The following is a 72,089-nucleotide window of genomic DNA, read 5'->3' as shown; positions in this document are numbered from 1 at the left end:
CTTCCAATTATTTAAATTGGACCTACACCTACAGTCTCTGCTGAGCAGTGCATTAGCTTCCTCCATGCGAGTTGTCGGTCAGACCAGGAGAAGCAGATTAAACATGTCAGCAATAGGTGTGGGAATAATTGGAGGCAGTAATTGGGAGAAATCTGGGCACCTGATGGTGACTGCTGTCTAGTTCTCGCTTTCAAAATCTGATTTCATATTAATGTGTTGATGACCCCATCTAAACTGGTGAGAATTTATTAGCAATGAAAATAATTAAAAAATGATTTGCATTTAGAGCATCAGATAACAAATCTCAGCCTCTCTATTGGCTTTACAAAGTACGTACACTATTCTTGTTCCCACACAACATTCTTTCGTTTATTAGTTTGTAATTTAATTTTTGTGTTCCTGCTGTTGCTGTTGAATTCAGGATTTGATTCAGGGTCTGGTTTTTCAATCTGATGGGGTGGACCCCCTCAGAGCTGGAGTTATTGGGTGATGGCACTTATGTTGATAGTTTGTTTGAGGATGTTTGGTATATTTTCTATTTAGTTGGTGTTCAATAAAAGTTAGCTTAATTCAAATATTTCCCCAAATAAAACTCCAAAGAGAGGAGGCTTTTCTCTTTGTTTTAAAAGCTTGGTTTACGCTTCCTTTAACTTATTTTCAAGGCTTAGAATTCTCCCCTTTATTTGTCCTTTTTAAGTTTTAAATTATATTGAATGTGAATGGAAACATCTGTCTTGTGTTACAGAAAATGCAAGCACTGAGGTTTAGGAAGAGGCATTATTTGGGGAAACTGGGAGAACCTTTCCAGCTAAAAGCATCCACAGAGTATATTAGCCCATCCCATGGTGGGCCAGGTGCCCTTACAGCAATGAAAAGACACAAAGGTCATGTTTTGACCTGATGCTAATGATGATGTTATCTTACCTGGCCTAGGACTTCTTAGTTACAAGTTGAGTTTACATTGATCATCTCATTAGAGCTCTCCATCAAGCCTAGGGGGAAGACAGGGCAAATGTTTTCAGTCTTGTTTGAGAAGACAGTGAGCCTCGGAGAGATTGTGATTGATCAAAAGTCCATTGTGGAAGGAAGAGGGGCTGTAGTCTTCCTAATTAGAGTCAATCTTGCCCTCCTCTTCCTCCACACCTCCATGAAATATCTGCTGTGCACAGCCAGAGAGTTCACTAGCTTCCCCGGAACCTTGCACAGAAAGCTGATCTAGTCCAAAATAAAATAAGGAAAAACTTAAAATCAGTTGAGGTACTAGAGTGTTAGAGAGGCAGTGGCATAAAAATTCAGAGGGGCCTCCCTGGTGGTACAGTGGGTTGATCGCCACACTGTGAAGCTGTCTGCAGCTTTTGCAGCGCGGGTTCAATTCCCAGCCGGCCAGGGAGATTCCCACATTTCACAGCAGCCCTCTGCAGTGTCTTCCATCCTTCTGCCTGCTCTGCTCCCCGCTCTGTCTCTGGTGAATTCTCTCACCCTCCCGCACCTCTGGCCTGTACCCCAGCTCTTCTACAAAAATAAAAAAATCTTTAAGGGCCTCCCTGGTGGCGCAGGCGGTTGAGTGCCATGCTGTGAAGCTGTCTGCAGTCTCTGCAGTGCGAGTTCAATCCTGACCAGCCGCAGAGCTACCTACATGGCACAGCAGACCTCTCCTGTCTCATCCGCTGCGCCCCTCAACAGTGTATTTTGTCAGTCTGCCTGCTCTGCTCCCTGCTCTGTCTCTGGTGAATTCTCTCACCCTCCCGCGCTTCTGACTGTACCCAGTGCTTGTATAAATAAATAAATAAATCTTTTTTTTATAATAAATTTTATTTTTATATTCCCCATACAATTTCAACCCCCCCATTTTGACCCCAATCCCTCCCCTCCCTCCACCCACCCCCCCAAAAGTGTCTCTGGTTCATAGATTTTTGTTGATTTTGATTTTCACTTTCTTATAGTTATTCATTTTCCTGGTCCCTTATTTAAGTTTTCTAGATTCCTGCTATGAGTGAGACCATCCGGTATTTTTCTTTTTCTTTCTGTCTTATTTCGCTGAGCATGATCCCTTCCAGCGCCATCCATGTTGCTGCAAATTGCATGTGTTTATCTTTTTTGAATGCTGAGTAATATTCCATGGTATATATGTACCACATCTTCTTGATCCAGTCATCTATTTTTGGGCATTTGGGCTGTTTCCAAAGCTTAGCTATTGTAAACAGTGCTGCTATAAACATAGGGGTGCAGGTGTTCTTTGGAATTGATGTTTCTGTGTCCTTTGGGTAAATACCTAGGAGTGGAATTGCTGGATCATATGGAAGCTCTATGTTTAGTAGGTCAAGAAATCTCCACACAGCTCTCCATAGTGGTTGGACCAGTTTGCACTCCCACCAACAGTGCAGAAGAGTTCCTTTTTCTCCACACCCTCGTCAACACTTGTTGTTGCTAGTTTTTTTAATATGTGCCATTCTCATTGGTGTAAGATGGTATCTCATGGTAGTTTTGATTTGCATTTCCCTGATTACAAGTGATGTTGAACATTTTTTCATATGCCTTTTGGCCATTTGCATTTCCTCTTCAGAGAAGTCTCTTTTTAGCTCTTCTGCCCATTTTTTGACTGGATTATTTTCTTTGTTGTTGTTGAGTCTCATCAGCTCTTTGCAGATTTTTGTGATCAATCCTTTATCATTAGTGGTGTGTGCAAAAATGTTCTCCCAGTTGGTGGGGTTTCTCTTTGTTTTTGTTATTGTCTCTTTTGCTGTGCAGAAGCTCTTTAATTTGATGTAGTCCCAGCTGTTTATCTTTGCCTTCACTATCACTGCTTTGGGTGATGTGTCTGTAAAGATGTCTTTGATGTGCAAATCCCGTAGTGTTTCGCCTATATTTCCTTCTATGTATTTTATGGTTTCAGGTTTTATGTCTAGTTCTTTAATCCATTTTGAGTTGGTTTTTGTGTATGGTGTGAGGTAGTAGTCAAGCTTCATTCTTTTGCATGTAGCGGCCCAGTTTTCCCAGCACCATGTATTGAACAGACTTTCTTTGCTCCAATGCATATTCTTTGCTCCTTTGTCAAATATTAGTTGACCATAAATCTGTGGGTTTATTTCTGGATTTTCTATTCGATTCCATTGGTCTGTGTGTCTGTTCTTGTTCCAATACCATGCAGTTTTGATGATTATGGCTTTGTAGTATAGCCTGAAATCTGGGAGTGTGATGCCTCCATTCCCTTCTTTTTTTTTCAGGAGAGCTTTGGCTATTCGGGGTTTTTGGTGATTCCATATGAATTTCATCAATAATTGTTCTATTTCTTTGAAGAATAACATTGAAATTTTTATTGGAATAGCATTGAATCGGTATATAGCTTTTGGTAGGATGGCCATTTTAATAATGTTTATTCTTCCAATCCATGAGCAGGGGATGTCTTTCCATTTCTTTGTATCTTCTTCTATTTCTTTTAACAGTATTTTATAGTTTTCTTTGTAAAGGTCCTTTACCTCTTTTGTTAGATTTATTCCCAAGTATTTGATTTTTTTTTGTTTCGATAATAAAGGGGATGGTTTTTTTCATTTCTTCTTCAGATTTATTGTTAGTTTATAGGAAGGCTTCTGACTTTTGCATGTTGATTTTGTATCCTGCCACTTTGCTGAACTGATTGATGAGTTAAGTTCATGAGTTTTCATGAAGGTCCTAGTAAAGTCTGCAGCAAGGGTAGTGACTGGGCAGACCGGAAATTCATTTTTTTTTGCAATGAGGATTTCCCACGTAAACTGCAGAAAGGCACTGTAATGGCAGGACTGGACAACTGAGCAGGTTTTCTGATCCAGCAGACTGGGTAAAGGAGGAGTCAGAGTCCTCAGTGGTTTTTTTGCAGGTTTTTATTGGGATTACCAGGTACACGGGAGGCAGGGGTGCTGGCAGGCCTCCCAGCCCCCAGCAAGTCTTTACTCTTTCTGGGCTCTCCGGCCTTCTCTCTGCTTCTCTGCTCTTGGCTTCTCTTTCAACTTCTCTCTCAGTTTCTACTGGCATTCCCATGATGCCGCCCTTAAGAGCCCAGTCTTAGCCCAGGTGAATCCCATCTACCTATGCCCACACCCTACTCCAGGTGCCCGCCATCAGGCATGTATTCAGGACCACAGGGTTCCGTCATCTTTCCTCATGGTGGGAGGGCAGAAAAGCCTGATATTTTTCCTTACCCTACAGGCAGCCAGTACCAAACATGTGTGTGAACTCTAACATGCTCTGATACAAGAAGCTCACAATTCTTACTAGGATGTTGAAGGTTTGGAATCCTCTCCCAAAGAAACAAATTTGTAGTGCCAGGAAGGGTCCAGAGCAGGATTTCTATGATCCGAGCGGGCGGGTAAGGAGGAGTCCTGGAGCCCTCGGTGCCTTTTTCAGGCTTTTACTGGGATTTCACCAGGTACACAGCAGGCAAGGGTGGAGGGGCCGGGCAGGAGGCTGGCAGGCCTCCCAGCCCCCAGCCAATCTTCACTCCTTCTGGGCCCTCTGGTGTTCTCTCGTGGCCTCTGCTTCTCTGCTGGTTCTCTTCCTGCTTCTTGTCTTCTGGTCTCGTTCATGTCTGCTGGCATCCCCGTGATGCTGCCCTTATAAGCCCAGTCTCTCAGCCCAGGTGTACCCACCTACGTAGGCCCACACCCCACTCCAGGTGCCCGCCTTCAGGCATGCATTCAGGACCGCAGGGATCCATCATCAATCCTAATGGTGGGAGGGCAGAAAAGCCTGACAATTATTTACCCTACAACATTTAATTTTGTATTTTCATTCAAAGTGTGAGATGAGGGCCTCCCCGGTGGCGCAGCAGTTGAGCGCTGGGTTGCGAAGCTGCCGGCGACCTCTGCGGTGCCGGTTCGATCCCCGGCTGCTCCCCGGCCACCGGAGGAGGGTCCCACATGGCGCGCAGACCTCTCCTGCCGCCCGCTGCTCCCCTCAGCAGTGTACTTCCGTCCTTCTGCCTGCTCTGCTCCCCACTCTGGCTCTGGTGAATTCTCTCACCCTCCCGTGCTTCTGACTGTACCCAGTGCATGTATAAACAAAGAAACAAACAAATAAATAAATAAATAAAAACATGCCTCTATAAAAAAAAAAAAATTTAAAAAAAAAAAAAAAAAAACAAACAAAGTGTGAGATGATGGAGCTGTAAACATGTTTTTATCTAAAAATTAAAATTTGGGGAGTGTAATGTATAACTTTGGAAGGCAATGGCAGGCAGATCTCAGCCAGCAGCTGATATTTGTCTGTATGAAGTGCTGAGCTCAAGAGCAGAGGAGACCAGCCCTCTTGGATGGGTAATAAACCTTAAACCAGATACACCAGATGAATGAAAATGTAACTGTCTTATAGAAATCATCGGGCCATCTAAGGAGAGATCCTCAACATCCAGAGGGAGGCAGGGAACAAGAGGAGAGAGAAGGGAGCAGAGCGGCAACCTCATTTTAATTTCTTCCATCCGGCAGTGTGGTTAACCAGGAGGCAATCCTGAGGGGGGAATCCCGGTCCCTGGAATGCTGGTGGGGAGGTTGCTGGGGAAGTGATGTGGAGGGCTGGATCAGGGTGCAGGCAATTGTAGGGTAAGGAAAAATGTCAGGCTTTTCTGCCCTCCCGCCATCAGGAGAGATGATGGATCCTTGCGGTCCTGAATGCATGCCTGATGGCGGGCACCAGAGTAGGGTGTGGGCATAGGTAGATGGGATTCACCTGGGCTAAGGCTGTGCTTTCTAAGGGCAGCATCTCAGGGACGCCAGCAGAAGCCGAGGAGAAGCTGAAAGAGAAGCTGAGAAAGAAGTAGCAAAAGCCGAGAGAGAAGCAAAGAACGCCAGAGGGCCCAGATAGAGTGAAGATTTGCTGGGGGCTGGGAGGACTGCCAGCCTCCCGGCCCCCCAGCACTCCTGCCTGCCAACTACCTGCTAAATTCCAATAAAAGACCTGCAAAAAAACACTGAGGACTCTGACTCCTCCTTTACCCGGTCTGCTGGATCTCAGAAAACCTGCTCAGTGTCCATTCCTGCCATTACAGCAACTAACCAGTCTTGTGGGGTGAATACCTCTTCTTCATAAAAGGCCTAGCCCCCTGTCCTTTCCTAGGTGACTAGATCACGCTCAGGTGACTGTTCCCTTTTGTCTTCTCAGAGGGCACAGGCTCCTGTCCTTCATTTCAGCTTCAGTCTGGCTTTCTCCTCCCCTTGTCAACTCAATATCCCTCTGAGAGGCTTTTCTTTCCTACTGTGTCTCCTTTTAAAATTATATATATTTTATATTATTGTTCATTTTTAAACAATGTTTGCCTCCCCCGCCCAGGTGTAGTCACCTGTAGGGTAAAGAAAATGTCAGGCTTTTCTGCCCTCCCGCCATCAGGATAGATGATGGATCCTTGTAGTCCTGAATGCATGCCTGCTGGCGGGCACCTGGAATAGGGTGTGGGCATAGGTAGATGGGATTCACCTGGGCTAAGACTGTGCTTTTAAGGGTGGCGTCATGGGCATGCCAGTAGAAGCCAAAAGAAGCCAAAAGAGAAGCTGAGAGAGAAGCAATAGAAACAGAAACTGAGAGAAGGCCGGAGAGCCCAGATAAAATGAAGACTTGCTGGGGGCTGGGAGGCCTGCCAGCCTCCCGGCCCCCCAGTACACCTGCCTGCTGTGTACCGGGTAAATCCCAATAAAAAGACCTGCAAAAAGCCACTAAGGACTCTGATTCTTCCTTTACCTGGTCTGCTGGATCAGAAAACCTGCTCAGTGGCCCATTCCTGACCCCTCTACATCACCATAGAATTTCCTTACCCAATGCACCTGTGCACCATCACCTCCGTTCCCTGTGCTCCTCCCTCTCTCCCTCTGACCCCTCTCCTGCCTTCTCTCCTGCAGGTGGTCTCTGGTTTGTAATTGTCTGTTTGTTTTTATTTTGTTTTGTGTTGTTATTTTTTCCCCTGATGTCTTATTTGGTTCTCCTATATTCCTCTTACAAGTGAAACCATCTGATATTTTTCTTTTTCCTTTGACTTATTTCACTGAGCATAATTCCTTCTAGCTCCATCCACGTTGCTGTGAATGGCATGAGTTTATCTTTTTTGATTGCTGACTAGTATTCCATTGTGTACATGTACCCCATCTTCTTGGTCCAGTCATCTATTTTTGGGCATTTGTCCTTCCCTACTATCTCTAAAGCAGACCACAGTCCCTTGCCATGCTGTGATTCTGTATTTCCGTCTTCCAAGAGTCTCTCACACCTCTGAGCTTAGAATGGTGCTTGGCACATAGCAGGCCTCAATACTTATTGAGTAAAAGTTTGCTGGATTTTGAAAGAAATGGATACTTAGGTGTCTCATTCTCTTTTGATAAATGAGCAGATTAAGGGGAAGGGACAGATTAGGACAAAACTAATTTGATGATACTAAATCATTGTGTCGTGCGCTTATCCTAAAGTATCTCATTCAGGGCTCACGATACCACAATACAATAGATGGGATCATTGTACGAGGTCACATTTTTCACATGAAGAAACAGGTGGTCAAAGAGGTTTCACTTGCCCTAGTTCCTCCAGGCACGGAGCACAGAACTGGGGTGTGCCTCTGGAACATCCGAGGGTGCACGGCTCCTTCCTTCATTTAGGGGCCCAGAAAGGTGTGAGTTCAGCACCAAGAGATGGGAACCTACTGCAGCTCTTATCACTAACATTAGGTTCTTGTTATCGAACATTCGACTCTGAGGAAACCATGAATTTCTACTTGTTTCTTCATTCTATTTATTAGGTCATTGAGCTTCCCCCAGAGTTTGACAATATTAGATGGATCAGATGGAGGGATTTTTGAGGGTTGATGATGACACAATACAACCTCATTTAATACCACCCTACTGTGCACTGAATCTGTTTGGGTAAAATGTTTGAATGTTAAATTTGAGAGGGATCCAGGCTCGTTTGAGATACCTGTCACTCACTAGATGGCGCTGTTGCATTATCTTTACCTATTTTTTAGTTGCGACTTTAAACCTTGGCGTGTATTTTCTAAGATACTAGAGCTGTTGGACAAGCCAGAGTTTCCAGGTATGGGCACAAGAATCGGGTAGAGACAAGCAGATATTACATTTATGTTTCATTAATATGATCCTAAATCCTTCTTTAGATTTTAGGACTCTAACAAAGTCGTGCTTTTTATGGCAATCCAATAGCTGGGGCTATTGACAGACTGAAAAATTACATCTTGCTGGATATTATAAGACCAAAATGATGGTCTCATTGGGCTGTAGGAGCTCCTTGGTGGCACCATTGGGGCCATTTTTGACAGTTGTGAGAGACAGAAGCAAAGAAACACCAAGAAGCCTGAACACACAGAAGCTCTCAATTCCCAGCTAGTGGAGTCCTTGCCTTAGTTTCACTGAGTTTATCTCCTTCTTAAAAAGCCAACTTTTCTTGTAATTTCCTTATTTCTGCGTTATCATGTACCCGTTCCCCTGGAAAATGTGGTTCTTGATTATTTCCTTTCCCTTGTCCTTTTCAATCCCCCAAATTGCTCATTCTCCAAAATCTCTCTCCTGGCCATTATTTGCTTTCTGTTGTCACCATGAGTATCATAGCTGAAGTCCTCACCATTCCCTCCCTCCCTCCCGCCTTTTGGTAATCTCTCCCTTGAGTTCTTTCGGTCTCCTTCCTCTCAAATACTTGCTATCTTTAACGGACACACCACTCTTCATAATGAGTGTTTATAGGACTGTGTCCTGTGTACTACCTCAGCAGGGACTCCCCTGTGACAAGACTTCCTGGCCCAGCCTCTAGGGCCTCCACAAATCTGATCACAATTTACTTTTCAGACACCCCCCCCCCACTCTAATTAAGAAATGAAAGTGTATATCCCAATGTCTTGCACATAGTAGGTGCTACAAAATAGGTAGTTTCTGCTGTATCCATGGCTTCTGTTTAGTTCTTTATTCTCGTAGGGCATGGCATACTCATTTGTAGAGCCCCCTTAGATGTTAGTTGAGGAACCAGGAATGTTATATCTGTTATCAAATCAATCATCATAACTTTTTTGCACCCTTAGAAGCTGGTAGGGGCTCAGGGTCCTGCTCTCTTTTGGCTACATTCCCCCATGGGTCAAGCGGTCCTTTGGTTAAGCATGCTTGCTCATTCCAAGTCTCCCACCCTGGTAAGTGAGACGCTGCAATTCCTTGCTCAATTATCCTTGGTGGAGCTGGGCTGCACACTTCTGTCAAGCTAGTGTGTATACACATACACACAGACACACACACACACACGTATATGTAGAGATTTATTATAAGGAATTGACTCATGTGACTATGGAAGCTCCTGAGTACCAAGATTTGCAGTCAGCAAGCTGCAGACCCAGGAGTGCTGATGCTTTAAGCTCCAGTCTGAGTCTCAAGGCAGAAGACCAATGTCTTAGCTGGAAGACAGTCAGAGAGAGTGACTTCTTTCTTCCTTCACCTTTTTGTCCTATTCAGACCTTCAGTGGATTGAATGAAGCCCATCGACCCTGTCGAGGGGGAATCTGGCTTCCTCAGTCTGCCAAATCAAATGTTAGTTTGATACTGAAGTAGCTTCATGGGTACACCCTAATGTAATGTTTAAATATCTGGGCATCTCATGGTCCAGTCAAGTTGATACATAAAGTTCACCATCGCTGGGACAAAGCCTTTTATTCCTTGAGGTTGGGCCTTAGATTTTCCAATACTAAAGTTCATCACTCACTGTTTTGTGATAAGAAATTGGGAGATAAATGGCAGCCTTTATTTAGGAAAGTTAGTATCTTCTGCTCTCCTGTCCCTCTCTACACACCCTAGAGAAAAGGTGAAGAAAATGTAGTGCCCTTACGTCATGGACACAATTCTCTGTCACCTCTGATCGGCTACAGACCCTCAAGCTGCCTATTTCACTGCAGCCAGCCATTTCTTTCTTTTAGCTTAAAGGTTTTTATTTATGTGTTTGGGGTCTCTAATCAAGGGTTTTTCAGCCTGACACTAGTCACATTTTGGGTGAGATAATTCTCTATTTGTGAGGCTGCTCTGTGCCATGTAGACATTTAGCAGACCCCTGGACTGAACCCACTAGATGCCCTGAAGCAGCCCCCAACCCTCCTTCAAGTTGTGACAACCTCTGAATCACTGCCAAGTGTATGGTGGAGAGTAACACATACCCTGGTTGAGAACAGCTGCTCTAATCCCTGGGTGGGGTGGGGGGCGCGGATTGCCATAGGGAATCTTTGCTTGGGGACTTGGTCCCCTAGGACTCAGAGTCACCTTCACTGACCTGACCACAGGAATCTGGAGAGCAGGGCTCTCCTCTCCAGCATTTGCAATAAAAGGATTCGACCGCCAAGGTGATTGGATTGCATTTCTAATGAGTCGGGCTGCCAACATCTGTTTGTGGTAATTGAGGACAGCTGTGATGCTGGCTGGGCTGGACCGCCACAACCTTTTCCTGCCCCTCCAGGTATTTGAGCTGGTCTTGACCAGCCTGTCTCAGCAACCTCTCTAAGGAAGAAGTGGACAAGGTCAGGGCGTTCACAGAGGAGGGTATCAAACCAGACAGTGTGAAAGGTTTGACACTGTTGCACTGATTGGGACACAGGTGATGTGTTCATTCCTGCCTCTGGACACAGAAAGGAATTATGCATAGTACAGAAAATGATGGCCAACAAATAGTATTAATGATAATGATAATAATAATAATCACCAACAATACTAACGACTTTCACACACTCACTATGTCCTACTGTAAGAGTTTTACTTGTATTCATTCATTTCTTCTACCAACTCTCTCTGTAGCTACTATATTATTCACCTGTTACACTGAAACCCTGACAGCAAGAGCTGGAATTAGGATTATAGCTTAACAATTAATTCCAGAGTTTATGCAATGTGGACTCAATTTTCCCAATTCTGTTTTAATTCTACTAAATTTTATACATACACATTTATTCATAACTAACATCACATAAAAGTCTGGAAGCAGACATACCAAAATATTAACAGTCAGTCTCTTGCTGGGTGGCTGCCTTAGGGGTGACTTTTTGGGGGTCTTTTTTCAACATTTTAATATTTTCCCACTTTTCTATATTAAGTATTTATTATTTTGATTGGAAGTTAAATATAAGTTCTGAAAATATGTCTATTGGAGAGGTGACAGGCAGAGAAGCGGCTGAAAGGATCCTTAAGAAGCTGAGTCCTTTCTGAGGGTGTATCCTGGGGGGGGGCCGTGCAGCCCACCCCACTGGGGGCTGATTGGAGCCATCAAGTAATGCTCGCTGGCTGCAAGCTGAGTGCCACTCTGAATCACATGACAATTATCCCAAACCATTACAGACGTTTTGGTGGATCTGTAGCATTTCTCTGAACCAATAGTTTTTAATCTCACTATTGCAGGGCCCTCTGATCTCCAGGGCAGCCTGCAGCAGTGTTCAGCAGTACAAGCCTCCACCTGATACTCCGCCCCACGGGAGGCTAAACCGGTGCCTGATTTGCTCCTCTGAGGACAATGAAGACCTGCCCTGCCTCTGAAACATGGGAATTTCCTAGTAGCAAAGTCAACACTGCAGTTGTCAGTGCTTCCTCCTTTCTTTCTCTGAGGGCAGGGTGGAGACCCTCTCTCCTGCCCATGCAGCACGGCTGAGTTTGGGCCAGTGTGTCACCACCCAAATGACACACCTTCCCTGATCACATTGCAGATTTTTCTCCAGAAGAGAAGCTTCCCTGGGGATGAGAGTAGCATTCTGGCCTGTGGACTGTTTAAACTCTTCACACTGTTTTCGGTTTCCTTCCCCTCCCTCCTCCCCTCCCCCTCCTCTCCCCCTTCCCTCCCCCTCCCCTTCCCTTCCCACCTCATCCCTTCCTTTCCTTTCCATTTTCTTTTTTTTAGAACTTTCAAAAGCAGGGTCCTGCAGCACAAGCTGGGGTGGGGGTGGGGGTGCAGCAATGGCACACTGGCTCTTTTCCACCCGCTAAGCAGTGAGAGCCCTTGGAAAAGTGTAGGAACTGGTCTCCATGTTCAAAAATATTATCTACCATCGAGAATTGTAGGCCAAGTTCAGCTGCTAACTCTCTCCATTGCAGAGAGGTGCTCTCTAGCTCCGGAAGCTCTGTCCGGGAGTCAGATGCCAGTGTCCCATGGCTAGGCACACAGTCTCTCTGTGGGATTCCCTTGCAGCTCTGGATTCTTTTCCTGGAGATGGGAAGTTAACAGTCTAGCGCAGACCCTGCATGCCTAAAGTTGACCTGCACCCCTGCTGGCTCTGCACCCTCCCAATGAGGACCCTCCAGGGCTGTCTATTGTGAACTGAGAAGGGGCAGAGATTTTGGTGGTGGGTGACTGTTTAGGCTTTGTTAACTTTGAAGGAAGTACCTGGTGCCAGATTGGGGAGCTTTATTCAAAATATGGGGTTTGTGGAGTGTCTTTGTCCACAGGTTTGGGCTTTTGTTGCCAACTCTGGGGGCTAGCCTGTTAACTGTAGCTTAAACTCTTGCTTTTTGTATGCCAGGTACTGTGCTGGGCTTTGTATTGATGAGTTTGAACTGGCAGTGACCCTATGAGAAACTGAGGCACATAGAAGTTGTGTACACGACTTGAGTTTCCGCAGCAAGCCAAGATTTGAACTAGCAGTTTGATTCCAGAACTTTTGAGCTTACCCATTATTATGTATTCCCGTTCCTCTTGGAAATTTAGCTGAAATTGATGCTACTGGCAGCACTTAGTTACTTCTTGGCTCCTACATTCCCATTGTGGTATTGAAACGAGGAGAAACTTTTGCTCTACTCTTTGGTTTAGTGATCGGGAGCATGCAAATTAAACTGACAGCACTAACAAGAGAAAAAGAATTTGTTTTTATGCATTCAGGAGCTAACAAAAGAAATAGGTCTCTATAAATGATTCAAGTTAGAGGTTTATATACTTAGTAAAGGGAGGAAATGAGAAAGGGTTCTATGGGAAGACAAACAGATTTCTCTAAAAAGACAAATGGATTTTAAAGGAACAAACAGGAGATAAGAGTTTGCGAAAAAGTTCATGCAGGTGTGAGTGGTCTTTCCATCATCTTCACGGTGTGAAACTCCTCTGGACAGAGGATTTGTGGCAGGTTTACTCTCCAGCTTCTTTCCGGGAGAAGACCCATCCCCAGGGGAATTTATGGCAGATTCATTTACCAGAAGTTGATGTTTTTAGTCAGATAAGGGAGGCTCTGAGAAAGCTTTCCACCTGCACCAGTAGAACCTCAAAGACCTTTAACTTAAAATAACAGTTTTACCAACTCGGTTTAGAGTAGGTCTTTATAGTATCATTGTCCCTAACTGACCAGTGGCCCCAATTTAAATACCAGATATTTAAATACCAGGACTCCCTGGTGGCTCAAGGAGTTAAGACGCAACCTATGAAGCAATCTGCAGCCACTGCAGCACGAGTTCGATCCCCCGGCTGGCCAGGGAGCAACCCACATGGTGCAGCAGATCTCTCCTGACTCACCCGCTGCTCCCCTCAGCAGTGTATTTCAGTCAATCTGCCTGTTCTGTTCTCCACTCTGTCTCTGGTGAATCCTCTCATCATCTACACTTCTGGCCTGTACCCCAGTTCTTGTATGCATAAATAAATCTTAAAAAAAAAAGACGAAGAAGATGGAGAGAAGCTGGAGGAAGGAAGGAAGCAGGATGGAGAGCCAGAAGGAGACCTGGAGGAGGCACATGGGCTGAGAGACACGTGAAGAAACTGCACTTGCCTTTTGGTAGTGGACTGGTTGAAACAAATGTGGCTGAGAGACCCATCAGGAGGATAACAATGGCGGTTTTTGTCTTGATTTTGATTTTGCTCTTTTCCTCCGAGACTTGTCTGGTTGTTTCTGATCCTTTTCTGTGGGTCCCCACTGGAAGATGCTTTAGATTTGTGGCAGGCTTTGGGGCCTTGTTCTGGGCCAATCCTGCTTGGGTGGACTTTTACCCACGAGGGAACGGGTACCTTTGGGTGCTTGATTTGCAAACTAGATTCCTTGCCTTTCCTGTGTTGTTTACTAACTGTATTAAAGTTCCTTCCCATTAAAGTCTCATATGGTTTGTGTTCTTGCAGCGCATGGCAGAACCTATTTAGAGCAGGCAGGTTTACAGGGTCTGGGGTGCCTCTCTCCCTGCACTGTAACACTTTCACCAGATGTGAATGAGGAGCCCACCTTTGGGCACTTCCTGACGTTTGCACAAGGTACCAAACATGGGGGAAAAGTCAGATAAGAAGTTAGGGCATTTGGACTGCAGTTCTAGTCCCTCCATTGACTAATTGCATACCATTAAAGGGTTTAGTTATTGCCATAGAACTATGCTTTAATGCTGGAAGAGGGGAGATTCTCCTTTGGCATGTGGTAGGGCTATAGGAAGGTGCCCATGGGTTAAAGTAAAACAGCATTTAGCACACTGACACTGTGCATAAGTAATATTATGCAGGTGCATGAGGCTGGGCGAGGAGCCAGGCTGCAGTGGGGCTCAGCTGGAGGACCTTGGGGTATGGGTCTGCAGCAACCAGCTTGCTGGTATCCCCCAGCCCAGGGTCGGGGTGGGGGGGGATGGGGGGGGCCTGGGGGTGGGGGGGGATGGGGGGGGCCTGGGGGTGGGCCCTGGGATGTGCCGCCCCTCAGGTGCGCGGTCACGTAGTCACGTGCTACCCGCTCTGCAAGTGCCGCGCGGCCCCGCCCACGACGTCAGGCCCCGCCTCCCGCCCGCACCTGTGAGCGCAGACGCCGGGCTGCCCTGTGAGGTTCACTCCTGAGGCTGGAAGGCCCTGGAAGTGCCTGGCGTCCCACTCTGGGGACCGCTGGAAAGTGGCAAGGTTGAGATTTGTGTCTGTCTGGGTCGGAGCCCTGCACTGCAGTGACTGTCGAGACACTCCTTGCCCAACTTCGAGATGCCCACTGGACAGGCCGGGTAAATTCTCTGCACTGCCTGAGCCCATCCAGCAGTGGGACAGCTTTGCTTTCGGGTCACCAGTATCCAGAAGGGGACCTGCTAGTCTTTAGCGCATTGGGGTTAGGCGACCCCATCTGGGTGGGCCACTCTGGCGCCCATGAGACCAAGCCCAGTGTGATGTGCAGATCGTCTGTCCTAGCCCAGGCCTGGCTGCGCAGAACAATCTGGCCTTGCCTTCAGGAGTTGGGACCTTTGGCTGGAACTTCCCTTAATCAGTGGCTTACACCTTCCCGGCACCCTGGAACTCCTGGGTATGGCCCAGAGCCTGCCCATCATGCCAGACCCCGCTTCTGATTCTTCAGGTTCCAGAAACTACTAGAAAAAAGCTTTGTCCCAGCTCTACGTATTGCTGCTGTCTCAGGACAGGCCCTGCTCTACTGTTCTACAGGTGAGCATAGGGAAATGCAGATTCCAAGAGGACTACCACCCCATTCCTGTTTCTATTTCAAGGCCAATTTTTTGTTCCTTCATGGAAGCCATCTCTCAATCTTTGAACTAGAATCTTGTCTTTAGGGCTGGTCAAGTTCCAGCCACTTTGGTGGTGAACTTCCCTTCCTGTGGCTTCAAGGCTGGGGACAGATCTCACAGTTGGGAGTCCCCTGGCTCAAAAATGGTTTGGAGATTGGTGGTTCTGCCCACCTGACTTCTCCGTATAATGTGGCTTCCTGAGCTCAACCCTGACCTTCAAGAATCCCTGAATTATGCAATGTTTAAAGGTGTTTTAGATTTCCCCCCCAAATTGAGAGAATAATACATCAGCAACATTAATCTGCCCATCATAAGTTTATTTTGCCACGCAAAAAGAAATGTTGTTATCCAAAATGACTGAAAATCTTAGTGGGCTAGATAATTGAATAAACAGGTTTTTAGTGCGAGCCTGCTATATGCAAGGAATATGTTGGATTCTGATGTTGGCCCTACTGGGTAAGGTTGAGTTATGGCCTTAAGGACTTTGCAGTATTGTGTTTGAACTGGAGTGTACTCATTGGCAACTCTAATGAAGACCCAGTTTGATATGTGCCAAGAAGTTAAAGGAAGAAATGCTGTGAATTGGACATTCAGAAGAGGAGGAATCCTTTTCGACAGGGAAAGTTTTAAAAAGAGATGCTTTTGGGGAAGACCTAGGGACATGGCTGAGATTTAATGGGGGAGGAATTCTTAGCAGAAGATCCAGCTAACTTGGCTAAAAATATTTGTATTAGTAAGTTGTGTTGATTTTGGGGGATGCTCTGCAGTAGACAGCTGATAGGAGGGTAGAGGGCAGTATATATGTGAGCAGGTTGTAGTCCATGCGGAAGTTCCGGATGTCAGGTCATGAAGTTGGCAGGAGTTTGAGGAGTGAACTCAAAATTTCGAGATGTCATGGTCAGAGCTGGTTTTCTTTTCTTTTTTTTTTTTTTAAAGACGACCTTGCAGGATAGACTAATCCAGGTGTGGATCTGAAGGTGAAAGAACCACCTGTCTCTGGTTATGATTCAGTTGCAGCCATAAGTAATACACAATAAGTGATAGCAATGTGAAGATAGTTTAGCTAACATGTCTTTCTAGTGCTATGAGACGTTTGATTATTTTTCACTTATTAATTCTTTCAACACATACTACCTTGTGGTTACCATGTGCCAAGTAAAGTACTGGGATAGAAAAAAATAACACAATGCCCTTGCCCTAAAGATTATTGCCAAGTAGTGAGTGATGAATAAGCTGATTGCCCTGTGGATAAGAGATGGGATTTGGGAGGAAGGCCAGTTCAGGCTGGAACAGGAGACACCTGGGACAGATGTGTTTAGCCTTGCATGTTGTCCTTGTGCGTGGTCTTCTGGAAGGGCCAGATAAATGGTCACAGCTGAGATCATAGATTTGTTTGACAGATTAAATGTAGTCTTTTTTTTTTCTGTAGAGATTGAAGTCACCAAACTCCTCTAAGAAGAGCAGTAATAAGATAAAGTTTGCATTTGAGAAAGGCTGCTCTGATGAAAATGTGAAGGAAATACTGGTGAGTGTGAGACTGAGAATGAACTGACTGGTCAGAGAATGGTGTAGCAGCATATGGCAGCGGTCCAGGTGGAAGATGAAATAGTCCTCAGGTAAAGAGCCGTTAGTGGGGAAGCAGAGGAGAGGCAAATGTGGAAGACATTGAGAAATACCGTCCTCTGGACTTGGGCACTGGTTGGATAGAGAGGATAACAGTGTTGAGTGTGATCTTCAGATTTATGATTTAGGAGCTGGTTGTCTGCCAAGGAATGCCGTCCAAGTTCTGTGCTCTGTTTCACTTCTATTCCATGTGGGTTGATTCTGTCTTGCAATGGCTAAAATTAAAGTAGCAATCCTAACCTCTTTGTCTTACAGAAACAAATAAATACATTCAGCCTAACAGATGCAGAATCTAAACGGTTTGCTTTGGTCAATGCAGGGCTCCTGGCTAGCTTTCTATGTCTTCGTGATGTGTTTATCCGCAAGTGTGGTTTATCCATATTCCCAGAATGCTACTAGAGAAGGGAGCAGAGGTCAGATGTCCATGGAATTCTCTAATCAAGCCATGCCAAATGTTTGTAAAGTGCCTTTTTAGCATTTGCTGAGTTTGGAGGCTAACACTTAAAATGACTGCTAGTATGAGAAGGACTTGTTAACTCTTGTACCTGGAGAGAGTCAGCAGGTCAGGGTCTATCAAGTTGGTTAGTAGTTGGATTGCCAAAGAATAGTGAACAGTCTGAGGGTCTCTGGTGCAGAGAGCAGCAGGGAAATATAACAAAGCTTAAAAAGTGTGGCCATGACACAGAAAGGAAGCCTCAGATTGGACTGTGTGCCGTGACCTATAATTTCATATAAATGCAACTCCTATTTCACACAGCAAGCTTTCCTCTATCCTTGGTACTTTTCTCCTAAGCATGGCAAAATACTGAATATCACGCAGCGTCATAGAACATCCCAGTGGACATCATTTCAGGGTATTAGTAGCCATCTGCGAACTCGTGAATGGACTATGGTAATTGCTGGTTATTCCTCTTTAGGGAAAATGAAGCAGTTATCAAGCTTATGATAGACCTTGGAAATAAAATTCCATAGCCCCTTCCTCTAATTTTTCCCAGTAAGGGGTAAAATTTTGGCCACAGTGGAAGGCAAGTTGGGTCCAGAGAGTCTCTTGAAATCAGTTCCCAGGGAGAAGAGGCCAGCTTCTCTGCTAAAGTCCCTGGTGGTTTTCACCAAGGTCTGGAGAAGGTTGCAAAGATCCCGGGCTATGAGTCCAAAGACTCTGTCTTCATTCAGCGCCTACGTTTCTATCACCTTTCAGAGGTCTAGCATCAGGAACACCTGTAATTTTCATTTGGGCTTGTGGTTGCTTTTTGATTAATACCTTAAATCACTGTCTCACCTCTCAATCAGCATCACTTCAATATGAACACATATAACATTTACTATAAATTTTCGAGAAAATTTGAAACACTCCTTGAGCTGTGAATTGTCTACATTTATTTCAGAATAATGAACTCAGCCTTCTTTGAATAGTTTTGGTAAAATTCTTAGTTCCTGTGAAACACAACTGAAAGAGGAATTAATATTTATGAAGGGCCAACCCTGTGCTTGACTTCATTTTAGGCATTTCCAGGGTACTCAGTATTTTTGACATCAAAACTATCTACTATTTATTAAGCACTTACAATCAGGTGTTGTTGAAAGTGCTTTATCTATATTATTCCCACAATAGTTCTGCAGTATTTTGCCAAGGACTCTGAGGTTTAAGAAGTTGAATAACTTGCCCAAGATCATGTAAGGAACAGGTGGCTTAGGTGGAATTTGATCTCTGATTTGCTTTATTTGTAAGTCCGTGTTAATAAGCACACATAATAGTCCACTGGAGGCACTGGTGGAGGGCGCAGAGCCCAGCTGTCCAGACCCCTCTGTCACCACGGGCTTTAGCAATGCCCTGTAGCTAAGTCGCTCTTAGCAGGGGACCAAATCCTACCTCTCACACAGGTCCTGAATGCTTTTTGGCACATTCTTTCATGGTGATCTTATTTTACTTTTTACTTTCATGCTCCCAACTTGTTAGTTTTTTTCCCCACCCAAAGAGAAAGTGATTTAAAGGATTTTTAAAAATTTAATTAGATCCAAGGCTTGGCTAATTTGGTGGTGCTCAGCTTCTTTGGCACACTTGCCTCTGTAACACAAAAGTAGCATAGTGTCAGCTTGACAACTTTATAAGTCTGGTGCCAATTTTTATGATGGAAAAGGAACTTTTGGATTCAAGATTAAATACAGTACTTTGAGAAACAAGGCAAGATGACCTCATGACTACACATTGAAGTTGTTATTGGGGAGCAAAAGATACTTTAGTGATGTGGTTAGTATTGCATTGAGGTAGAAAAGTTAATGGGTGGCTGCTAAGGCAGGCCTGTGCTGGGTGAGGTTTGGGTTTGCTTCTTGCCCAGCACAGCAGGTACTCCTGGTGCCCTGATCACACCCTGTTAGATCACCCTTGCTCTCAGCTGCAGTGGCTGAGGAGCTAGTGCTGTGTGAGCTCGGCTTTCCTCATGCTAACGGTCTTTTATTTGAAGTGGAAGCCATGTGTTTCCACTTTCTGTCCTTGCAACTTCTCTGAGGCACAAGATGTCCACTAAGCACACACAAGTACAGTGTGTGTGTTTGACACTCTTGGGGGAAGCTTCCGTCCAGGTGGGGCCAAGAGTCAATAGATAAATGCTCTGGCTCTGATGCTTCAGGCAGGTAATTTTAGGAGGGCTGCGTAGTGCCCAGAGGGTTCTTCTAGTCTACAGAACAGTGAACTCAACGTACCTTAGACATTTTCTCCTTCTTTGTCCCACCTCTTCTTCACTCCCTTATCCCCATCTCTGATTTCAGTTTCTTGGGACTAGATCGTCAATAAATTACTTACACCAAGTTCTTGCCTCAGGTTTTGCTTTTGGGAGAACCGAAACTAAGATACCTACGTAGGCTCAAAATAGGACTTTCAGCACAAGAGAAAATCTCTTAGCAAATTTCTTAGCAATACACTCTAATCAAACTCACATGAGGGCAATGTCTAAACCACAATGACGATTATTAATTTAAGGAGATGGCTGTACTACCAAGGAGACCAGAATACTCATTTCTGCTGTAGAGAGCAGGCTGCTCCTGGACAGAGTTGCTAATCGATACTTCTGCTCTTTGATGATCTGCTTGGGTATTAGAAAAGACTCATTTCCACTCTGTTATGGCATGCTGCCTTAGATGTGTGGAGGCTGCAGCCTTCTACTTAGTTTAATTTTCAAAATGTACTTGTTGATATCATTGGTTGCTTTTTGAATTTATGGTTCTCAAGGACTCGCTTTACTGAACTTCCATGTACTAGTGATAACTTACCTTCTAACCATCTTCTTTTGTTGAAGTAAGAATATGAAAAATATGTTAAAAATAGGAAATGAGGCAAGGAGAAAGTGTGTTTTCCCACCCGAGTACCTCTCTGTTCAAAGCTCAGTTCACAAGCTATTCCAATGACAGCTTGACAGCATCCAAAACCATTTCAGTGTACTCTGAAAAAATGCAGAGTTTTACCCCCAAACAGTTGAAATAAATATGTTTGCAAATCAAAGAATTAAGACTTCTGAAACTCATTTGGTGGCACATTGGCTGATAATTTTGGATAATCAGATACAACCTGTATTTCTTGAATTTTCATTTTGCAGAAGAAAGCAATAAAATCCATACAAGTTCCTTTTTCTATTCTTACTGTCATAGCCTTATTTGGATCTTTTCACCTCTATCCTGTATCAAGAGCCTCCAAGACAGTCTTTCTGAGTGGAAGGATCCCTCTAATTCATCCTTTACAATAATTCCAAGAAGATGCATCTGACTATGTCATAATCCTGCTTAAAATCTGCCAGTGGATTTTGTGTGGATATTGGTGATGCCTGCCAATATTTCCAGTTCCCTTTCGATGAATGTGGGAGAAATAGGTTTCCTTTACTTCTTGCCTTCAGGCATGGCCATATAACTAGAGAAGTGTGTTAAAATGGAGGTGCTATGGGCCTCCCCGGTGGCGCAGCGGTTGAGCGCTGGGTTGCGAAGCTGCCCGCGGCCTCTGCGGCGCCGGTTCGATCCCCGGCTGCTCCCCGGCCACCGGAGGAGGGTCCCACATGGCGCGCAGACCTCTCCTGCCGCCCGCTGCTCCCCTCAGCAGTGTACTTCGGTCCTTCTGCCTGCTCTGCTCCCTGCTCTGGCTCTGGTGAATTCTCTCACCCTCCCGCGCTTCTGACTGTACCCAGTGCTTGTATAAATAAATAAAATCTTAAAAAAAAAAAAAAAAGAAATGGGGGTGCTAGATTACTGAACAGTCATGTAGGGACAGATGCCCCAAGAAATTACTTTAGCTCATAATGCACTTTGTATGAGTGAGAAGCTTCTTTTGGTTTTGAATGGTTGATATCTTGTGGCTTTTATTACTGCAGCACAGTCCTCAATTCTGACTGAAAGATAATGTAACTAGATTAGCTGTGGTTGAGAGCTGACTCTTGAGTGTGACCATGAACAAACGACTTATTTTTTCTAGGTTTAAATTTGGGTGTAGCTCCTATTTCTTAAGATTGTGAGCATTAAATGTAAGTATGCATACATATGCCAACAGAAGTGTTTAGCATGTCTGATACAAAGGAACAAATGTTAGTTTAATAAATGTTAGTTACTATCAATATCAAAACCATTATCTTTATCATCACCACATCATGCAAAGCACCGACTTCTACCTAAGCAAAACTGGGAAGTATGAAATGAGGATCTTTTTGGATGGCACATTTGACTTATTCTTCATTGTTGGACTAAAGAAATGGTCAGGGTTGGTAATCTCTAGTTTCACATGTAAGATCAAAGCCAGTAGTCTAATGGGGACTTGCAGATGGGATTTCAACAAGGGAATAAAACATATTGGATTACGAATCATAATAAGAATTCTCTGTGTGTTCATGGATCTTCATAACATCGTCGACTTAGTTTTACTGCTCCATATCTCTTTAAACTACAGTAAAAATCTTGAAGTGCCCAGGGTATTGGAACATTTTAAGAAGGAGGGGGCTGCTGAAGTAGCTGAGTTCCATTCTTTGACCAACTCCTAAGATCATGGTAAGGGAAGAGTCATAATGCAGAAACATGGTAAAGCAGGATAAGGAGTAAGAACAGGTTGAGTCCCAGGACTCTCTGGAAAGAAGAACTGGAGAATATTGGAGCATGAGTTGGACCCTGAATTTTCTTTGGATTTATGCTGCCAAAAGCCAAATTGGCAGAATGTAGAAATAAGTGCAGAGCCTACTAGACAAGGAGGAGATAGAATAATGGATGCAATGAGTAAAAACGAGAGGTTTGGGTTTTTCTGGAGTTGGGGTAAATAGCCCAGTACAGCCAAAAGACATTGGTGAACTGTAGCATTGTAAAAGGATTGCTTATATTTTTTCAATTTTATTTTATTTAAAAAAATTTTTTTTACATCGTTCATTTTTAAACAGTATTTGCTTCCCCCACACCCGCAGGTGTAGTCCCTTTACCAATGCACCCGTGCACCATCACCTCAGTCCCCAGTGTAAAAGAAAAAAATAATAATAGTAACAGTACAAAACACAACAAAGCAAAAACAGACAATTATAAATCTGAGACATACTGCAGGGGAGAAGGGCGAGGGATCAGAAGATTGCTTTAATGATAACCCTGAACCATATAGTGAAAAATTAAGATCTGAATATGCTTTTTAAAAAGGTAGGCTAATATATAAGTAGAATTTATGAAATATCTCAACTAGTAAAAGCAAAAATAAAACAATACTTTTACGCAATGAAAGAAACAAGTGTTCATTTATCTAGAAAAGTGAATTTTCTGATAATCTGTTCTTTTGGTAGGTAAAATCTGTCCTGTGCATCAAGTTGGGCAACACTCATTCATTTATATATCAAATGACTCATTCAATATAAATTCAGTATAAGTCATTCATCATAAAATCATTTATATTTTGGGCTACAATGCTGAGTGCTCCAATAGTTAAGTAGTTGCAACCAAGACTTCCTGGATTGCTAGCCTGAAATATTTCCTGTTTGGCCCTTTAAGAAAAAAATGGTTTGACCGCTGTGTTGGATAATTATTGTGCATCTTCCATGTGACTGCAACTTTGCTTCCAATGTGCCAGAGACCGACTTGACACCTACTCTCTGAAACCCTTGTAGTAAAAGGCATCAGAGCATCCTCAGGCAGAGAGCCCAGCACCGACACACTCTGCAGATGTAGCAGTGGTCAGAGGCCTTGCCCTGCCCTTCAGGGATGTATGAGGATGTGTGAGTAGGAAATTGCCCAGAGACTGTTTTGGATGGTCTCCTAAGCTTGCTGGTATTTGTTTGTAAAAATATGGTTCAAATCTCATTTTAGAGTTAGATATCCCATTGAGGTCTTGTCTTTGTTTTGGAGAGACAGTGTTTAAGTCGACTTCTTTGGGTATGATTCCTAAAGGAAATTGTACACCAGTCCCCACTTCTGACTTAAGGGGTTCTGTTTTCTCAAGGTGAGAGAGATACATTTTTCAAAGGAATAGGACTTAAACAATAAGCAGTATAACAATAACAGTTGCACACAAGAGCTGCTTCTGGCAAATACTTAACAGCTGGAGTAGTTGAAGGCCTCTAACCTTATCCAATCATTATCTTCTGGAAAAGTCTCACACAGGGAGAGTATAAATATGCAAAGAAAATCAGTTATACTTACACACACAAAACAAACCCACAATTAAGAAAAAATAATAGCTCTCAACACCAAGCAGCTTTTGTTGTAGGCACCAATTTTTGCCTCGAATCTTTCCTCATTATGAAAGGCCAATATAATATTTTATAAGAAAACAAAACACTTATCTTAACCTTTGGTAGGTGCATAATTAGGAATATAATAGGAAAGATGGCTTCGTAGTCTGTTCACCAAGGTCTTGTCTTTAAGGCCAGGGAGTGTTTGGAATTACAACAGGCAAATTCGGAGATGCTAATTAGAAATACAGCAACCACTTTTACTGACATGCTGAGAACAGCTAAGCTTTCCAGAAATTATTCCAGCTAGAGGGAGTGATCTCGTTTTCCCTGCTTCTGAGAGCTTTCTAATTTGAGGAAGAAAATAGCAATGGTAGAGGAAACCAATATATTATATCTAAGATGAAATCAGTCCATGGCCTTAGCATGAGGAATATTCTCTGGTTTTCTGCCACTGGTAACATTTCTCAAGCTCCTGTTTGAGGGCTCTGGGGATTTCTGGCAGAGATCCCTGCTTGGCCTTTGCTCTTCAGTACTCTTCTCTCCATTGGTTTTCATACCACTTTTTGGGTTAACTGCTAAGTTTCAAAATTACCCATGAATGTAAAGGACTACAGGTACGTACAAGTAGGAAAATTACATGAATATAGAATTTTTAACTCTTTGTAAGCAACCTGTGTGTATTTTGCCTTGTTTCCCTAGTGCCTAGCACAGGTTCTGGTATACACAGTAAGTCGTAGGTTCTTGAAAACTGGAACTTTAAGCCAAAGGATGTCTAATGAAACCAATTTGACCACAGGCTAGTTGAAATAAATAAGAGTTCTTATGGCATATTTCTGTTTGCAAAAACATCGGCAAACCTCTAAATAAAGACCCCAAACAATCTGATATTAACAGTTGTTTGTTTGGTTTATGTCTGTATGCATGCATTTTCCAACCCACTTAATTCTATTTCAGTGACGAGGGTGGCCAGAACCTATCTCAGCAGCTTGAGGCATACAGCAGAACCCACCCCTGGAGAGGGCCCCTTCCAACTAGGGCACATCACAGCCTCTCACACTTACACAGATTGGAATAATTTAGACACTGAACCTCATGTGCACGTCTTTGGAAAACCCGGTGAACACCCACACAGATGGGGTGAGGAAAAATGTGATCCCAGCCAGGAATTGACTTTTTTTTCTTATGAAAGTACTGAGGAAATCATACTGAATTACATGGTATTTGAGGACCTGGTATTACAGGAATGGGATACACATCTGGTGAATGAATGAATGCATTTCTCAATTAAACTTGCAGTAATTTTCCATAACACTCAAAGGAATCATCTGAGATATTTATACCCTAGTTTCTCACTCTTAGTACCACACTCTTGGTACTATCTGGGGAAGAGAAGTTCTGTTTAGAATCTCCACTTTGGGTTTGGGTTGAGTTGTCTAGTATTTCCTGTGCCATCTTTTTTTAAAGATTTATTTATTTATGCATACAAGAACTGGGGTATAGGCCAGAGGTGTGGGGGGTGAGAGGATTCACCAGAGACAGAGTGAGGAGTAGAACAGGCAGATTGACTGAAATACACTGCTGAGGGGAGCAGTGGGTGAGTCAGGAGAGGTCTGCTGTGCTATGGAATCAAACTGGCTGGGGAATCGAACTCATGGTGCAGTGTCTGTGGATAGCTTCATAGGTTGTGTCTTAACCGCTTGCGCCACCAGGGAGGCCCTCCTGTGCCATCTTAAGTATAATGGTCTAAAAGTTTCCTGTTCTCCTTACAAGCTTTTCCTTTTCTTGCTTTAGCAGTTTTTGTTTAGGATTTTCCTTCATTCATCTATTCATTTAAAGACCATTGTTAACTGAAATCGTTTTATATTTTTTTTATAATTTTCAGTTCATTGCTTGAAGGGGATTTTATGTGCTTCCACTTGCCATTGTTGTGACTTTGGGCAAGTTTTTAAACCTAGCCTCATTTTCCCTGTCTGTAAATGGTGTGGTGATAGAATCTAACAGGATTGCTGTGAGGATTAAATATTGTAATGCTATTTAATGTACATACTATTGATGTATTGCTCTATACATGTTAATGATTAAATAATAATATTGCATTATTTTTCTGATTCAGATTTTTGAGACAGTCTCCTGTTTCATAGCAGGCAGTATGAGGCTCAATCAATATTTGCTGCATTGGTTTTACTGTACAGGGCAGCAAGAGGTTTCAGTACAGTGCACAAAATAACTCTGGGTTTGGTATTTCTCTGCAGCATCATCAAAACAAGCTGCCCTGGTTGATAGGAGACTGAAGTCTTTGATTCAGGTGGCTTAACCTTTGCATTCTTTTCTCGTAACCTCCAGTTCAAGTGCTTAGTTTTCTACCTCCCATTGTCTCTCAGAGGATAAGTTGGTTTAGACTGACCGCTGGCTCCTGATCTTTGGAGAAAGGTTCTTTATAGATATCTGCACCTTTGAACCAACTGTATAGAACTCTTGCTGAGTGGAGAAAGAGTTGTACAAACAGGAATGATAGGAAGCAGATGTCTGTGGACTGATTGCTAGACCCCAGAAATGGATAATAAGGGTTGGGATCTAAGGGTGTTTTTCTGTAGGATCTTACTACCAGGACCACTGTGTTCGTTCTTACTGGTTTTGAGTATAATCACTCATTTAAAAATTCTTTCTAAATTGTCTCCCTCAGTGCACTGTCAATACGAATAGAAGTGGCAGTTTGCAAACTGGGCTCAACATTTTCATGTTCTTAAGAGTTTCTCCTTTTCTGATATCTAATATATTCTATTTTGGCTAAAACCCAATGTCCTCATTAGGAAAATTTATGTAAGATGTAATCAGGCCTGTGACAGGCACAATCTCTGTGAAGGTTCACATGGTTTTGAAGCTACAGGCAATGAGAAATGGGGCTGGAGCTTAGAGAGGGATAAGACTCTAGAGAGTCCTACAGGGTTTTTTTTTTTTTTTTTAAGGATTTATTTATTTATACATACAAGAGCTGGGGTGAGAGGATTCACCAGAGACAGAGTGGGGAGCAGAACAGGCAGACGTACAGAAATTTCTGAGGGGAGCAGCGGGTGAGACAGGAGAGGTCTGCTGCACCATGTGGGTTGCTCCCTGGCAGGCTGGGGATTGAACCCATGCCACAGAGGCTGCATATTGCTTCATAGTGCGATGCTTAACCCCTTGTGCCACCGGGGAGCCCTGAGTCCTGCATGTTTTATCCTAGGATGAGACTTTATCTTTTAGGTAATGGGGAGTTTCTGACAGTTTCCACCATGGTCATATTTGTGTTTAAGAAAGGCCGCTCTTGCTGCGTGTGTGTATGTGGGGTGGGGGATGGGGGGTGTGGTGTGTGTGTGTGTGTGTATGTGTGTAGACAGATAGGAAATAATTCCATAATTCCATCCAGGTGACAGATGGTGGGAACTGAATGAAGGCAGCAGAGGTGAACATGGAGAAAGAGTTGGTCTTAAAGTGGTGACTCTTAGTGACTGGAGAGATAGGTTCTGGGTGGCTGGATGCATACTGTGAGGGAGGAGAAGGTTTGCTGAGTAGCAGAATTTAGGAAGACGTCTGCAAGTCATTGGGGTAGGAATGCAAGTGGATAAAATAGTTGTTGGATTCAGTTACAATTTATAAGTTGAGGACTCTTAACTTCATACTTCTGGTTCTGATCTTTATTCCTCTGTTTACACCACATACCTTGCTCTGTGGATGGCTCCTCTGGCCTGCATGTCCCCAAACAACATGGTGACTTCTGCTTTCTGAGAGCTCGCCTCATTCTTAATTCCCTCTATGAAAGACACTACTGTTGTTGCCCAGGCCCCTATGTCGGAATTATTCTTGATTTATCTCTGTGTAACTTATATCCAATTATCCCTAAATTCTGTCAGTTTAACATCTTTAATATCACTTCAGTCTGCCCCTTATTTTCCATCTCTACTTCCAACCCCAGGAAGTGGAAACACTAAGGGAGTTGCAGTGTTAGAATTTAAGATTTCAGAGACATTTCCATTCCAAACAACTAAAATGACTTCATATGCAGTGGCTGGAGATTAGTGGGTGTCTCATTTTGCTTAGTTATGTTGTTATAATGATATAACAAAAATAACACAGACTGGGTGGCTTATATGTAACAAATGTATCTGGGGGCTGGAAAGTCCCAGATCAAAGTCCCAGCAGATTCCTTCTCTGAGCATCCACTTTCTAGTTCCTATGGGGCATCTTCTCTCTGTCCTCACAAGGTGGAAGGGGAGTGGAGGTCTCATTTATAAGTGTGCTCACTAATTCTATTCATGAGAGTTTCACCTTCATGACCTAATCACTTTCCAAGAGCCCACCTCTTTTTTTTTTTTTTTAAGATTTATTTATTTATGCATGCGCGAACTGGGGTACAGGCCAGAAATGTGGGGGAGGGTGAGAGAATTCACCAAAGACAAAATGGGGAGCAGAACAGGAAGATCTACTGAAATACACTCCTGAGGGGAACAGCGGGCGAGACAGGAGAGGTCTGCTGTGCCATGTGGGTAGCTCCCTGGCTGGGGATTGCTTCACAGTGCTGATGCTTAACCACTTGCGCCACCAGGGAGGCACAGATCCCAGTTCTTAATACCATCTCATTAGGGGTTAGAATTTCAACATAAGAATTTTGGGAGGGGCTTGAACAATTGATTCATGTAAAGTCAGGAATGGACACAGTGCAGGTTTTCTGATCCCATGCAGACTGGGTAAAGGAGGAGTCAGAGTCCTCAGTGGTTTTGCAGGTTTTTTATTTGGGGTTCACCAGGCATATGGCAGGCAGGGGTATTGGCTGGGGGGCTGGGTGGTTGGCAGGCCTCCCAGCCCCCAGCAAGTCTTCACTCTATCTGGGCTCTCTAGGGTTTGTTCTGCTGCTTCTCGGCTTCTCTTTCGGTTTCTGCTTCGGCTTCTACTGCTGCTGCTGCTGGCGCTGGCATCCCCGTGATGCCGCCCTTAAAAAAGCACAGTCTTAGCTCAGCTGAATCCCATCTACCTATGCCCACACCCTATTCCAGGTGCCCGCCATCAGGCATGCCTTCAGGACAAGGATCCATCATCTATCCTGATGGCGGAAGGGCAGAAAAGCCTGACATTTTCCTTACCCTAAAATTCATAATAGTGGGTAAAATGTGATCCAGTTCATTGGCTTTTCTGTAGGAGTTTTGATGCTTTGCCTGGCAGTTGTGTTGGAATTTTTTTCATCTGTCTACAGCTCTAGAACTTTCCTTGCCTTGTTGTCACCTCCTCCATTTATTCAAATCTCCAGAGGCCTAACTCCCCCAGAATGACAGTCTCCTAAGCCATGGTTCCAAATTCCCATACCCTAAAGGAGAAGCTCTTGTCCCTTGTTGTCTTGCTCCTCAGTTTTAACAGCTCTGAAAAGAATCTACAATGATGTATTTCTCTGAACTCTTTAATCTTCCAGATTGTCAAGCCTGGGAAGTAGCTGAATCTCTTTATGTGCCTTTTGTTCCTGTGTCTCTTGAGAAACAAAAAGCCTGTTGAGTAGTTTAGAGCCACAGACCTGGTTTGTGATTAAGCTGATGCCTCCTGTATACTCCCATGCTTTGGGTCTTGGAGAGTAATTGTCATTCACTGCTTCAGCTCATTAAGACATTATATTCACCGTCACCGTGCCAGCCTCCTGACAGATTCTGAGTTTTCTCTTCTCTGGGGTTCTTTCTCTTCCTACAGGTCCCAACCCATCCACAGTCAAGTGCCTTTTTTATGCTGTTTGCACAAGGACTCTGGGAATTTCAACCTTAATGCATTTGTGCCTAACTTGAACCTGCTGCCCTTTTTTTTTTTTTTTGCAGCTCTATGTTGTTGCTTGAGCTGAAATGTGAAGAATATTCTTAGGAATAAAGTGTTTTGAGATCAACAAATAAATAGATTCATGTTTCCTTTTCCAGTTAGAAGTTGTTTCTTTTCTTCCATGTTCCTGAAATGTTTTTGTGCATGTAGAAGTCAAGACTTAATTTCCTCTTTCCCGTTTGGTGAGGACAATTGGCCATTGATTTGTAGTTGAACTAGAACCTCCCCGCTGATGAGAAAATTAAGGTCAAATGCAACATCCTAATTTTAGAATCAAAATCAGTTAGCTCTTAAATTTCAAAAGACATTGTGGTTTTTTTTTTCAAGAGTGATGTGTTATTTAGTATTTGGCCTAAAGTGAGCCAAACTATTGGAGTATTTTGTGATAGCCATGCTACCTGGGGCACCAGAATTGCTGCTGAAACTTGGTAAAATGACTGCCTGTTTCTCCGTGGGGACTGTGTAAATATAAAAAGAAAATCATTGAGTTAGGAAAATCCTTTTCTGTTTTATTATTCAGAAAGCGCTGCTGCTAGCTTCTGTGGGAGAGTTTCCCAGGGATAGTCTTAATTATTGATGGCTAAATTCTCATTACTTAATGGAAGTTGAACTTTAAGGGGAAACAAGAGGGAAATTTCCTTGTTAATTGCTAATGTGTGTTGTCTTCCCATATCCTAAAGAAGTTAGTGGCTTGGCAGAAGAGAGAGACCAGAAAGTCTGGAAGGGAGGCACAAGAGCAGAGAGAGCATAAATCGGATTCATGCTTGGAATCCTACGAGAGCCCTCCCAGTTCTAGTTAGGACTCAACCCTCCTTTCCTTCTCCTTATGTAAGTATAGAAGAGTGAGAAAAATCACTGCACAGACATTGCTGCTCTTCTGTAAGGATCTTTCCGTGTATAGTAAGTCCTCCCTGCCCCCCATCAGTTCTGTTGGACTCTTTGGGGGATGAACAGGATAAGGTGGCCATGAGCTGAGTTTGAGGGCAGGGTTTGAGAACATTGTCTTGTTCTCTCTAACATAAGAGGGGATTATAGAGTTGGGGGTGTGGAGAGGGATCTTGGGAGACAAAATTTTGAGACTAGGGTGGAATTAGAAGGAGAGGACCTTGTGATGGTCCAGCTGGGGAAAGCTTGGAAGGGCTGTTGACAACCCCCTGTGGGTGGGATAACCAAAGGCCTTTCTTAAAGATTTTATTTTTTATTTATACAAGAGCTGGGGTACAGGCCAGAGTCACAGGAGGGTGAGAGGATTCACCAGAGACAGAGCAGGGAGCAGAGTAGGCAGACGGACTGAAAGCACTGCTGAGGGGAGCAGTGGGTGAGACAGGAAAGGTCTGCCTCACCATGTGGGATTCTCCCTGGCCAGCTGGTAATTGAACTGGCACTGCGGAGGCTGTGGAGGCTGTGGAGGCTGTGGAGGCTGCGGAGGCTGTGGAGGCTGTGGAGGCTGTGGCACTCAACCGGCTGCACCACCGGGAAGGCCCCACCAAAAACCTTTGAGTCCAAAGATGCCTAACATTAACTTTGAAATTATTTGTACTGTTGTGATATAAACTTCCTTTCCCAGAGAATATTTTGTGTAAGTCAGCTTTTGCTGAAATAATGTTGCACCAAAAATAATCCCAAATCTCAGTGGCTGACAAAAGCCAATGTTATTTTTTGTTTGTGCGTCTGGGGTTGGCTGCAGTAGCTATGCTCCAGGCTGTAGTTCAAGTTCAGGGCTGTTACTGTGGTTTTCAGTTTGAGACCAGGAAGCATCAGCCTACAGAAATGCTGATATGAGTGTGGGCACCACGCGTGTCCTGCCTTAAGGGAGGGTTTTAAATTTCATTTATTAATTTATTTACTTATCAATAAAATAAGGGAAGGGGTGAGTTGCAATCAAGGTGTCACAAAAGTGAAGCAGCCTGATACAGCACAGAGAGACTGTCCATGGGATCATTAGTAGTAGCAGGACTGCACAGCTGGGTGAGCAGGTGGCTGGACGGTCCTCAGCACTCATGCAATCACCAGTAGGAAGCTTACACTGCGGGGCAGGGGGAGTAGGGTGGGATTTTCACAATCTAAGCAGTGGACATTCACACCAGTCCTTTTTCTTTTTTAAGGGGCAAGAGTCTCTAAATTATACGTGTACTGCTAGTTAGCTTTGAGCCCAGTACAATTATTCAAACCCTGACTGTAGAAAATGAATCCACATTTTTGAGCCTGTCTCATTTAATACAATTGTGGTTTTTATTTGGAATAAAAAACAAGATTGACTTTCAGAGGCTCACCACTACTCAGGCCCTTAGCTGAGTCCCATCCGGCCTTCTTGTATCACCTCTGCTTCCATGAAGAACCCTTGAATCTGAAAGTTCAACTCCTGTTTTGTTTTTGAGTCCCACTGGGGGACTCAAAAACAAAAACAAAAGAAAAAACAAAGCTCGGTTTGTATGCCTCAATTTTTCACCAGCTTTTTGCTGCCTCCTGAACTCAAAATAATTCTTTTTCAGATGTGAAAATTTGCAAGCTGTCAGTTTTTAGGAAGTGTATCATCCATGGTAATTTTGCGATAACTCCCCCACCTAATCATTTCTTTTCCCCAAATGGAAGCATATTTTCTGTTTGATTTCCTTTTTTGTTTTGCAGGCAAATCTTGCACCTGAACTTTGATAAAGAAGAGAAGTGTCAATATTGCTTCTCAGCGAGGAGGGAGCAAGTGAGGCTAGAGAATATGTTTAAAGAGAGAAAGAGGAGGTTACAGGAAATAGATCAATGGGTTGTTTGATCACTTCCTTCCAGAAGGATCTCCCTGCGTGTTGAGCTCTGCAACTTCTTGCTTTTGTTGTTATTTTCTCACTGCAATTTTGCTCATGGAGAAGAGGGGAAGCAAGAGCAGTTTCAGTCATTTTTCACATTATTGTCCCATTTTCCCTTGTGACTGGCTCCTCTGTGCTGGTTGCTGGCTGCAAAAGCGGGCTTCTTTTCTTTGCTCTATTTCTCTCTCTCTCTTTTTTTTAAAAGATTTATTTATTTATTTATACAAGCACTGGGTAAAGTCAGAAGTGTGGGAGGGTGAGAGAATTCACCAGAGCCAGAGCGGGGAGCAGAACAGAGAGACGAAATACACTGCTGAGGGGAGCAGCGGGCGCGGCAGGAGAGGTCTGCGCGCCATGTGGGACCCTCGCCCAGTGGCCGGGGATTGAACCAGCGCTGCAGAGGCTGCGGGCAGCTTCGCAGCCCAGCGCTCAACCACTGCACCACCGGGGAGGCCTGCCCTATTTCTCTTTTAAAGGACATTTGTGTGTTAGAGGAAATATAGCAGGTTCTGGACAGTTAGAAATGAGTCGGCTAGCTGAGAAAGCTACTACCAGTGACCAGTTAGCTTTTAAATCAGAGGGTTCCTTATTCATGTGCACATAGAATTAGAGTCACAAAATATTTAGAGACATCGCTTCCAACCACCTTGTTTTAGAGATGAAGTTGCAGAAGTGGAAGGCTTTCCCAAGGTCAGACAACTAGCTGTTGGTTGTCCTGGGACTTCAGCCCGGTTGTCTTAATTCTCCTCTTTTCATTACATTTGATTTAATTCCAGAATCTAGATTACATTTAAAGGCACAGACATATTAAAGTTAATCATTAACCTCGAAAGTGGCAGATTGAGTTTTAATAGAGAGAACGCTGAAATTCTCAGTAGGGATAATAAGGGGCAATTGGGGAAGAATAAAACTGCTCAAGAATAAAACAGCTTCCCAGCCTCTCGCTTTTGGTAGAAATATAAACAAAAACGTTTATTCCAAGGCATGCAAATTTAAAGAAAAGGCATTTGACAGAAAAACAGGGACCAATTGTCAAAGCTAACCTGGGAAATTTTCCCCTGTGTCATTCTAGGAGACTCCAGAATGAAAAAAACCACAATGTCATTGACAAAGGAGGAGGAATTAGAAAGGACTCGGTGTTTTTTTCAACACTTACAACATATAATTTCTTCTTTCCAGGTTTATAAATATGACTTTGGAGGTGGAAATTTCTTACAAACTGACGTAGGCTCTTTGCTTTGTTTCTGTAACAAAAATGCTGGATTTAAATAACACTAATGTTGAAATAGGCCATAGTACCTGGCAGATATTTTTGGAGTTGCTTGAGCACTTCTTCCTTGTAAGGCCCCCGGGTGTAACTGAACTCTGCACAGACTTAATTCTCCCCTTTCTCCCCACCCCCAGAATATTGAATATTTCTTTATAAGTGCATCATTTTTCTTATGGTGATAAAGAGCCGGGAAAAAGGATTTCAGTCATTTCCCTCACAACTTCCTTGGGAAGTAGAGGGTAGTGGTTGAGAAGCAATAGTTGTGGGTAAGGGTGGTGGAGTAAGAGTGGGGAGTCATGGAATATTTGATTATTTGGCCTTTAATTAGGCTCCCAGTTGAGGAAATTATTTTATTGACATTATATATTAACATTATGTTTCAGGTGTGCATTACTGAGGTCAACGTGTAACTATGCTTTATTAAGTTTACAATTAGATGCACAATTCTCTTTCTCTCTCTCGTCCCCTTTTGTCCTGATATACCAACCCCCTTTACCCCTTCTCTTGTGGTAAACACCAGGTGGTCCTGTAGTCCAAAGTTTTATTTTTGCTCTGTTGTCTCAATGCAGATCATATAGTGAAATCACATAATGTATGACATTGTCTTGCTAGCTTATCTCACTTAACATAATTCCTTTCAGGACTATCCATGTTGTTGCAAGTGGCAGGAATTTCATCTTTTTTATTGCCGAATAGTATTCCATTATGCATGTGTAACCTATATCTTCTTTATACATTTGTCAGTTTATGGTCATTTGGGTCGTTTTTAGCTCTTGGCAATTATACATAGTTCAGTGAACATTGGGGACCGTGTATTTATTTGAATTAGTGTTTCTGTGTTTTTCAGGTAGATAACCCAGATGTGGGATAACTAGATTGCATGGAATTTCTGTTTTTACTATTTTGAGGAATTGAGGGCATTATATTAATGTTGAGTGTCAAATTGGTGGAAGGGAGAGAGGTAAGATTAGCAGTCAGATAAATCTGCAAATAGAGGCAAGAGGTCACAGTAGAGATGATACTGGAAGAAATATAACCCTTTTTGATTGTTTTTTTTTTTTTTTCCCCTCCCAGGATCCAGAGCATACAGTACTCAAAAGGAGAACTTCCTTGGAGGCTTCTACTGTCCATCACTATCTCTCCTCCTTCCTTCCATTCCTCTGTCCATCCTTACAACTTCTTTGCTTTATTGCTAAGATTATTGGGTGTGTGTTTAAATGTTTGCAGTGTATTATTAGTTACCTTTCATTGAGCACATTTCTAAGGTCTTTGTGTCTATTTAATCATTGCCACAAACTACCTCCTCCGTGCCTCCATTTTACAGATGAGTCAGGAAATAGAAGTGATAGAGATGAAATGATTTGTTTGTTATTGTTGTCAGAGGTAGTCATTGGAAGAACTAAGATGTGAAAACATGCGTTTTTGACTTGAGAGCCTGTTTTCTAGACTTTATTATGTTGTCAAGACCTCTGCCCACGCTCTCCATCTCCAGCCCATACCCTCTCCACGGTCCCTGGAATTCAGATCTCTGCCCCAGTCTGACTTCCATGTTTAGCATCAAAGTATCATGCTATTGGTGGTCGTGTGCATGTGTTAAGGGTCAGCAGTGCAAAGGAAGAGACACCACGGCCAGTTGGAAGATTTGTTAGAGAAAAACAAAGAAGACATCAATTCGTTCAATTTATTCCATAGACAGTTATTGTTAGTGAGTCTGTAGCTCTCAGAAAAGAAAGGACTCTGATTGCAAAGAAAACCACCCAAACAGCCCTCCCCTTTCTTACTTCCAAGTGCTTGTTCAGTGAGGTTTGTTTCAAAATACTTTGTTTTTTTAAATGAAGATTCTAAGTGTCAAGAGGTCCCGCATCCATAGCTTTGATGGCAGCTCAGTCTTTTCTTTCTCAGCAAGGGAGTAAAACACTTTAAAGAACGAGAATCCCTCCAGCCCCTCTCCATGCTCTCCCTTCCCACTCTTTTCTCCTAGCCCAGCCCCATCATCCAGATGTTCTGGAGCTAGTTGTGCAGGGCAGCAGGGAGATTTGTAGACAGCCATGTTTGTTTGGTTGGCAAAGTGGTTGTTTGTCTTTGTCTGCTTTTCTGAGTGAAAAAAGAAACATGTGAAGGTAAAAACCACCTCTCCCTCAGTGAGGTTTTCTGTACCTTTGAGTGTTGTGCTTTTGCCTAGGGGTGTCCCAGCAAGTCACAAGGCCTGTGTTTGAACTCCAAAGCCCTGGAACCCTCATCCTCACAGCAGCAGGAGTTTGCTTGGTCAATCCTGAGATGGTTTGAAAGCTGAAGTCACGTTGGCTGTTGGTAGTGGTTGGCATAAAGGCAAGAAAGAGATGAAATTCATCAAGGTTTAATTTTATTCCAGATTTTAGGTGGAATTTCACTGCTGAGTTTCTGAGGTTAGAAGGTCAGAGCTAATTCCCATGACTGCTGGCTTTTGTGGAAAGATGTTAATTGGGGCAGCAATGTGAAAATGACTGCTGCACCATGTCCATGGCTTTAGGTAGGATATCATTAATGATAAACAGTATTGGGCACCTAATCTGTGTTAAGGTTACAAATATTCCCTGAATCTTCACAATGGTTCTATGAGGTAGGTAAACTTTTACCAATTTTCCTATATGTGGAAACTGGTACTCGGAGTGATAAGTGATAAGAAAATTTCTCCAAAACCATGTAAACTGCTTGAATTGCCAGCCATTGATACTAGGAGGAGACTACAATCAATAATGTTTTGTAAGAAGTAATTTTAGGGCTTCCCTGGTGGCGCAGCAGTTGAGCGCTGGGTTGCGAAGCTGCCCGCAGCCTCTGCAGCGCTGGTTTGATCCCCGGCTGCTCCCCGGCTACCAGAGGAGGGTCCCACATGGCGCGCAGACCTCTCCTGCCGCCCGCTGCTCCCCTCAGCAGTGTACTTCGGTCCTTCTGCCTGCCCTGCTCCCCGCTCTGGCTCTGGTGAATTCTCTCACCCTCCCGCACTTCTGACTGTACCCAGTGCTTGTATAAATAAATAAATAAATAAATAAATAAATAAATCTTAAAAAAAAAAAGAAGTAATTTTAGTGGCTTAATATTAGTGAATTTATTTAATTTTTTAGTATTAACAGATATCCAGTATTTGAATTCCCACATTCAGCTAAAATTTTTTTATGATTTGTTTGAATCAGAGTCCAGACAAAATCTATACATGGTGCTTGATTGATTTATGTCTCTTGAACTTCATATAGTCTGACTGTTTATCTTCACAATTAGTTTTTGAAGAAACCATGTGTTTGTCCTGTGTAGTTTCCCACTTTTTAGATGTAGCATCCCTTGGTGATGCTTAACATATTCTTCTGTTTCTTATAAAATGGTGGTTAGATCTAGTGCTTTGATATTTTTCAGGTAAGTGTGTTGGTCAGAGTGCAGACAGAGCTAGGTACCCTCTGTTGCTTGGGGTGGGGGGTGGTGCTAGACCCCCTGTCTGTCACGTTGGGGAGAGTGGTGGTGCTTGGTACCTTCTGGAGGTATCAAGAGACGGCTATTGGTTTGACTCTTTTTGCAGTATTAGGCTTGTGTGTTTTCATCTTGGCTCATCTAATAGAAAGTTTCCTATCAAGGTTTCACTTAATAATAACCTTTTATGATTTTCCTAGACCTATTTTTAGTAAGAATTTCCATCTTGACTTTCTAATCCTAACTTTCCTTCTGCATTTATATATTAGAATATTTTCACACACAAAAAAAAACACTTCTCACATCTTTTTGGCTACATCGGAAGAAGTTATACAGGAAGGGAGGGTTCAACATAATCTTTCTTGATAGTTTCAGATTGAGTTGTTTTGCGAGCCTTCTCAAAGGTGACAGATGTGTTATCAGTTGTATTTTTTTTTAGCATTATTATGAAATCATTTTTCTAAACATATTATATCAATTTCAACTATTACTGTTTTTATTCTTTTGTGCTCAAATTAAATTGGCTTTTGAGTCCTGTTAGTAAAACCCCAATAATTTTGTGTGTGTGTGTATATTTTGCTTTCTGGTACAACGAAGTTTTCTTAGGTTTTTGTGTACATATTCTACCCTATATGTAAAATCTGTTTTTTGAAAAACCCTCCTGTCTATGAGAAATAATATTTAGAAGGCGCTGTTAGATATTAGAGGTGGTCATTGCTCATTATTTTTATATTTTCTAAGAGATAAGAAAAACTTTTTGAAGGAAAATACAAATACTGATATTTTCAGTATCCAATGACAAATTGGTGTCATAAATTGGAAGTATTTGTAACTAGTCACTGAAAAAGTTACTAATAAGGAATTGTGAGTTTGAAAGAAACTTTTTCTAGACTATTGGTAATTAAAATACAAATTTTGATCAACAAGGTTAAAGGAAAGGCTAATTGTTTTTTCTTTGTTTGAAAGGCAACTTCTCTGTTTCTAGCAAAATCGTTGTCATAAGAAGGGATAATCCAAGAGTGATATAGGAAAAATTGCTATAGATGTGTGTCAGACCAGTAAATTAATATAAATAATATGCCTTTTCTCTATTTTATGATATTTGATGAAATTATCTTTTTTTAACATTTGTAACTTCCCTTTTAATTTTAAACAGATATTCATTCCTAACTTTATATTTATGATTTTATATTGTCATCTTAAATATGATTCCCAGAATCGCATAAACTTCAGGCCCCATAAAACTACATTACCTTTAGTTGTGAAGTGATGTAGCCAGTGACTTTCAATAATGAATCAGCAATTATAGGCTGAGTTCTGGCAGGAATTACACTCCTGTCTTAGGAAGCTCTGCAAGCCAGGCAATAGATTAGTGTATATATAGCTTTCTGTGGGAATATATTCCCAATGCAATGAAATATTTAGTAGTAAATATTTGGGGGAAACAATACAGACGACATAATTCCCCTCTATTTTCCTCCTAAATGGAAATGTTCTTACCTTTTCCCAAAATAGACACCCCAATAGTCCCTTTTAATCATGGCATTGACTTGAGGTCCAGGACTTTGTGATTTTATTTTAGTTCCCGATGTGATACTTTGGTTGGGGAAATTATAAAGAAAAGCAAACACCAAAGTAAACAAAGAAAACAATCTGAAAGCACCAATGCAAAGATGATTGATCCATTGTCATCCTTTCTTGGGATATTTCGAAGGAATGGGAACAAGGTGTCTTCAAGAAACATTTTTATCTGGAGAGAGAAAAAAATGGGTGGCATGTAGCAGTCACTTATCCCTAGACATCCTAAAATATTGTTGGATATGCATTTTGAGGATGCTTTTCTTGAGGCCAGGGAATTCCCTTGTGTCTTCTCTCTTTCCTTCCCTCTTGTCCCCCTTGATAATCATTCTGAATTACATTGATCATTTTTTTATTCAACTTCTCAAAGCAGCAACTTTTGAATATATATATATATTTTTAAAGATTTATTTTTTTTTATTTATTTATACAAGCACTGGGTACAGTCAGAAGCGTGGGAGGGTGAGAGAATTCACCAGCGTCAGAGCGGAGAGCAGAGCAGGCAGAATGATGAAGTACACTGCTGAGGGGAGCAGTGGGCGGCAGGAGAGGTCTGCAAGCCATGTGGGACCCTCACCCGGCAACCGGGGATTGAACCGGCGCTGTAGAGCCTGAAGGTAGCTTCACAACCCAGCGCTCAACCACTGTGCCACCGGGGAGGCCCCAACTTTTGAATATATTGATTTTTCCTTATTTTTACCGGTCCATTCCTACTTTATTGACTTGCACTTTTTATTATTTCCTTGCTTTGCTTCATTTACTTTCCTTTGCTTTGCTTAAATTACTTTGGATTTAATTTGTTCTTCTAGTTTCCTATGGCTGAAATTTGGATCATTGGCTTTAGAGCATTCATTTTTTTTTCTAATATAAGCATTTCATGCTATAAATTTTCTGCTAATAATTCTTTAGTTATAGCCCTAAAATTCTGAAGTGCTATGTATCAAAATTAAGTATGTCTTTAATTTTCTTCCAGTTCTGAACATTTTCTAATTTTCCTTGTAATTTATTCTTTCACTTATGGGTAATTTAGAAGTGTATTGCTTAATTTGCAAGTATTTGTGAATTTTCTAGATATCTTTTTGTTTTTGAATTCCAGTTTCCTTCTCTTGGGGGTAGATAACCTCCACTGTATGACTTCAGTCCTTCATTTATTTGAGACTTGTTTATGGCCATTAATAGAGATTCTCATGGTGATAGTCCCTTGTGCAGATGAGATGAATGTGTATTTTGGGTTGCGTATAAATGGCTGTTAGGATGAGTTGATTTGTAGTGTTCAAATCAACTACTGATTTTTTCCCCTTGTTTGATGAATCATAGAGAAAGAACTATTCATTCAACGTGATTATTTTTCTTTCTTGCTTCAGTTCAATAAGATTTTTTTCATATCTACAATAAATTTTTTTTGGTAATATTGGATTATGACATAAGTTTCAGGTGTACAGTCTTATAATTCCACAACTGTGTACACTACATTATAATCACTATTAAAAAATAGTTTCCATCCATCACCATATAGTTAAACCCCTCTACCCATCTTGCTCATCCCTCAACCCTCTTCCCTCTGGTAACCACTCAGCTGTTCTCTTTATCTGAGAGTTTTGTTTCGTTTGTTGGCTTGTCTTTTTTTTTTTCTTTTGAATTGAGCAAAATCATAAGTCATTTGTCATTTGTTTTTCTATCTTACTTATTTAACATAATACCTTCAAATCTGTTCATGTTACAGCAAATGACAAAATTTCAGCTCCTGTCTTTTATATCCATTCATCTGTTGATGGACATGTAAGTTGTTTCCATACCTAGACTTTATAAATACTACTGTGGTGAACAAAAGGCTGACTATGAAAAATATGTTCGCATATTTATGTTTTGATATTCTTCAGATGAATGACTGGGAGTGGAATAGCTGAATCACATGGTATTTCTACTCTTCATTTTTTGCGAATTTTCAAACCATTTTCTGTAGTGTCTGCACAAGTTCACATCCCCAACAGCCGTGACCAGGGTCACCCCTCTCCTCATCAACACTTGTTCGTCTCTTTTTAATAATAGTCACTTTAATGGCTGTGAGTTGATTCTCATTGGAAGTTTATTTTTGAGGGGGGAGGTATGCTCCTTGGTTTTTAATTGTGGGTGTGGGCCAGTGGCCAGGCTGTCCCTGGGGGTGACCGGCAGCATCTCAGCAGCAGGTTTCCCTACTGATAGGCTTTTTCCAGGGCCTCCTTGGCCTGGATGTGGATCTTGGCCCTGGGACCTATTACTCTCTTATTGTGCTTTTGATTTGCATTTTCCTGATATTTTAAGTGATGAGGAACATCTTTTCATGTGCTTGTCGGATAGCTGTATGTCTTTGGTGAAATGTATATTCAGATTCTTTTTCCATATATATATATATTTTTTTTTTAAAGATTTATCTATTCATGCATACAAGAACCGGGGTACAGGCCAAATGTGTGGGAGGGTGAGACGATTCACCAGAGACAGAGCAGGGAGCAGAACAGGCAGATTGAAATACACTGCTGAGGAGAGCAGTGGGTGAGACAGGAGAGGTCTGCTGCGCCATGTGGGATTCTCGCTGGCAGGCTGGGATCCAACCCGCGCTGCAGAGGCTGTGGACAGCTTCACAGCGCTGCGCTCAACCGCCTGCGCCACCAGGCGAGGCCCCATATATATTTTTTTGAAAGATCTTTTTTTTTTAAAGATTTATTTATACGTATCAGAACTGGGGTATAAGCCAGAGTTGGGGGATGGTGGTGAGAGGATTCACCAGAGACAGAGTGGGGAACAGAACAGGCGGATCAACTGAAATACACTGCTGTGGGGAGCAGCAGGTGAGTCAGGAGAGGTCTGCTGTGCCATGTGGGTACCTCCTTAGCTGGGGATTGAGCTCTTGCTGCAGTGGCTGCGGATAACTTCATAGGTTGTGCCTTAACCCCTTGCGATACCAGGGAGGCCCTTCCATGTATATATATATATATATTTTTTTTTTTTTCTTTCCATATATTTTTAAAATTCTTATTTGGCACATCAAAAATGTGTGGATTTAGGATTTTTATGTTTCCTTTTCTTCACAATGAAATGTTCCTCTTTATCCTTGGTATATTGCTTTTTCTGGACTTTGCTTTGTGTTATTACAGATCGCTGGTTTCTTTTTATTAGTAATTACATGTCATATATTTTTTCATCCTTTCATATTTAATCTATGTCTTTTTACTTACAGTGGATATCTTGTGTCTTTCAGTATAGTAGAAGCTTGCTTTTCTTAGACCACTTGTAGATATGACTGGGATTAAATTTAAAATTTAAATTATTTTATTTTATTTTCTTATTTTCTTCCTTATTTTCTTCCTTCCCCACTGTTCTTTGTTTTCATTGACCTCTTTTCCTGTCTTTGGACTGGAAACACTTTGGAATATTTTTGTGCTTCCATTTTGTTCACACTATTGGCTTATTAGGTATTCCTCTCCCTTGTGACATTAAGTGACTGCCCTAGGATTTCAACACTTATCTTCGACTCATTAAAATCTACTTTTGAATATGAGGGCAATTTATGTCCAGAATCTTACCACAAATTATGTATGTTTTCTCTCCTCTGGGCTTCATGCTTTTGCTGTCATAGAGTTCTGGTGTTATAACTGGTGTTATAAATCTCATTGTTTGTTATCATAATTTTTTTAAATACCCAGTTTCCTTTTAAATTAGTTTTAAAATGAGGAAAAAATGTTTTCAAGAAAATCTATGATTTTTTTTTTGGTTTGTTGAACTTCCTAACTGCATTGTCCATGTTTATTATTCATTTTTGTGTTTGTTATGGAGAGATTCAACAAATTAGATCCATTGACATCTTGCTCTCAGTCCTCAAGTTATTTTTTTTACCTATTTGTATCTTCAGCCTCTTAAGGAGTGAATGAGCTAGTATGATGTACTTGTTATTTGAAGTACTTTTTTCTTCCCTCAAGTGCTAATGTTTAAAAAATGTGTGTGTGTGTGAGAGAGAGTGAGAGCGAGAGAGAGAGAGAGAGAGAGAGAGAGAGAGAGAGAGAGAGAGAGAGAGAGAGAGAGATATCTGTAACAAATGACTATTGTAAATTTAGATACCAGTTTGTAAGATAGGAATTTGAAGGATAGTCTTTGTTGGTAAAGCTACTAGGAAAGTACCACACACACTTAGTATTCAGCCTTTATGATACACTATCATTTGGAGTGTTGGTTACCTGCATTGGCTTGTTATTTACTATAATACACACTTATTTATTATAATCCTCCCTTATCCAGAGGTAATGGCAACTATCTATTTGGAATAGCAGAGAAAACAGTGCAGAAAACAAATGGCTACTGAACACCTGAACTGATGCATCAAGATCATTAAAAATAAATCAGATGTGTTTTCCTAAAAGGAGAACCCCTGACTTTTAGTGCGCTTGCCTCCATTAAAAACATAATTTTAACCAGTTTGGCTAATTGGTTTCCTTGCCTTCAGCAGAAGCAAGAGAGAGTGGGAGGTGCGAGGAAGGGAGAGAAATAAGAAAGAAGCACGCACATCACAGAGTAAGATCATAACCAACTTTGCAGATCCTCAGACTTTGTCTCCTTTAGGGCGGTTTTGGTGCTATTCTTAATCTTTGTTTTCTCTGCACAGGCCCCAACACGTGATGCTCAGTAAACACTGCCTAAACAGATAGACCTGAGATTGGGAGGCTGGGGGCAGGGGAGAGGGGCAGAAGAACCACATGTCATTGACAGAATCCAAAAAGTCTATTAGTCAGGCAGAGAGTGCTTTACACTCCACGCCACCGTGCAGTGAGGACATTTCTATTTAGGGAAAATAGCAGCCAGCATGGAGCCATAGCTCACATTGCTATCAGTGACATGTCATTCAGGAAAGGTTACATTTTAGGACCCACGTGAGTATTTATTGCCTTTAAAAAATGGCTTTCATTAAAACTGTCCTCCCCCTCCCCCCAACTGATTCTCTATTTCTGGCTCTCAACAGTTTCACCTCTTCACATTTAGAAAATTCATTTATGCAACAAATGGCTCATTACCTGATGATGTTGCTGAAATGGTCTGTTTCTATACACACGGTGGATCTGTGAGAAGTAATTCTTTGTTTAGCAAATTTTGTGTAGAAAAAGAGTGTTGCCCAGAATGTGGACACTTAAGTCTTAAGTCTGAAAGACACTTTTCTCCTTTAGCATGTCTACACCGCTAGGTGCATGTTCCTGCTCTTTATGACGGTTTGTTTATGCAATTGACCCTTGATGTGCTGGTCTCATCCAGACTTTTGAACTTAGAAGTGCTAGTAATACTGATGACAGCTGGCCCTCTCTGCATGGTGGGGTGTACATGGGGGCCTGTCTGTGTCCCAGGAGCTCTGCAGAGGGCTTGCCGGGATTAACTGACTTCATTCTGGCCACATTTTAGGAGGTAGGAATTCTTATTATCTAATCTTACATGTGGAAACTGAGGCTTGGAGAGGCCAGTTTACAAAGTCCAAGTTTAGAAATCCAGTAAATGACCGTGTCTTAGTGCTTTATTTCTAGTGGTGTCCTCTTAACACCTATGGTATATGCTGCTGCTTCCTCTCACTATCTTGGGAATAAAGGAGTGAACAATAATACAATATCTATTTGAATTAACACTGAGTAAAGTATTGCTTTTTGTTGCTGTCATGTCAATTAACCCAAGTCCGAGAGTCGGAAATGCATATATCTTTTTTTAAAATTATTTTTATTTTATTTTTATTTATTTTTTAAATTTTATTTATTTATACAAGCAGTGGGTACAGTCAGAAGTACGGGAAGGTGAGAGAATTCACCAGAGCCAGAGTGGGGAACAGAACAGGCAGACTGACGAAATACACTGCTGAGGGGAGCAGTGGGTGTGGCAGGAGAGGTCTGCGCGCCATGTGGGACCCTCGCCGGTGGCCGGGGATCGAACTGGTGCTACAGAGGCTGCAGGCAGCTTTGCAGCCCAGCACTCAACCACTGTGCCACCAGGGGAGGTCCCGGAAATGCATGTATCTTTAGGCACAGTTTATTAGTTTGGTGGGGGTGGGTTTTGTTTCCCTTTCTCCCTTATACATTTGATGTATATATCTAAATGAGCTAATTCATGAAGCCTTATCTTCCATCTTGCACCATCCCAGCTTGCTGTCTGTTCTGAGTAATTTGGGTAATCTCATTAGATCCTCATTTTACTTTCCTTTTGGAGCACCTTGCCCATCGTTTTCATTTCTTTTCTCAACCTTGTCGAATTTTGTTCATGTTGGAATATTTTTCTGTAGATCTAGATAACATTCTTAAAACACATTTTGAAGCTGTTTTCATTTAAAGGGCCCAAAGAATGAAAACAAGTCATAGTTCCTGTGTAAGCAGCACACAGGAAGATACAGAGTTTGCTTATCTTGGCGTCTAGATAGGGTGTAAATTATGCTACCAATTTCTCTTCCTAAACAAAGCAAACCAATATGTACACATGCCAGAGGGGCCAGGGACGCTTTGTATATGACTTTAATAAAAAACACGTTTTTCTTTTTAAATCTTCCATGAGTGAGGTGGGAATCAGGGAGTTGAGGAAGAGCAAAAGATGGCTGCATTGGGGAATAAAGAAAAATGAGGCATGCGAGAGTGACCGGGGCTGATAAGCTGCAATGCATTTAGACTGTCTATCAGATGTCAGGAGCCAGGCCCCGCCATCCTGAAATTGCCTTTTCATGTTGCATTTCTTGAAGGTGAGCTCAGAGTGCAACCTTTTGTGTTCTTTTGGGAAAGAGAAAAACAAGAATAAATACAGGAGACATAGCATATGCCCACGGCTTCCTCCTATTTACAGTTTATCAAGATTATTGAAGTGGACTTTTTAGACAAAAATGAGAGTAACTGTTCATTTTCTGATTCTGTTGGTCCTTCTGCTCCCTTGATTGCTGCTTGCTGTCCTGGTCTTCTCTTCTTGAGGCTCACACATTTCCAGTGTCATGAAGAAGGTCACTATCTGCTCTCCAGCTCCTTCCTAGACTTAATGGTTATATCTGAGAAATTATTTTCTTGCCTTCTTTCTTTTGCTGAAGTAATCCCTGTCATTCCTTGAGCTTATTAATTTCCCCCCCCCCTTGCTTGATAAGGACATTTTACAGGGCAATCATGACTCAGAGTGAGGAATGGAATATAAAGTTAGAACTTCATCTTGTGAGCAGTTAATCAGAGGGTGAGCAATCTGACGCTGTTCTCTGACTGAAATTGTCACATCTGATTGCTTTCCCTATTCAGCTTCATTGTCAAGTGCCTCTGGGTGCTGCAAACTGCTTGGTAATGGTGGCACCTGGTTGAGGTAATGGTCGTGGTCCTGTTTTGACGGTTTGCTTGATAGTTTTTTCGAGACTCAAATAGCCCTTATACAGGTGCAGCCTGAGGAAGCTGAAGGCTCCTGTTTCATATCTACAAGCATCTGTGATCTAAATGTCTCTGAACTCCAGGTCTTAACCCTCTCGCCCCCTTAGGCTTCCCTTGTGGTCTTAACTATCCAAAAGGACCCTTAAAATCTGAGCTCTCCTTCGCTTATTGATCTGAAGAGAGAGTGACCTTGATAGGAAATGCTCGTCTTTTGCAAGCAGTGTAGGTACAAGAAGAAATTGCAGCCTCTTAGTTCTAATTTTATTTTGGGATCTGGTTGGCACGCAGATCTATTCATCCCTCTGCCGTGACTTGACATCAAATCCTCCACCAGGAGAACCTCCACTCCCCGTGGAAAGAGGGGATAGTGATGCATGAACCTTTTGCTGGTTGTAAGCATGTGCCCGATACAGGATTTCTTTTATTTTCTAAAGCCCTTCTGCATTTTTCAGTCTACTTCTTTGAGCTAAACCAGGCAAAGAGAAAGATGATTAAGTCTCAGAAGAGGCATGAAATGGCCTGAAGCAAAAGAGGAAAAAGTTTAGGATGGACGTTTTGAAAGATGAAGAGGAAGAGTGATTAGGCAGTGGGATAGAAGTCCCATCACTGCGGAGAGCTGAGGAAAGGTTAGCTAAGATATTAACATTAATGAGGTGGAGCGAAGCCCTGGAGAATAGAGGAGGCTTGACTAAAAGGACAAGGGCGGAGGAAATCATAACAGCCAGCTGATAGAGAGTGCTTTCATTGCTGCTTCCTGCATTATAATTTTCAGTGGACAATTCTTTGAGAGACTAGGACATCTAGATGGCAATCCTGGCTTACTTGTTTATGTATCAAAGAATAGTGCACTTATTCCACACATTCATTTTTAAGCTCCTGCTATATACCAGGCACTGAGTGAGGCTCCAGGAATATAACTATGTAATGCAATCTGGTAAGGAGGAGAGAGCAAGCAGCATTGTGACCAGTGGCCCAATGTGGAAGAGAGATGAGGAAGATTGATGGACAGATGATCCCAGGGGTTCATGGTGCTTGTAAAAAGGCATCTCCTTCATGGGGGGGGGAGGGGGTTGGAGGGGTGGGCGAGTGGTTACCATGCCAAGCCACAACTTCTTATGGGATAGAGATCCCTATATTCCAACAGTCTATTGTCCAGGAGCTGGCAGTTCTTTTCAGAGCTGGAACTACCTCTACTTCCTATCACCTGGGATTTTCTTCCTGTCTGTGTGTTCTCCTAATGACAAGGCTTTTCTAGCTTCGTAAGAAGGTAGAATAGTAAGAGGGCACTGCCCTTCCAGGAACAGAAATCTTTCCCCCTCACCCAGGCATGCTCTCTGAGAAATGATTTGAAAAAGTGGGACAACAGACTTCTTTCTGATGAGCCTCAGTTTGCAGATCTCCACAATAAAATCTGTCCCTTGACTCTGCTGCATGATTTGGCCTTTGCCTCTCCCTCCTCCACCATAGTTCTACAACCACTTAGATGAATTTGACCAACAAAGTTTTTTGACCAGTGCATGTTTTAGAAGACACTTGACTAAGAGGTTTCCCTTTTTTCCCCTCTCTCCTACCGAAAGTGGGATTCTCTAAAATCATTTTTCCAGTCCTGGTATTAAAGATCATATTGATAAAGGTTTATATTCTTTTTTAAATTAAGCATTTCAGTGTATCTTCCATTTTTATACACTGATGAAACTTTGGATTGTATACTGCTTATTAAATTCTTTTTTTAAAGATTTATTTATGTATATAAGAACTGGGGTACAGGCCAGAAATGGAGGGGTGAGAATACTTACCAGAGACAGAGTGGGGAGCAGAACAGACAGACTGACTGAAATACACTGCTGAGGGAAGTAGCCGGGGAGACAGGAGAGGTCTGCTGCACCATGTGGGTTGCTCCCTAGCCTCCTGGGCTCTAACTCATGTTGCAGAGGCTGTGGATTGCTTCATAGTGCGCTACTTAGCCCCTTGCACCACCAGGGAGGCCCTGCTTATTAAATTCTTTATGTAAAAATATATGACCATTCTCAAAAAAAAAAAAAAAGTTGAATGCTTTACTGGGTCATTTTTGTGCAACATTGTTCTCAGCTCTCCTCCCTCACGCACAGCACACCACACCTCCCAGGCTCATTAATTTGTGTTACTTCCTGGTTGCCCCTGGATCTGCCTTTGTCATGAGTGCAGGTGTGAGGTGTTTGAGAAAGGGATGCATGGGCGCCCTGGCAGCATGCAGGAGGAGGGCCTCACCTGTGGCACTGCAGAGGGAATGGCACTGAAGCTCAGACCAGAAGGATGAAGTGTTCTTAACTCGGGGAAGAGATAGGGATGGGGTGGGCATAGGGGTGAAAATGGTTTAGGTAGAGGGTTCCCAGTGTGTGTGTGTGTGTTGAAAATAAAGTTTGTGTCTTCTGGGAATGGAAAGTTCAGCATATCTGCAGTGATGAACCCAAAGAATCTGTAGTTTGAAGAACTTTTTTGGATTGGTGGCAAATAGCTCCAAAATCTTTTATTTATTTAAGATTTATTTATTTATGCAAGAGCTGAAGTACAGGCCAGAGGTGTGTGTTGGGTGAGAGGATTCACCATAGACAGAGTGGGGAATAGAACAGACAGATTGACCGAAGTACACTGCTGAGGGGAGCAGCGGGCGCGACAGGAGAGGTCTGCTGCACCATGTGTGTAGCTCCCTGGCCAGGAATCAAACTTATGTGCAGTGGCTGCGGATTGCCCCATAGGCTGCGTCTTAACCCTTGCACCACCAGGGAGGCCCTCCAAAATCTTTTAGATGGTCTCTCCTGCTTTAACCTGTAACCAGCAATAATGGGAACTCGGACTAGAGTCAAGGGCAGAGTCTGTGCAGCCTGGGGATAAAGGAAGTTGACAGAGTTGGAACCTTTACTTCTCCATTTTTTCCTTTTAGAGTCCAATTCTCTTTCTCTACAACAGAGATCTATTTAATAACTGTTAAATAACTTAGCAAAAATCCAAAACCTACTACGTAATTTCCATTTTATTTTTATCCTTTTCCCGTCATTTCTTTTATCCCTCCCTGCCCTTTTTTTTGGTCTTTTTCTTTAAGTTCTTAGATATAAAAGCTAGCAAAATAAATCTTTGCACTTAATTTTGCCTTCATTGGTTTGAGGGTAAGAAGCAGAGCATAGATGCCTAGAGAAACCCTAACCCATGTCATTGGACTATGATGTGTAAGGACAAATAAGATTGAAAAATAAGAGACTTAATTCTCCCTGCCAAGTAGGTGAAGAGCCTTCCTTCTTTCTATCCATGTCAAAACATTTACCTTAAAATAACTAAATGTAAGTACTATGTCTGTCTCTTTGAAATGTATTTTTTTTAGAAACTAAATAAGTCTTTCTTGTGTGACCCACAGTGTCTTTCTTAGAGACATAGCTATCAGGGCAGATGGCATCCTGCCTCCAGGTTTCGCTGGGTAGGCAGGGACCTAACTTTAGGGGGTACCTGTTCCAACTTGTAAAGTCATCTCTTGTCATCAAGATCTCTCCTCCTTTTGGATGAAGTCACTTATGTAACTTAGATGGTCACCCCGATCACTAGGTAAAGTTAGGATGCACTCTCTGTGAAAGTTGGTGTTCTCCAGCCCTATTGCTTGAGAACTCCTTAGGAATTGTCTTGAAAACAAGTATGTAATAGACTATACCTGCTTGGCTCTAGAAAAGGGTAGATTTCTTTGTGTCTTTGCAATCTTCTAGTAGATTGCGTGGATGCAGATCACATTGTGATCTAATGTTTATTTAGTAATACAAGTGTTTTCTTTCTTTACTAGATTAATGGAGAGAACTTCCCTGTTGATAGATTTAAAAAAAGAAATCTGTCTTTCCCTTCAGACCTTGAAGAGGGTACCGTTTTGTTTGTCCTTTCCAAGAGTTGCATCAACCTTCCAGGAGAAGCTAGCACTATGAGAAATGGACACTGTCCCCCCCATTATCAGTTGCTGTGCCTGTGATGGGTTCTGTTTGGCAGATGGAATGCTAGCCCTTTCAAATTTTCCCAGGTGGACCAAGCACTATTTGCTTTCAGAAGTTCTCAGCGAGGCTTTCATTTTAAATTCATAAAAGTTATCAGCCAACTTCCAACAATTGTTTAATAAAAAGCAATTAGCCAGCCAAAAATATAATGGCTTTTATGTCAAAATATGCTAGAGACAGCTGCTAAGCGGGCCACTGGCAGCCCCTGGGCCATATGCCGTGAGTCCCAGGCATATGCACAGGCAGGCACAACAGCACAGAGCATATTGGGAGTAATAAACCCAGCCCCCTACCCGGCTCCCTCTCCCCCCACCCAATTTCCCCACTCCAGAGAAACTGACAGCAGGAAATTCTCTGGAGTAAATTGCTGCAGTCAAGATTCACAAAACTCATTTATTAGGCAAGGATTTAATCTGGCAATAGATGTGAAAGCACTACTTCTCTAGCTTGGTTTGGATAAAATCCATGCAAACCTTATTGCTTTGCAGAAAAACGATTAAAAAAACCTCCACAAAACAACTAACTTAGCACTCATCAAGAAAATTGAACTCAGATTATAGACTTTTCTTTTATCTGTTTGCTTCTTGCAATCTAATATTTGCGTGGAAAAAGTTTCTAGAGTTTCCCTTTCCTTGTGAAGATAGTTTTATTCTTTCTAGCATTCTTTGATGCAGGCATGTTTGTTACCTTGCCTTGCTCTCAATCCAATGATTTGAGATATTGGTGATGGCCCCATATGTCTTTAAATGTCATTAGAAAAGCAAATCCAGATAGCTGCTTATTTTATCATAGGAGTGGAGTAAAAGGAAATTCTGAAATATTTTGTCAGCAAGAAAGGCCGTATTTTCATCAAAAGCATGTCTATTTTGAGAACAAAACTCAGGCAAATCATCTTTTGTTCTTGGAGAGCTTTTCCATCCCAAAGGATGCCATGGTTTGTACACACGGTGAAGCTGTTTTGAGAGCATTCACATTGCCTGTCTGTTTAAGGATGGATCCTGGAGGCGGCTCTATACCCATGGTTTCTGACCATTTCAGAGTGCCAGCAAAACCTTACGCTATAGCTAAGAAAATGTATAATGTTTTTGAGGATAATAGGATATTTTTTCCCCTAAAACACATTAGATAGCATAGTGTGGGCAATAGAATTCCACAACAAGGCTTGGAAAGGGGGCAGCATACCTAGGAATCTCCAGAGAGTCTCCAAACTTTAATTCATTCTTTAACCCTTTTTCTTCCCCAAGAACATTTTAGCAGAGCTGCATTGAGTAGTGTGTTGGGGGTCTTTCCCAAAAACACCTCCTGTTTTAATAATTTGCTACTAGGACCCAGGACTTAGTATATGGCTAGGATTTATCACAGTGGACTAATACAAAGCAAAACAAGCAAAGGGACAAGGCAAGTGGGGCCAAGCAACATCCCCAGTGGAGTCAGAGGACGCTCTTAATTCTCCCAGCAATGAGTTGTGAAAAGCATGTATAATGTTGTGTACCAGGCATGCTTATTAGAGACCTGGTGTGCATGGTTTTTAATGAGGACTGATCCTGTAGGGATACTCTACTTAACATGTTAGAATCCAGATCCTAGAATAAAAGCTGGTGTTTAGAATAAGCTATAATATTTGCAGAGATGGCTGCAATCTTGCAGCAGGTCTTTCCAAGGATAACAATCTCACATTTGTATAGTCAGTTGTTGCTGATTCTTATCAGCACAAGTGGCATTATGGTCTCATTGTTTCAACCTGTCTTCTTTTCTACCTTATTCCCTTGCAGAGCAGTACGTGGCACTTTGTTGGAAGAGGGGCAGACAGTTTGGTGAGAAAAGACCTGACTTAGACACTCATTGGAGGACTAGGGTAATGAGATTCTAAAAGAGGCTGCATGGTGAAGCTGAAATAATCGGAATTTTAGAATTTGGCAGACCTATGTTCAAATACTATTTGCTATTATGATAGAACGTTTAAAATTTCAAATCTTTCTTGTCTCTGGCCCTATGGGTAATCTACCAAGTATTTGATGCTTGTGGTTAAGAGAGAGTTAAGTTTGGTAGGAAGTAAGAAAACCTGCATTTCAGGGGAAGTATATAGGTCTTTCCTAGATGTTTAGAGCAGGCCTTCCCAAGATGTGCCACTTGGTATGAAGATTATCTCAAGTTGAGGCCAATCAAACCCTTGCAGGCTCATGAGAAATTTACCACTCCTATAACCACTGAGAAGAATGAAAATTGGGGCATTAACCAGGCTTAGTTTTTTTTTTTTTTTAAACAAGAAATAACCTTTCTATTGGGGAAACCTATATGTAGAGAAAACATCTAATTACAGGGCACCTGGTATTTGTCATACGAGTTACCCTTTCCTTGTGAGTCCCCTCCTTCTCCTTGAAGTCCCAGACCTATCCCATTCCTTAGCTTAGGATATATATCCTCATTTTGCTTCACATCTAGATGGTTCCCCATACATATATAATTAAATTTTTTTCTTCTACTAAACTCTTGGGTGTTTGCTTGATTTCTCATTGAACCCAGTAAGAACCTGGAGGGGGCAGTGGAAATTTCCACTTTCCCAACACCTGAAAATTAGTAGTTAAGTCAAAACTGAAGTTCATATTTCTAAATGTAGATCATATGTTTTAACTCTGAGTTGGGATTTCATTCCCTGTTTTAAATGATTGAGCATTACACATATATGATACATATATACATATACACTATATACATTATATATGTATGTATTCATATGCCTGAACATGCTAAGTAGAACACAGATATTTAGCAATATGAATTGTATTTTCAGGATGCGTACAGTCTAGTATGGGACCCAAGGGGTCACAAAGGAGATTCTAAGTGAAGCAGATAATGAATTCATGGAATGACAGACATTTTCATCTTAGACTTACAAAGGGTAGAGCGCAGTGAGATGTAGAGGGGCTGTTTACAAGGCACCAGCTTCTTTTAGTAACTCATCTTTAGCTCATGAATCTAACTCTTCTTTTTAGACTTCTTTTATTAAATCTTCTTTATAGTTTTGGGTTTTGTCATGAATTAAACTAGTACTCTTGAGGATAGAGCATTTTCACTTACATGGCGATGTATTCATAGCATTGAGTTTTAATTCCTACCCTCTCTGTTTCTCTAGCCTGAGGGATTCTCACCTTCCTTGCTTATCTGTAAATGTAAGGTCACCCATCTCTTCACCCTTTCTAGGCTTTATTCAAGTCTTCTTTGTTCATGAAACCTGGAAACCAGAGCAGTGAACATGTTCTCATTCAGGCTTCCTGTGTCTTTGAATAATGCGTTGTTAATTTCATGGGGGAGTCTCACACTTGCTTTTTATTTCCAGGGTTGCCAGGCTTCTTTCTTAAGCTAGTTATCCTGGTTTTCCGGTCTCTACTTCCGTCCATAGACTGTCAATTAAATATGCAGACCTATATGTCTAGAATTTTGTGTACTCATTGTTCTGTTCTACATAGCACCGTTATCTCAGAACAGAGACTAGATCACACAGTGATTGAGAGTATTGATTCTGAGGCTTTGTGCTTAGTTCTGAGCTCAGGCCACACTTAGCAGCTGTGAGTCACTGGGCAATTTATTCATCTTTCTGTTCTCAATTTTCTCACCTATCAGATGAGAAATAAGATATTAGTATTAATTTTAAGATTAAGTAAGTATTTTTGACATGCTTCAAGCAGTATCTAATACTGTATTATGCTTGATAAATTACAGAAATTAGTCATTCCATATTTCAGTCTCTTAGCTTCTCTCCTTAGATTACAAATAATTGCTTTGAGTTGTAGCTTTCTTTATAAACCTTATACTAGTTGAATGAGATTAATTATTATAGTGATCCAGTCTTCTCACAGACTCATTTCTTGTCCATAGACTAGTTTCCTGCCAGAAGTCTGATTTATGCTTAATCAGAACCAGATATGAGAAATCCTGCTAGAAAAAGACTGAATTATCTTATGATTGGCACAAGAGAGAATACACCAACAATTCCTTTTTTTTTCTGCTTGGAAATGTGTGTACAAATTTCCTATCCTGAAAAATTCTACAATGTTCTGTTTTTAGCATTTGGAATTCATTCTTCTGACCCAATAAGGCAAATTGAGGCAGAGACATTAGTTTTAGTGGACTCTTAGATTCATGCCTCTCTTAGAAAAAGCAAAGTGCTGATGTGTGATCAGGTATAGAACATCATATACCAAAAAACAAAAAGAAAAGGAGAAATTCTTTTGAAATGGGAAAACCAAAACTAAGTATCTAGAACATAGTAGGTACTAAGCAAATAAGAGCCTGTTATTTTGCTGATCTTTCACTCTGCCTGGCTGCCAGAAGTAGCTTTATCTCTCTCAGTATTTATATTGACCTTTCTTTCCCTTTAGTTAGGAAAGCACAATAATTTTTTTTTTTAAAGCTCATACCATAAACTGTATGATGTTTAGCTTCTGCATAAGTGTGAAGAAGTCCTGCTGTTAGAAGTGGAGTTCAGTTTTTTTCTTGGGTGGAAGCCCAGAAAATGTTAGACAGGCCAAGGTGAAGACTTTTCCTGATGAATGACAGCATGGATGCGTGTGTGTGTGTGTTTATGGGTGTGAATGCATGGGTCCAGGTTCTGGAACCATTTTGGCAAGGAGAAGTATGAACTAACAGAGAGGAATTAATCCAATGTTAAATAGCCAAATGGTTGACCCACCCACAAGACCCATCCTGTGATTTTCCTGCTTTGCATGATATCTAGCTTGGAGTTGGTTTTTAAGCTTCCCATCCTGGAAACACACAATCCAATTAATATAATATTTTATGAGTTGAGTTGGTATATTATGGGGCTGCTTTGGTCAGACCAGAGAGGAAGACTTAATTGCTTGAGTCTTGCAGAATTTTAAGAATTACAGATCAGAATAGTGACTCTTACCCATTAAATATTAGTGCAGTTGGAGGTGCCCCTAAGAGAATAAGTTTGTTGCAAGGGTATAGAGAAAAAGGAACCCTGCTGTTGGTGGGGATATAAACTGGTCCAGTCCCTACGAAAATCAGTATGGAGGTTTCTCAGATTAAAAACAAATCTGCTAGGTATCTACCCACAGGATGTAAACCCCACTATTTTGAAGGTACACACGCACTCCTATGTTCATTGCAGCATTATTTGCAATAGCCAAGATATGGGAACAAACTAAGTGCCCAACAATAGATAAGTGGTTTAAGAGGTGTGATATATAAACACAGTGGAATACTACTCAGCTATTAAAAAAATGAACTTTTTCATTTGTGACAACATGGGTGGAGCTAGAGGGAATTGTGTTAAATGAAATAAGTCTGAGGGAGAAAGCCATGCCAAGTGATTTCACTCATATGTGGAATATAAAGAAATAAAACAAAGGAACAGACAAAACTAAATCAAAACAAATCCTATAATCCTAGAAATATGATTATAGAATTGAGGCTAGAGAAGACAGAAGGGGGACAGAGGGCCCAGAGGACTGTGATAGAGGATTATAGGTGCTTTGGTGGTTAGTGTGGTCACACACATCCAAGGAGGGGTGAACCTGTACTCCTAAATCCCATACAGGTGCTAAACCAGTGTTTTAATGAAAGATAATACTATTTATTTTTATTTATTATTTTTTTTAAGATTTATTTATTCATACATACAAGAACCGGGGTACAGGCCAGATGTGCGGGAGGGTGAGAGGAATCACCAGAAACAGAGTAGGGAACAGAACAGGCAGATTGACTGAAATACACTGCTGAGGGGAGCAGCGGGCAAGACAGGAGAGGTCTGCGCGCCATGTGGGATTCTCGCTGGCCGGCCGGGATCGAACCCGCGCTGCAGAGGCTGTGGACAGCTTCACAGTGCTGTGCTCACCCACCTACACCACCAGGGGAGGCCCAGATAATACAATTTAAGGAAAGAAAATAGGTTTTTGGTTGGACAGGCTTCCTATTATGATATTTTTTTCTGTCACATACATACACAACTTTAAACAACTTTTATCATTTGATAAAATAAAAAGCTTTAACAGCACATGTTCAGATGATGTCTCTTGTTTATAGTACATTGTTCAAGGTAGCGAGATGTGTAAAGCTGGAGTCCTGAAATATCTGTATAGCTAGAAAGTGGACATTTTGCTTTCTCTTCAACTCCTTCTAAAAAAGCTAATTTCAAACAGGAGAGCTGAAAAATTTCCTGGCAGGGACACAAATCAGTGGCCCTTTCCTTCCTAATGAGGAAAATTGAGGGTTTTTGAAAAGTTCTATGTCAACCCTGACACCAGCCTGTGCGTTATGGAGGGGAGACGTGGCTGGATCATGGCCATGGCGGCGACCACTGTGAAACCTCCAGGTGACTTGTTACGTGACCTTCACCACCTTCCCTGGGAAGAGGAAGAACAATTACTTTTCTGATGTCTCAGATTGCCTCTGATAGAGCAGGGATTTCTGATTGCTTTGTTCTCTCAAGTTTTAGGGAGCTAAGGAGAAATGAAATGCCACATACTTTTTTTTTTAAATTAAAATTTTATTTTTATATTCCCCATACAATTGCAACCCCCTTATTTTGACCCCAATCACTCCTTTCCCCACCCCCAACCCCCATAGTGTCTCTGGTTCATAGTTGTTTGTTGATTTTGATTTTTACTTTCTTATAGTTATTCATTTTCCTGGTCCCTTATTTAAGTTTTCTAGATTCCTGCTATGAGTGAGACCATCCGGTATTTTTCTTTTTCTTTCTGGCTTATTTCGCTGAGCATGATCCCTTCCAGCGCCATCCATGTTGCTGCAAATTGCATGAGTTTATCTTTTTTGAATGCTGAGTAATATTCCATGGTGTATATGTACCACATCTTCTTGATCCAGTCATCTATTTTTGGGCATTTGGGTTGTTTCAAAGCTTAGCTATTGTAAACAGTGCTGCTATAAACATAGGGGTGCAGGTGCTCTTTGGAACTGATGTTTCTGTGTCCTTTGGGTAAATACCTAGGAGTGGAATTGCTGGATCATATGGAAGCTCTATGTTTAGTAGGTCCAGAAATCTCCACACAGCTCTCCATAGTGGTTGGACCAGTTTGCACTCCCACCAACAGTGCAGAAGAGTTCCTTTTTCTCCACAACCTCGCCAACATTTGTTGTCGCTAGTTTTTTTTTTGATATGTGCCATTCTCACTGGTGTAAGATGGTATCTCATGGTAGTTTTGATTTGCATTTCCCTGATTACAAGTGATGTTGAACAGTTTTTGATATTCCTGTTGGCCATTTGTGAAATGCCACACACTTCTAACTGGCACAGTTAGAACATAATTGTAGACATAATTGAATTATGTCTCACGAGTGGATGGAAACAGTGACCTGTTTGGGCCCAACTGGGAGGTCAATGTGCATATGACTCAAAGGCCCTACTTATTAACCAATACCCACTCCCTGCGTCAAGTCCAAGGCCAGCCTGATGAGTAGGCACTACTCCAGACTTATGACCTGGAACAAACAGAATAATGGAGAAAGTAGCTTTTAATTACCTGGAAAATACTTATTTTTTCACCTTCCAGGGGGAGAGGGTGAGAGGTGGAGCTGATGATTTAGTCCCGAAAACCTGGACCCCCTTAATTGCATCCTTGGAGTATGAGACCAGAGGGTCAATTAGCAGAGAAAGAGCAGCTGAGGAATAGCACAACACACAAATGAAGATTCACGGGGCTAAATGACAATGAAAGTTGAGCTATAGAGTGAACATGGAGATCTCAAAGAGCGAGGAAACATAAATATGAGGAATAACGAAGTAGGCAAAGAGGAGGGGACTTGGAGATACTCACCAGGGAGTGACTGGTGTTCATGAAAACATGTACAGAATGAGAAACAGTGGTGGATCCATTTAGAGATGGGCCTGTGAACACTCATGGTTTTGGAGACCCAGGAAATGAGTGAAGTGGGTGGGTGGGGGGCTTGGTGAGCTGGACAGGGCAAGCCTAATATTAGGAAGATGGTCCTGTATATTGTAACACTCTTCTCAAACCTCATCCTCAGGGACAATGTTTCCATCTCCTGGAAATAGTGGCTGTTACTGGTTTACACCTGTATTCCTCACAGAGCATTCCCCCCAGCTACCAGGAAGTACCTGACCTAAGTTGCACCAACGAGGGGATACAAAGACCTGGCCCTTGTGACTCAATGTGAGACTATTCTGAAGACTCATCTCCTCTCCAGAGCAACCCATAAGGTTGCCTGAGGTCTTAAAGGCAAATGTATTTCACATCAGCTTTTCCCGCTGTGAAATTCTACATTCATTGCTCTCTCAGAAGTGACTCTCCTGAGAGTACCTCCAAGATACCCACCCTTTACAATCTCCATCTTCATGACAGTTGACATTGTTCAAGAGAAGCTGCAAATGCAACTGTGTAACTGAAAGATTCCAGTTTTTCTTTCTATATTGACAAATCATTCAAATTAAATAAAAAACAAAACCAGACCAAAACACCCCTGAAGTAACTCAACACAACGCACTTGTGGACCAGATTCAGACTCCAAATCTTCAAATCCCTGTATCTAAAGAAGGATTTTTTTTTTTTTGGTAACTCTGGTAATATTGATCCTGCATTTGCTTGAGAGAAAAGCTGGATATTTTGTGCTTGGGTGGGAGAGGGGAAAGTGGAGAAGCTTAATTTTCCTTCACTCCAGCAGCATGTAATTAGGTACTTAAGTTCCTTCTCCTCCCTTTAGAGATTTATTTATTTATGCATACAAGAACTGGGGTACAGGCCAGAGGTGTGGGGGATGAAAGGATTCACCAGAGAGAGAGTGGGGAACAGAACAGACAGATTGACTGAAATACACTGCTGAGGGGAGCAGCCGGCGAGTCAGGAGAGGTCTGCTGCACCATGTGGGTTGCTCTCTGGCCGGGAATCGAACTCACGCTGCAGTGGCTGCGGATTGCTTCATAGTTGCATCTTCACCCCTACGCCACCAGGGAGGACCCCTTCTCCTCCCTTCAGAATGTGCTGAAAAAGTTGATTCCTAGCTTTCCGCTTCGCCCATCAAGCTTTTACACCTTCCTATAGGTGTTAGACAGTGAACGTGACCATGCACCAAGTTTTACACCTAACGTGTCCATGTAGTCATTAATAGCCCCCTTTGTCTCCTTAAAATCGCTCAGTTTGGACAATGAATTTGGTCTTTGTGGAAAGAGCAGCCATTTACTCTTCTCTGGGTGTTTTTTTTTTCTTCAGTGAATAAAATCTTTGGACTTCAGGATAGTTACGATGTACTACCTTCGAAGGATGAAATTCATTAAAAGTACCATTTTTCTCTTGCAAGTTGAAATCATCCCCAATGTCCCAGTGCAGCAATTTGAACCAACACTACTTTTCAAGGGAATAGTTTTTACACTTCACAGTTTAAACCAATTTGATTTCACTACTAATTTGCCTTATTTTAACTTGGATATGCTGAAGTAGTTCAGACTGCTTCCAAACACTGCCTCATTAGCCGATAGCTGCAGTCTAATGACGTTCAGAGCAAATGAGAGCTTCCAGGGTGGTGGACACCAGTGGAAACAGCTCTTTGCAAAGTAGAGGAGAGGAAGTCAGAATTGGATTTAATTCTACCCTTTGTTAGCTTTGGGATAGTTAGCATTTATTTGAATGAAATCGTGATTCTTTTCAGTGGTGCTGATTGATGGGAAGTCCCTGGGTAGATAGACTGAAGCCATCCCATGGCCTGACAATAGATGAGTAAGTACGTAAAAAGGGAAGCCTTCTCTGTTAGAGTGCAATGTAATTTTCTAAGTTCAGCCATAAAGATAGCTGTTGGTGTAAACCTGTGTGTGTGTGTGTGTGTGTGTGTGTGCGTGTACATTAGAAAATAAGACTCTAATCCCTCATAAGTGGGGTGGAATTGTTTGGGGAATATAACCAAAATGAAAGTGCATACATTGTGCAAAAATGAAAAATGATGTAAGAATTATATGAAATAAAATATATTAAATAAAAAAAAAACAGAGAAGACTCTCCTCCCTTTCCCTAATGTGTGTAGATTAGGCTCTGGTGATATTGAGAGCCTTAGACTGAGCCTATCTCAAGGACAAATAAGAGACATTGGAATCTTTCAGGGAGAAAAGGAGCCAAAGTATATATGCAGCAGGTCTCATGAGATTCTAAAAGGTAAGGCAGGATCCAGGAGCCACTCTTTGTTGTGCATCTACCCTTGATTCCTACCTTTATTTATTTATTTTTTTTTAGATTTATTTATTTATTTATACAAGCCCTGGGTACAGTCAGAAGCGCGGGAGGGTGAGAGAATTCACCAGAGCCAGAGCAGGGAGCAGAGCAGGCAGAAGGACCGAAGTACACTGCTAAGGGGAGCAGCGGGCGGCAGGAGAGGTCTGCGCGCCATGTGGGACCCTCCCCCGGCGGCCGGGGATCGAACTGGCGCTGCAGAGGCTGTGGGCAGCTTCGCTACCCACATTCAACCGCTGCACCACCGGGGAGGCCCCCCTACCTTCTTTATTTTTAAAGTTTAACTCCTTTCCTCCTCCCCAGTCCCCCAAAGGTGGGGACTACTTCCCAACCTTGGAGGATGTATCATTCTTTGTCTAAGGCAGGTAGCATAATGAGGTTTCCTTTGCTAGTGATTTCTTGAGGTTTAAGTATGAGAACAGGTTCTGATGATGCCTAAGAGAGAATCTTCTGTGGTAATTTTGTAACAGGGTGGTCCCCAGGAAAGGGGGAGGTTTGAGGTTCCCTGCCCCACCCAAATGGAAGGTGGAGCTGAGCAGGGAGAGAAGAAGCTGCAGAAGAGACTGAGGAAGGAGGGAAGCATCATGGAGATCCAGAAGGAGACCTGGAGGAGGCACATGGGGCCTAGAGACACGTGAAGAAACTGTGCTTGCCTTTTGGTCGTGGACTGGGTGACACAGATGTGGATGAGAGACCCGTGGGGAGGTGACAGTGGCGGTCTTTATCTTGATTTTGAGTTTGCTCTTTTCCTTCCGGGCTTGTCTGGTTGTTTCTGACCCCTTTCTGTGGGTCCCCAATGGAAGATGCTTCAGACCTGTGGCAGGCTTCGAGGCCTTGCTCTGGGCCAATCCTGCTTGGGTGGACTTTTACCCACGAGGGGACGGGTAACTTTGGATGCTTGATTTAGAAACTAGATTCTTTGCCTTTCCTGTATTGTTTCCTAGTTGTATTAAAGTTCCTTCCCATTAAAGTCTCATATGATTTGTGTTGATGCAGCGGATGGCAGAACCAATTTAGAATAGGCAGGTTTGCGGGGTTTGGTCTGCCCCTTTCCCTGCCCTGTAACAATTTGATAAAGATTTTTTTCCCTGGTGAAACAAGAGATGGTAATGATGCAGCTGGTTCTATTATTCTGTCATAAAATGATATGAAAGGATTTTAATGATTGGGGCAATGGCAGCCGTCATGAAAGGATGAGGTAAAAATGTAGATTTGAAGAACCAGTGTGTGGAGGGTAGTCTTGAGAAAGGATAGAAAATAATCTAGATCTTCATTATTGTTCCTAAACAGTCTCCCCAAACCTGGACCATCTATTTACCTGCAGACTTCTTGCTATGTGAGAAAATGACATACCTTTATTGGTTAAGCTACTTTTGGTTTGGTAGTTGACTGCATTCCAGAGCATCTCTGACAATGCCCAAGGAACAAGATTGTCTTGTTGCTTGCTCAGAAGCAGGATTTTGTGAATGTTTATTTGATATATTCAGGACAACTTTAGCCAAAATCACAGGAACTTTCTGAGTGCTAATGGCTCAGTCCTGGCTACCCAGATGAAATTCCTTGTCTGTTAACATGAAAACTTTTAGCTTTGGTACATTTTGCGTTCACACTTTCCTTAGCTGATTATTCATGCAATTAACAAATAGTTATTGAGCATCTGATATGTGTCAAGTTTGGAAATTTAGTGGGGAAATATAGAAATGTTCCCTGCCTTCTTGGAATTTGCATTCTAGTAAGATTATGCAGTTTCAATATTCACCGGGCATTTTAATGCAGATACCAGGGATCCCCAAGGTATTGAGCTGCAAGAATAGGATATGGGTATGTCCCAGAATGAATGTGTGTCCCTGTGAAGGGTGACAATGGTAGCAGGGAACTCATTTTTGTATTTCCCTCCTTTCCTCTCTCCCACTCTCCTCCTCTTCCGTCCCCCCTCCTTCCTTTCTGCTATGATATTGAAAGAGATTATGACAACCGTGAAATATTACATTGAGATCTTCTCTTTTTTTAACCTAACCAATATTCAGAATGTCTAGTCTGGAAGCCGGATATGGTACCCTTTGTAAATTGCTATTCTGGATTTTCAAAGCATATATATTTATTTTCCAACCCTCTAAATAATAAATAATCCAGGTCATGCATACAAAAGTGGGTGGTGGTAATCTTAACAAGAGTCTTCCAGTTTTCATGTTGGTATTGAATCAATTACAAGTCCTAGAATTGCAGGACTTCCATTTGAATGAAGGAAATAGCTATGCCTTGAGTGTCTTCTCCATGTTCTTATGTGTATAAGTTCCATTTGACAGTTTTTGCCAAATAACAGCTTGAGTTCAATAATCACATTCATCTTGTCTGGATTTTCCCTGTAGTTTTTATTGGATGGGCATCTTTACTTTTTTGTCTGTAAAGCAATCTCTCTTCATCTTGAAGTGAATGCATACAACTACTGAGTTGCTGCTTTTGCTTTTTTATCTCCCTTCATATCTTAGGCTCCCTTAGAGCCAGAAAACTACCCAGGGCTAATATTTACAGAGAACCTGTGGTCAGAGAGGGATGTATTTCTATTTGGTGGCTTTTTGTGGGGTGTTGGTATTGTTCTGTAGAACAGAAATTATAATCCTTTCAGGTATATTTGTAAAAAGGATGTTGATAGTATTTTAATTCCTTCTTTTTCGATAGTCTCCTTTTATTCTCCATTGGTTGGAATTCTGATGAATATTATCTTCAAAAGCTCCTGTAGCAAAACTTCCTTATTAACTAAAATTTTATTTTCTAGGCCAGTTTTCTGCATTCTGCATGCTAACCCAGAAAAGTGATTGTCTTTACCCCTTTCTCAACTGTTTAAATTTCTAAATTAAGCTTCTCAGTTATCACCTCTCAATACTGCCAGATTTTCTGATCCCCTGAGAGGTGGAGTCTCGGGTTGGTGGCCAAGATAATCTCACCCCGTACTTACTTTAAGAATCAAGTTATATTCTGGATCTTGGGCATTTAAGTCAGCCTGTATTATTTCTTTCACTTATCTTGGAGTGTTTTTATTTGTTCATAGTTTTGTGTTTCCAGGAAATTTGGTCCATTAAAGAAAATTCTTTTCATCAGATCAAGGTGGTGGAGCAGGAAATAAATCAGTCCTGCGACAAACCAGTCCCTACATATGAAGGTATACAAACCTTTAAACTGAGTTTGGAACAGTAGACCAAGTGACGGACTGCCCTGCTAGTTATGACCAGGAACTGGATCCACAGGTGGTGGATGAGGAGTATTATTTGACATCAGTAAGGCTACTTTTTCATTTCTAAAATATGTGCTGTTAGCACAAAACAAAGTTCTATTTGTGCATGAAGGATGACCACTTTGCTGGACTTCTCATAGATTTGATCAACCATAAATGTACATTTCATTTTGTATTAATTATACTAATTAATTATTCAACTTTTGACTTTGGTATTAATTTGGTACCGAGACTTACAATAACCTACTCATGATTTTATGAGTAGAAGCCAATTGGAATAAAAGTACAGACTTCCTAATTTTAAATTATGCATATTTCTTATGTGGAAATTTATAATTCTTCAAGCAAAATTAAGAATTGACTTTGAGATGATCTGATTACAAGGTTATTAGGCTTTGTCTCCGTTCCCTGAAGCCTCCCCACTTCTCAATTACTCCTGTTGCTATAATAATACGCGCTGTCCCCGAGGCAGACCTGAGTCTTCAGATTAAATGCAGCTCCTCTCTTCTCTCCTTTTCCCTTCTCTTTTCTCCCCTGTCCTTCACACTTAAACAGTTTTTGGTGGGGGAGAGGAGGAGCAAGAGAAGTTGTCAAGTGTTTTGGTTTCAGACCTGTAAACTCCTGCCAGCAAGAGTTAAATTAAACAATTAATATTGTCCACAACAGATTTCTGTAAGTAGAATGCATTGATAGGAAGTTGGAAGAAACACTCGAGCAACACAAGACCAGATATGCAGCGATATTACTTCTTTATCCTTCTATAGTATGATGATAATGATTGTTTTTCAGACCCTCCTTCAGCTGGATTCTCTACTGTTGCCTTGTGGGGCATTGGGAGCGGTGCAGGATGGAGAAAAAACAACTCAAAATCCAAGTAGTGAGAGAGAAAGACCTAGAGGGGCTCACACCTATGGAGATGCAGCACATTCCCCCATCCCTCCTTGTCCCCCATTCTCACATTTATGGGGTATCAGATTCAGGGAAGGTGGGCAAGTCTGTGGAGGAATGTGTGGAGGAATGTGAGGGTGGGGATGTGGATTGGGGATGCATACTAGTCTTGCACAAGCTAGGGGGAGTGTGAATAGGGACTGTTGCCTGGGGGGACTGTGAATAGGGACTGTTGCTGCATTGTTAATGCTGATCAAAACATCCTATCTCTAGTTCCTGTTTACACTTAACTTCCTGTCAAGGTGATCTAGCTGGTTGTGCTAATCTAGCTAGAATGTCTGCCTGCTTTTTCAGCAGATAGGCTCATACCAAGACTTTTGTCCTGGTGAGAGGCCCCCTGCCTGACTCTACATTTTAGCTTGACCAGCAGCAACTCTGGTCCCCAAGACAACATCCCGAGAACAAAGGGGCTGGGGAACCCACACTCTACAGGTATACATGTTTAGGAAGATTGATGTGTTGTTGTGTCCTGTGTTTGTGTGTGTGGGTTTATGTGTACATACTTGTAGCCCTTAAGACCTTATGTCCACACGGGACTCTGCCTAGACACCCAGTGTTAGGTTTGACCCTTGATCACTGGTCAACATTAGAAGCCTTGGGAATACCTTGATCTGCTAGGCAGGCATCTTCTTTTGTCTTCATCTTCCTGGTATGCTTGGTGCCCAGGAATTATTCTGCTACTTGTCTGACTAATCAGTGCATGAAATGGCCTAAGAGCAATGTGCCTGTACTTGCTTGATACCCCGGTGCACCCCAGAGGGTCCTTGGTGTCAGCAAACAGCTGTGCCAGCAAAGGGGCACCTGAGATCCTCCTTATAGAATCCACCACAGGAATTTCCCCATCTTTTTCTTCTCATTCTCATTGCCTGTATCCAGGGGTGGAGGATCCCCCTTTGGACTGGAAGCCACGGTGGCATGACAGGGAGAGGACTTCCAAGCTGGCTCTCTAGTCGTCATCTCTCCCCTCCTCCATCTCTTGGCTTTCGTTGTCTGACACAAGATTGAGGAAATGGTGCTCAAAAAAAGCGTTCTGTTTCTGAAGTCATTTACTTCTTATTGTGTGTTTTTTCTTTTTCGTTTTGTATTAATTTGACAAGCCAAGAGTTGGTCTATTTTATTGTCTACTCTCCATTTTTCTGATTCCCCCATTACAAACTCCATATGCATTTGATATGACCATCAGAAGTTCATATACCCAACATATTATTTTCCCATTTTTTGCTTTCTTAATGTTTCTTTTGTTTTCTGGACTTGGATTGCTTTCTTCATAAATAGGAAAGCAATGTTTCATTCTATTAGTTTCCTTTAAGCTCTATAGTGCAAACATTTTTGTTCTATTAATGTAATAATGGAACTATTGAATTCTTGAAAGATGATGAAACTCACATATTTTTATGTCCTTCTTGCTGCTGCAGCCTCTGCCCTCTGCCTTGTTGCTAGAACATAGACTTAGTTACTCTTGTACCATTTTATTTTTGTTCAGTACTTTTAAAATTAAGTTTATTTTAATCTTACTGTTATAGGACAGGGAGAGGGGCAGCCCAAACCCCGCAAACCTGCCTATTCTAAATGGGTTCTGCCATCCGCCGCATCAACACAAAACATAGGAGACTTTAATGGGAAGGAACTTTAATAAAACTAGGAAACAATACAGGTAAGGCAAAGAGTCTAGTTTCTAAGTGAAGCACCCAAAGTTACCCGTCCCCTCGTGGGTAAAATCCATCCAAATGGGATTGGCCCAGAGCAAGGCCCCAAAGCCTGCCATGAGTCTAAAGCACCTTCCAGTGGGGACCCACAGAAAAGGGTCAGAAACAATCAGACAAGCCCAGAAGGAAAAGAGCAAAATCAACATTAAGATAAAAGCTGCCATGGTTACCTCCCCACGGGTCTCACCCACATCTGTGTCACCCAGTCCACGACCAAAAGACAAGCGCAGTTTCTTCACGTGTCTCTAGGCTCCATGCGCCTCCTCCAGGTCTCCTGGCTCCATCCTGCTTCCTTCCTCAGTCTCTTCTTCAGCTTCTCCTCTTCCTGCTCAGCTCCACCCTCCCTTGGGTGGGGCAGGGAACCTCCCCCTTTCCTGGGGACCACCCTGTTACATTACCACTGTCACTTCTACTTTACCAAATAATCCTTTGCTTGTGACTTTATAGATGTGATTTCATAGGAATTTAACATTTATAAACAATGTAATACACAGATCTGAAGAAATGGTTTGATGTGCTTAACAAATGCTCTTATTCTTAACACACTAAAGAACATCTCAGAGAGCCAGCATGTGCCTCTTTCCATCAATCTCTAATTCCTTTCCCTAGCAATACCAAGGCTCTGATTTCTTTAATTATAGGTTTGCTTATCTCTAGAACATAATTAGAATACGTGTCAGTCTTCTTTCTCTCGGAAGAAAGGTTCATCCATGTTGTATGTATCAGTAATTCATTGCTCTTCTTTTATGAGTCATATTCTCTGTCACTAAACTGTAATGTGTCAGTTCTTCTGTTGATGAACATTGATATTGCCAGTTTTTGTTTATTAAAAAAGCTGCTGTAACATTCATGTCCAAGTCTTTTTGTAGACATATGTTTTAATTGCTTTCCTGGGCAAATATTCAAGAATGGAAATGCTGCTTCATTAGGTAGGTGATGTTTAACTTTATGGGGAACTTCTAGAATGAGTCCCAGAGTGGTTACATCTTCCTCTCCCTGCCCTCCCTGTGTATGACAGTTTGGTTGCTCTGATGCTTATTAACTTTTGATTTTGTTAGTCTTTGATTTTAGCTCCTCGAATAGGTGTGTACCAGTATCTCCTTGTGGGGTTCGTCTAGATTTTTCTGGTAATTAATAAAGATGAGCACTTCACGTGCTTCTTGACAACTTACGTATCTTCCTTCATGCAGGGTATATTCTTTAACCTACTGTTAAAATGTCTTTTAATATTGAATTGTAAGACTTGCTTGTATAATCTGGATACTATTTGTCAGGTACATGTATTTTAAATATGTTTTTCTAGTTTGTGGCTTGCCTAGTAATTTCTCAGTAGTCTCTTTTGATGGGCAGAAGTTTTTAATTTTGGCAGAGTTCAGCTTATCAATTTGTGTGTCTTGTCAATGCTATGCTTTTATTTAAAATTTTCTTTATTGCTTTATTATATTTTCTTTCAAAAACTTCTAGCATAGTTTTGTATGTTGTTATTTAACATAATAAGACATTCAGTTGGTTTACATTTAAGACTTAAAAACCATAATTTTATTCCTTCCATCTTACTTTGTGTCCTCCATTCTCTTATTCTTTATATTTGTGAGTTTGATAAAGTTACTAATAATTTCCATTTTTACTCATGTTGGTTTAGTAATCTCTTAGTATTTTCCCCTTGTACCATTTGCCATTTTCTAATGCCCAACATACATAACTGGATGGATATTTCTCTAGTATTAGGTGTTTACACATCAACCATGCCCCTCAATCAAACTTATCTACTGCTCCAGTCATTAAGTGCAGACCTAAGGATATAGCATGAACATGTCCTGATTTGCTTGTGCAAGTCCTGGTTTATTTCTATTTTCAATTAGTAATTGAACCCTTTAATCTAAAATGGTTGTGGTTTGTACAATGAAATTGTATGTGTATAATCAGATATGCACACTAGATTAAACATTTTAGCTCACTTACCTTCCTACACCCCTCCTACATACACGTTCACTAGAATCCCTTTAATTCTCTCTCTTTTTCCAGCAGAGTGCAGTAGTTAAAAGCAGAATCTAGAGAGATTTACTAGTGTTGTAATTTTGCCTTAGTTTCCTAATCTGTAAAAAGGGGACAGTAATATCACCTTCTCTATTAGGGTTGTTGTGATGATTTAATAAAAAATGGTTCCTGGAGCAGTGCTTTGCCAATCATACCAGTATGCCCCAAAGTGTGGTCATGATCCACCTCCCCAAGTCATTGGGAGGTTTTGCTGAGATACTTTATTACTTAGAGTTCCACATTATTGTTCGTGTCAGCTTTGCTGTGTGAACTAGTTCAAGAATTCTTAATATTACACATTCCTAATGATTCTATCATTATCCATTCAAAGTTTATTGCCTACCGCTGTTTTCTCTCCTTGTCATTGTCCTTATATTGCCATCTGTTCCGTTCACTTATTTGATTAGAGTTCTTTCCTAAGTAGTCTCATCAGTTGCGTACTGCGGGAGATATGCACTCAGAATTCTTTATAGACCTGTAAATATATTCCTTTTTCTGTCTGAGTGTAAGATTATTTTGTTGCAATCCTTTTTTTCCTCATTAACCAATAGATAGCATTCTCCTGCTTTCCTGCATCTGAAATTACGGATGAAAAATTTAATGTTAGTTTTTGTATTTGTTTGTTAGGGCTGCCATAACAAAGTGCCACATACTGGGTGAATTACATAATAGTCATTTATGTACTCATCATCCTGGAGGCTAGACGTCTGATATCACGGTCTCAGCAGGGTTGATTTCTTTGGAGGTTCCTTGGCTGTAGATAGATGTCTGTCTGCTCCCTTGGTTTAACAAGGTTTTCTCTTTGTTCATACCATAGTCTTAATCGTCTCTTCTTATAAGGACACCAGTTACATTAAATGGGGGCCTACCCTACTGATGCCATTTTATTTAATTACCTTTTTTAAAGACCCTGTTTCCAAATACTGTTACATTCTGGGTACTGGAGCTTTGGATTTCACTGTATTTGGGGACAACATTAAGTAGACATCAGTGTTCCTTTTGTAAATTTCCCTTTTCCCCTCTCTCCTGCCCTTCATCTCACCCTTTCTTTTTCCTTCTTTTCCTTCTGCATCACTTTGGAACTCAACCCTTTTAGTCTGCCGACTCATGGTATTTTTTTCCTATGCTCTAACTACCGTCTTATGTCTTTCTGAAACTCCCATTATGTGTGCATCTTTTAAGAACATTTGCTTCATGGCCTCCCCAGTGGCGCAGTGGTTGAGCGCTGGGTTGCGAGGCTGCCTGCAGCCTCTGCAGCACCAGTTCAATCCCCAGCTGCTCCCCGGCCACTGGAGGAGGGTCCCACATGGCGCACAGACCTCTCCTGTCATGCCCGCTGCTCCCCTCAGCAGTGTACTTCAGTCTGCCTGCTCTGCTCCCCGCTCTGGCTCTGGTGGGTTCTCTCCCGCACTTCTGACTGTACCCAGTGCTTGTATAAATAAATACAAATAAATCTTTAAAAAAAAAAAAGAACATTTGCTTCATTATTTTCATCTCTAGGTATTGTTCCTCTAAGTTGTGAGGTATTTCTTTCAATTGATCTTCTAAGTCACTAATTTAATTCTCATAATGGGAATCCTTTCTTGGATCAATATTTTTACTTTATAAATGTAAAAGTCATGTTTTCTAGTTGCAAAACATTTTTTCTGTACTACCATTGACTATTGACTTGAATTTTTGTTAAAGTAGCTATCTCTACCAGGAATACCATTTCCCTTACAGGCAGATAATTGGGAATTTCTTTTTTGTTTTTTTCTAATTTCAGATTTCCGGATTCTCCTGGATAGGTCATTAATTTCCTTTGCCTATACGCTCCCTGTCCTTGTGCGTGGGTGAGGTTAACCAGTATTTGAAAGGTGGTGAGCCTGTAAGTGATTTGCATGAGGTTTGCTTCAAGCCTTTGGTTTCCGCTTTGCAAGATATTGCCTTGGGCTCAGAGGGAAATTGTCCTGTAACTGTGCTATCCTGTACCTGTCAGAATTCCAGGCTCTGAATTCCTTTCTCATGAGCACCTGCTGTTAGTACTATTTTCTCAGGAGAGAGAAACTATGGTTGCTTTGGAGCTTGGAATGAAGAGTGACTGGAACTTATTTGGACACTACATAAAATTCTTGCATTAGCTAAACTTCAGACTTTCAACTGTGAGAAAATCTACCTTTTTATAATTAGAATATTGATCATGTGTTCTTTTCTAATATTTATGAGCTTTGCCTTATATTTTATAACTATTTATAGAAATTCTTGAGATATAATTGCATCCATTAATGATGTTAATGTCAACAGTTGGTAACCCCACTCTCTGGTTTTCAAATGATAACTTATTCAATCTGGAAATATCTACTTTGGAAAATCACTTAGATCAATAGTAAATCTTTTGAAATACCAGACTGGTCACAGGTCATATTCTTTATGAGGCACTGAAAATTTCAAAATATTCTGCCTTCCTTTCCTGCCTTCTTTCCTCTCTTTCTTTTCATACTTGAATCAGAACTTCTGACATTTTAGTTCTTGGGTCATAATTGGCTGTTTACAAAACCCCGTGTATGTTGATCTGTTGTCTTCCAGCAAGGAGTAGATCTAGGTTTTATGGGGTGTGGAACTTACACATTTGAGGGAAACTTTCAGAAAAAGAATACAAGCTGAGCAACATAAAACTAGTTATGAAAGGTAAGATTCATTTAGAAAGGGTCTGTCATCTAAGTGTGAGGTCTTGAAACTTTAACTTGTGACTAGTCTGCCTCTATTTGTGAAAAGGATTGTTGCCAGCTTGCCTGTGGCTTCCTGGTGCTCACCATTTCACTCGTGTGCTGAGTGCTGATGGGATTCTTCTTTATGTTTGAAATTTAAGATTTTCTTGGATTATATTTCGACTCTGGTCTCTTTTCATCAATGTTACTGCATATTCCAATCATTTGCCTTAGGGAAGTTCCCCCCATTATATCTTTGACATTCTCTGTCCAAAGGTATCATCTTCTTGTCCTTTATATTTTTCCTCTTTGCATTTGTGCAAGCAAATTTCTCTACTATTTTATTTTCTGTAGTGTCAACTTCCTATTTCTAATACATTTTCAAAATCTGCTATGATTTCCGTTTGTCAATATTCTATTTTATTGCATCTGCCTCTTTTTTATTACTTCCTGCCTTTCATTCAACTCTATTTTCATCTCTGGTGAGGATATTAATCTTTTACCTTTTGCTTCAGTGTGCATATTTTATCTTATTACAAGCATAAAGTAAGTGCTGTTTTATTTATATTTCCTGCAATAAATATTTTTTGGATTCATATTCACCTCTGCCTCTTGAGTGCATATTCCCTATTCTTCACCTTACAAAATCTTTTTGAGATATGTTTATAGACTTCATTTTATTCATATTTATAATTTATATTTTATTCATATTTATAAAATGATTGGAGCTTTATCCAAATCTGGCATTTTCTCTTAAAAAACATGATTTAATTTTCACTAGAATGTTGTGGGAATCCTTTTGACTTTAAGAATAGGTTGAGGGCCTCTCTGGTGGCACAGGTGGTTGAGCATAGCGTTATGAAGCTGTCTGCAGCCTCTGCAGCGCATGTTCCATCCTGGCCGGCCGGGGAGAATCCCACATGGTGAGCAGACCTCTCCTGTCTCGTCCACTGCTCCCCTCAGCAGTGTATTTCATCAATCTGCCTGTTCTGTTCCCCACTCTGTCTCTGGTGAATCCTCTCACCTTCCTGCACATCTGGCCTGTACCTCGGTTCTTGTATAAATAAAATAAATCTTTTTTTTTTTTTAAATAGGTTGACTACCAACTTGGTGAACCTTTAGCTCAAAGAAAGGAGTTTTCTTTTGTGTAGAGTTTCCCTATATTTGATTAAGGACTTGTGTTTCTATTTCCTTTCTGGTGCTGTAGCTGCCATATCAGGGGGAGCTGATGGTATTTAAGAAGTCTGTTG

This window comes from Talpa europaea (genome assembly GCF_964194135.1).
Source record: "Talpa europaea genome assembly, chromosome: 8".
Lineage (NCBI taxonomy): Eukaryota > Metazoa > Chordata > Mammalia > Eulipotyphla > Talpidae > Talpa > Talpa europaea.
Note: the sequence above shows the minus strand (reverse complement) of the source record.